This window comes from Salvelinus namaycush, chromosome 5 (genome assembly GCF_016432855.1).
Source record: "Salvelinus namaycush isolate Seneca chromosome 5, SaNama_1.0, whole genome shotgun sequence".
NCBI classification, from domain to species: Eukaryota; Metazoa; Chordata; class Actinopteri; order Salmoniformes; family Salmonidae; genus Salvelinus; species Salvelinus namaycush.
In genome coordinates this window covers 32,998,476-33,070,564 of record NC_052311.1, presented here as the reverse complement: position 1 = coordinate 33,070,564, position 72,089 = coordinate 32,998,476, and the positions used below count along the sequence as shown (strand labels likewise).

At 40.8% G+C, this 72,089-nt stretch overlaps 1 protein-coding gene across 4 annotated transcripts; it reads right to left on the bottom strand.

The window, feature by feature from the left end:
* Positions 1-32,190: 32,190 nt before the first annotated feature.
* Positions 32,191-69,432, bottom strand: LOC120048215 (alpha-1A adrenergic receptor-like). 4 transcript variants are annotated; one of them, XR_005476991.1, is made up of 4 exons: positions 68,176-69,432; positions 66,308-66,534; positions 65,748-65,852; positions 65,082-65,475 (listed from the first exon to the last, which is right to left on the bottom strand). XR_005476991.1 is itself a non-coding variant. In XM_038994000.1 (3 exons), the coding sequence occupies exons 1-3, from the start codon at positions 69,116-69,118 to the stop codon at positions 33,246-33,248; spliced, it is 1,533 nt and encodes a 510-aa protein (XP_038849928.1). In that variant the 5' UTR covers positions 69,119-69,428; the 3' UTR covers positions 32,191-33,245. The 4 variants fall into 4 exon arrangements, 1 of the variants encoding a protein (XP_038849928.1); XM_038994000.1 differs by lacking the exons at positions 65,082-65,475; positions 65,748-65,852; positions 66,308-66,534 and adding exons at positions 32,191-33,693; positions 33,956-34,097 and having other exon boundaries at positions 68,176-69,428; XR_005476992.1 differs by lacking the exon at positions 65,082-65,475 and adding an exon at positions 34,008-34,097 and having other exon boundaries at positions 65,748-66,534.
* Between the last annotated feature and the right edge of the window lie 2,657 nt (positions 69,433-72,089).

Below are 72,089 nucleotides of genomic sequence, written 5' to 3'. Positions count from 1 at the left end.
AGACAGAGACATGGATGCAAGGACTAACCATCCATGATATCAAAATTATAGTTTTAACCATGTTTTGAGGCTATATAGTGTTTGTTTACATTTACATGGTTTACAAACGTTGGAGTAAAACAAGCTTATATTTTGTGGTCTGATAGGGTAGAACAGTTGATCTATGCGCTTGAGACCTTCATAAGGTATATATACTACCGGTCCAAAGTTTTAAAACAAGGGTTTTTCTTTATTTTTACTATTTTCTACATTGTCGAATAATAGTGAAGACATCAAAACTATTAAATAACACATATGGAATCATATAGTAACCAAAAAAGTGTTAAACAAATCAAAATATATTTTATATTTGAGATTCTTCAAAGTAGCAACCCTTTGCCTTGATGACAGCTTTGCACACTCTTGGCATTCCCTCAACCAGCTTCATGAGGTAGTCACCTGGAATGCATTTCATTTAACAGGTGTTCCGTCTTAAAAGTTAATTTGTGGAAATAATGTACAGGGGAATTTGTGGAATTTTAATGCGTTTGAGCCAATAAGTTGTGTTGTGAAAGGTAGAGGTGATATACAGAAGATAGCCCTATTTGGTAAAAGACCAAGTCAATATTATGGCAAGAACAGCTCAAATAAGCAAAGAGAAACGACAGTCCTTCATTACTTTAAGACATGAAGGTCAGTCAATACGGAACATTTCAAGAACTTTGAAAGTGTAGTCGCAAAAAACATCAAGCGCTATGATGAAACAGGCTCTCGTGAGAAGGAAAGGAAGACCCAGAGTTACCTGTGCTGCAGAGGATAAGTTCATTAGAGTTACCAGCCCCAGAAAGTGCAGCCCAAATAAATGCTTCAAAGAGTTCAAGTAACAGTCACATCCCAAAATCAACTGTTCAGAGGAGACTGTGTGAATCAGGCCTTCAAGGTCGATTTCCTGCCAAGAAACCACTATTAAAGGACACCAATAAGAAGAAGAGACTTGTTTGGGCCAAGAAACTTGAGCAATGGAGATTACACCGGTGGAAATTTGTCCTTTGGTCTGGAGTCCAAATTTGAGATTTTTGGTTCCAACCACTGTGTCTTTGTTAAACGTGGTGTGGGTGAACAGATGATCTCTGCATGTGTATTTTCCACCGTGAAGCATGGAGGAGGAGGTGTTATGGTGTGGGGGTACTTTGCTGGTGACACTGTCTGTAATGTATTTACAATTCAAGGCACACTTAACCACCATGGCTTCCACAGCATTCTGCAGCAATACACCATCCCATCTGGTTTGGGCTTAGCGGGACTTTCATTTGTTTTTCAACAGGACAATGACCTAACACACCTCCAGGCTGTGTAAGGGCTATTTTACCAAGAAGGAGAGTGATGGAGTGCTGCATCAGATGACCTGGACTCCACAATCACCCAACCTAAACCAAATTGAGATGGTTTGGGATGAGTCGTACCGCAGAATGAAGGAAAAGCAGCCAACAAGTGCTCATCATATGTGGGAGCTCCTTCAAGACTGTTAGAAAAGCATTCCAGGTGAAGCTGGTTGAGAAAATGCCAAGAGTGTGCAAAGCTGTCATCAAGGGAAAGGGTGACTATTTGAAGAATCTCAAATGTTAAATATATTTTGGTTTGTTAAACACTTTCCTTCGTTTGAAAGAACAAAATGTCTCTCATCCAACGTTCAGTGGCTCACTGCCAAAAGAGCCTCAGTCTCTTCCTCCACACATAGGCCTACCTGACTGCAGCACAGAAAGGCCCAAAGAGGATGTATGTAGACTACACACCAGTCATGCCAACTTGTCATTATATTGCCAATGCAATGACGGAATGTTGTTGTATGCAGAAACAGTCAGGTACTCAAGTGTTGTGTGCTCAGAAATGTCACCTATCCTATTCAGTATTTGGTTGCTGTTGCTTTAAGAAATGAGTGCGCTTGAGGTGTTGATGTGGTATGGGATGTGATTGAGTCATACAGAACAGACCAAGTATTTGTGCAAGTTTCTGCAGTATGAGAGACAGAGGTTTCTAATAAGATGCACTGTACATTGTAATAGTATTGCTTATACTACCACTATGGCGGTCTCTCCCAGAGCCATATATTTAATATAGGGATCTGGTCCATCTTATTCAGTGATAGGGTCCCAAGTCACTATTGATGAAAAAGATAACCTTGGTTTAGAAACCGATACAGAAACGTAGTTGAGATAATAACAACTAAAGTTCAAGGCTTGATGACAATGGCTGTACTGATGACTAGTTCCGAGTCGTGCTTTTCAGTGAATGTCCACCAGGTGGCGAACGTCACCACTGGTCATCCTCGGCATACAGAACAGGCAGCAGCAGGCTCTGCAACTACAGATCCCCCCCAACAACAGGCTAGCGTGGGCGAATTCAAACTGAATTTGTAAACTAGAGTGCTCTAGGGAGCTGTAGTTGCAAATATAGTAGGGTGAGCTGTAGTTCTAAATATGACCAGTGGTGGAAAAAGTACTCAATTCTCATACTGCAGTAAAAGTAAATATACCTTAATAGAAAATGACTCAAGTAAAAGTGAAAGTCACTCAGTAAAATACTACTCAAGTAAAAGTCTAAAAGTATTTGGTTTTAAATGTACTTCAGTATCAAAGTAAATGTATGTCACGCCTGCTCCCGCTCCTCCTCCCTAGCGCTCGAGGGCGCCAGGCTACCTGTCAGCATACGTTCCTGTTACCATCATTACGCGCAGCTGCGCTCATTGGACTCACCTGGACTCACCTGGACTTCCCCTGCGTATATGTCTGCTCCTCTGTGTTGTTCCCTGTAGTAGCATTGTTTGTCGTGTCGTGTTTATGTTCAGACTCTGTTCTTGTTCCGTTGCATGTCCGTCTATATTAAATGGTTCACTCCCTGTACCTGCTTCTCATCTCCTGCGTTGGGCGTTACAATGTAGTTGTTAAAATATACTTAAGTATCAAAAGTAAAAGTAAAAGTTTGACTGATTTAAAATTCCTTATATTAAAGCAAACCAGACGGCACAATTTTCTTGTATTTTTCATTTACGGATAGCCAGGGTCACACTCCAACACGTAGACATCATTTATTAAAAACAAAGCTTTTGTGTTTAGTGAGTCTGCCAGATCAGAGGCAGTAGGGATGACTATGGATGTTCTCTTGATAAGTGTGTGAATTGGACCATTTTTTTTGTCCTGCTAAGCATTCAAAAAGTAACGAGTACTTTTGGGTGTCAGGGAAAGTGTATGGAGTAAAAAGTACATCATTTTCTTTAGGAATGTAATGAAGTAAAAGTTGTCAAAAAATATAAATAGTAAAGTACAGATAGCCAAAAAAACGACTTAAGTAGTACTTTAAAGTATTTTTACTTAATTACTTTACGCCACTGAATATGACCACCAAAATACACAACATGAAACATGCATGATGATTGTTACAATGTCAGTCATCAGTATTTGAAATCTCTGTGATGTGACAACCGCTATGCTAGTGTAAGGGGCATAATACAGTTGTATTCCAGCCACTAGGGGGTACTCTGGTGAAGCCTATGGGAAATAAAGAAATATAGTTTAAGTGAATTGGAACGAGTAAGAATGTAAAACTAAAGAAAGCCTGTAAATGGCTGTTACCTGTGCTGACATGATTAAAACCTTTTCTCAATAAGGGGTGCTGTTGGCACTTTAATAATTTCGTTCCCAAATTAAACTGCCTCGTACTCAATTCTTGCTCGTACAATATGCATATTATTATTACTATTGGATAGAAAACACTCTCTAGTTTCTAAAACCGTTTGAATTATATCTGTGAGTAAAACAGAACTGGAGTTAGAGCAATTTTCCTATGAGGATGTGAGAATGCTGAAATCTGCCGGCTGTTCTGAGATCCGTTTATAAATCTGCCTGTCTTCTATTGGTTGAGATGCACTGCATACGCCTTCCCCTGGATGTCAGCGAATAGTGAGAATTGAAATGGTGTTGCTAGGCAGATCTGAGACCTTATAAATGGGCTGGGAACGTGGGGTCCGTCCTTTGTTCTCTTCGCCAGGACACAGAAAGGACCTCTGGCTGTCGTTATAGAAAGCTCCCGTTATAGCCCTTAGATATATCCGGCTCTGTTTTTATTCGATATAGGTGTTAAAGACATCATAATGTTGTTATTTTAAACCGAGTTATATCAGTTTATATCATTATATTGCGATTTTCTGATATTTATTTATGCTGCGTTTTAGTGAGTTGGACACGTCTTTGCCACATGGCTAATGTTTACTGCTAATTCCAACGTTGAAGACTACATTCTACAACCGAGCAACGATTCTTTTGGACAAAGGACAACTTGCCCAAGATTCTGATGGAAGCTCATCAAATAGTAAGAACTATATATGATGTTAATTCGTTGTTCTGTTGAAAAATGTTAAACTCATATTCCGCTATTAATCTCAGTGCGGTCTCGCTTTAACGCACGCTGTATGCCGTAGTAACGTTAATTAAAAAAAATCTAACACAGCGATTGCATTAAGAACTAATGTATCTTTCATTTGCTGTCCAACCTGTATTTTTTAGTGAAGTTTAGCATTAGTTACTGATTAGATTAGGTGCCTCTCCCAAGATTTCTCCCGACATATTGTTTGCATTTTGGCTACTATTCTCATTGTATAACCACGATTTGTGCCGCTAAATATGCACATTTTCGAACAAACTCTATATGTATTGTGTAATATGATGTTATAGGACTGTCATCTGAAGAAGTTTGAGAAGGTTAGTGAAAAAATTTATATCTTTTGCTGGTTTATTCGTTATCGCTATTGTTGGCCTGAATCAATGCTGTTGTGTGGTTGGCTATTGTAGTAAGCTAATATAATGCTATATTGTGTTTTCGCTGTAAAACACTTAAAATATCTGAAATATTGGCTGGATTCACAAGATCTTTGTCTTTCATTTGCTGTACGCTGTGTATTTTTCAGAAATGTTTTATGATGAGTATTTAGGTAATTCACGTTGGTCTCTGTAGTTATTCTAGTTGCTTTGGTGAGAGTTGTGATGGTGGCTGCAATGGTAAACTATGATTTATACCTGAAATATGCACATTTTTCTAACAAAACATATGCTATACAATAAATATGTTATCAGACTGTCATCTCATGAAGTTGTTTCTTGGTTAGTGGCTATTTATATCTTTATTTGGTCGAAATTGTGATAGCTACCTATGCAGGAAAAAAATGGTGGAGAAAAAAAAGTTGTGTCTTTTGCTATCGTGGTTAGCTAATAGATTTACATATTGTGTCTTCCCTGTAAAACATTTTAAAAATCAGAAATGATGGCTGGATTCACAAGATGTGTATCTTTCATCTGGTGTCTTGGACTTGTGATTTAATGATATTTAGATGCTAGTATTTACTTGTGACGCTATGCTAGGCTATGCTAGTCAGCTTTTTTACTGATGGGGGTGCTCCCGGATCCGGGATTGTGATGAAGTAGAAGTTAAAAGTGAAGTAAACCGTACTTTTCACGTTGTAGTTTATATGATAAGCTCATTGGAAGGGTAACAAATTTGGAGGCACCTCTGCGATTTATTTTCATGTGAGCACCGGCCCATATTCCTGGAACGGACAACGAGTGAGAGACATTGGGAGAGTAGCTAGCTAGCTAACGTTAGCAGGCTAACCACCTAACGGAGTGTAGCTATCTTGCCATTGCCTGCATTGTCGTTGTTGCCACGTGAGTAGGACAATATGAGTCGAGAGAGGGAAACGTTGTTGGATGAAATCGAACAGAGTTTATGGACTTTAACTGAGGACAATTCACGGCACTTGTGTGTACGTTGTGGAATAGAAGGTGTAGATGACTGAAGTAAAAGGAAAGAGCCATTGCGCTTTGCGGCACAAATTGATGGAAGATTCCTGTGAGAAGGAGGATTTAATGGAATCAGAGGACGAGGGAATGTCTTGGCAGCTTCAACTGAAAGACGAAATCAAAGGAATAACGGACTCTGAGGATACTGTGAAAAGTCTGCCTACAAGTCCCAGCCAGTCGGCGAACCCAGCGGAGTGGACAGCGAACCCAGCGGAGAGACGGGAGCTGCGGCAGAATGAAAAGAAGAGGGATGTGCTCCTCAGCCCAGCAGAGAGGTGATCTCAGCTCCAGAAAGGCACCCGCCACAGAGAGAGAATGGAGTGAGTATGTCCAGTTATAAAGACTTCATGGACAGAGATCAGAATCAAAAAGATAAGCTCAGCTTCAGCAGCCTAGAACATCAGATTGAAAATGGACGGAGAAATGGTTACCATGAATTAGAAATCATAGAAGCAGTAATCAGAGCTGTGAGCCCAGGGTTTAAGATGAGGAGTTATCTGGAGGGAAAAACAGACATGACACTCTACACACTAAGGCATATCTTGAGAACACATTATGCAGAGAAGGATGCTACTGAACTGTATCACAAGTTGACTAAAGCAACACAAGAGCCGGGACAGTCTGCCTTGGACTTCCTAGTCCGAGTCTTTGACCTGAGATAGAAAGTGTTATCAGCCTCAGCTCGTGCCCAATCAGGATTGAAATATGGAACAGAGTTAGTCAAGAGCCAATACCTGCAGGCCATTGTTACAGGATTAACAAATTATAATGTCAGGGCAGAGATGAGAGTGCATCTCCAGAATATTAACACCAGTGATGAACTGTTGCTTGAGAAAATGCAAATTGCCCAGGGCAATGAAAGCGAACGCATGCAAAAGGCCAGGATTTCCCGTAAGTTCACACCCACACGAGTGAACGCAGTACAGAGTGAGGATTACGGGGATAGCGGAGAGGAATGTGCACAGGCAGAGCCCTCACAGACCACAGTCCGAAAACAAAATAAATATAATCCTCTCCTAAGTAAAATTGATGCGAGCAATGAAGCAATCAAAGAACTGACCTGTCAGGTTGCCTCATTAGTACAGTCAGTGCAGGGCCAGGGTGACAGTTCAGTTAGGAATCGCTCCAACAGAAAAGCAAGTCCAACCAACAGGGAGAAAAGAAAATGCAAAAGTTGTTATGAGACTGGTCAACAGACTTGTCATCATTGCTACAAATGTGGCAGTGATAGCCATTGGGCAGTAGGATGTAGGATCAGGGGCAACGCACATCCATCGGGAAAAGCCTGGGGGATCACAACCATGGAACGGGGATTGACCTCAGATACATCTAGTTCCATCCAGTATTGCAGTGGCTGCAGTGCAAAGGTAGAGAGAATCTCAGAGTTGAAGTTGTGTTCATTGTGTCATAAATCTGCCTATTGTTCCAATGTGTGCCAACAGGATCATTGGAAAAAGCACCAACCTACATGTAAGACTGCCCTCAAGACTGACCACAACTCCCCTTGTCCCATGACACAGAGATAGTGGGGGCCAACTACCCCAGCTACCACAGGACATTGTAATATAGCACAGCTCATTGGTAAAAAATGTCAAGTGTGGTGTTATATGGAGGGTGTAAAGACTCTAGCACTATGGGACACAGGGGCTCAGGTATCCATCATAAGTGAGGATTGGAGAAAATGTAATTTGCCACGCACACAAATTAGACCACTGGCAGAAATCATGGGCAATACAAAGAAACTGGATCTGAGGGCAGCCAATGGCACTGAAATTCCCTTTCTGGGTTGGATGAACATTTGCTTTAGTTTGCTTGATTCCAAAGCTGAGGTCATTGCAGGAAAACAGTTGAGGGTTCCGATATTAATCACAAATGAAAGACTGGAGAAACCAATCATTCGGTTTATGGTAATTGAAGAAATACTTAAAACAAAAAGTAACAAGGAGCCCTGATGTATACAGTAAAGATGCTTAGAAGTGCACTTAAGCTAGGACAGGGAAAGGCAAAGACTACTCAATCTGCTTCAGCACTCAGAGTACATGGAGGAATGCTTGCTTACAGCAGGCAGACGTGATGTTGTCATTCCAGGTGGACAAACAAAATTGATTCATCCCTGTATCCCAAGAGGGGCTCCCTTCAATGATGAAATTGTGTTATTTGAACCGGACGTGAGACTGATCTGGTGCCTGGACCTACAAAGTCAGGTCGTGAAAACATCAAAACGGCCATCTTGAAAAGTTGACATTGCAGTAGTGAATACTACCAAACATGACATTACCTTACCAAGACAAACAGTTGATAGGGACATTACAAAGAGTAGTAGCGTGTCACCCGGTTCCTGTGCCCAGTGGAGAAAAGGTTACTGTAGCACAGACTCATGACAGATCCCCACCGGAGCCTGGCCCTGACAACAGTCAAATAGAGTGGTGGGACCCACCTGTAGAGGTTCAGCACTTGAGCCAAGAGCAACAAGGATTAGTCAAACGGATGCTCAGAGAGGAATCAGCTGTTTTCACCAAAGATGACATGGACATGGGGTGTATTGAAAATCTCAGAATGGAGATAAAATTGACTGATAACATACCAGTGGCAAAGAGATACAACGGTGTGCCACGCCCCTTGTATGCTGAGGTGAAAAGCCACCTTCAGGGGCTCCTGAACAAAAACTTAATCAGGAAGTCAACTTCATCATACGCATCACCTTTGGTCTGCGTACGGAAAAAGGATGGGAGTTTAAGACTTTGTGTTGATTACAGGGTATTGAACAAGAAGACTGTTCTGGACAGGCATCCCACACCCCGTATACAGGAAATACTTGATGGTTTGGGAGGAAACTCATGGTTTACAGTTTTAGATCAAGGAAAGGCATACCACCAAGGCTTTGTGGGAGAGGAGTCCAGAAAATACACTGCCTTCAGCACCCCTTGGGCCTTATATGAATGGAGTAGAATTCCCTTTGGCTTATCAAACAGTCCCTCTGCCTTCCAACGAAGCATGGAGGAAAGTTTAGAGGGGATAAGAGATGGAATCTGTATACCATATTTGGATGACGTTCTTATTTTTAGTCAGTCATTTGAACAACATGTGGAAGATGTCCGTCAGGTACTCAGGCAGCAAAATAAATGGGGTGTTAAACTCAGGGTTGATAAGTGTGACCTATTCAAGAATGAGGTCCGTTATTTTCGGAAAAATAATTTCTGCTGAGGGTTACAGAATGGATGTTAAAGAAATTGTAGCAGTGCAAGAACTGGTAAACAGGCCACCAACAAACGTGAGAGAGCTGAGGAAACTACTGGGGTTTCTAGGGTACTATAGGGGTTATGTACAGAACTTCTCACAACATGCTAAATGTCTCTATGACTTCCTAGCAGTGAAGTCGGAGACCCCAGCATCCGGAAAGCGAAGGACCTAGGTAGCTATGCAGCCGGTACATGCTCTGCCCCACCAGAAAGTTATATGGGAGGATGCTCACCAGAGAGCATTAGAACACTTGGTGAGTGTGTTGACTAATCCACCTGTGCTTGCTTACCCAGATTTCAAGGACCATTTGCATGTTGATGTCTCCGAAGAGGGATTGGGAGGGGTGTTATACCAACGACAAAGTGGCAAACTGAGAGTCATTGGATATGGCTCCCGCACCCTGACTCAAGCAGAGAGAAACTATCACTTTCACTCAGGGAGACTGGAATTCTTGGCCCTCAAACGGGTAGTGTCTGAGCGGTTCCGAGATGACATATTTTATGCTCCCTCTGTGACAGTGTACAGTGATAATAACCCCTTGACATATGTACTAACTACAGCTAGACTGAATGCCACCGGTCATCGCTGGGTGGCAGAGCTGTCTGACTTTAATCTCACACTGAAGCATCATCCTGGAAAGGTAAACCCTGACGCAGACTTTCTGTCACGCTCTCCTTTGCATGCTGAACATTACATGGAAGAATGCACAGAGAAACACTCACTTGAAATGGTAAAAGCAACACTCAATAATGTTCAGACACAACAGAATGACTGTAACGTGGATATCCACGGTCACACTAAGGCCATCAGTGCAAGATGAGCTGTCATGGTGGGGGGGAACAGTTACAGACCGACTGTCTCCACACGATATCATGCAGGCTCAGTTAAAGGATGCAGCTGTATGGAGAATCTTGGAACTGAAAAGTCAAAGGACTAAGCCTAAACCAACAGAATGTCAAGAGTGTCAAGAGTCTGTCAAGAGTCATACAAGAATGTCAAGAGTCATACAAAATCAAACAATTACTGCAAGAGTGGAACAGGTTCCATGTCTCACCAGATGGATTATTACAAAGGACAACAGCAAAAAGGACACAAGTTGTGGTACCAAGTCAGTATAGAACACTGATTTACAAGTACTTACACACTGAAATGGCCCATCTAGGAACATAAAAAGTGTTGAACTTAGCACGAGAACGCTTTTATTGGCCGCGCATGCAATATGACATTGAACACTTTATCACCAAAGTGTGTAAGTGTAACGGATGTGAAATGGCTAGCTAGTTAGCGGCGGTGGTGCGCGCTAGCATCCTTTCAGTCGGTTACGTCACTTGCTTTGAAACATAGAAGTAGTGGTTCCCCTTGCTCTGCAAGGGCCGCGGCCTTTGTGGAGCGATGGGTAACGACGCCTCGTGGGTGACTGTTGTTGATGTGTGCAGAGGGTCCCTGGTTTGAGCCCGGGTATGGGTGAGGGGACGGACTAAAGTTATACTGTTACATTGATGCTGTTGGGAGTGGGGTATAGGCAGGTTATTTTGGGGAGACAATAGGAAGGGTGTATATGTATGGGGTATGGCGTATTCGTTTCCTCACTCTGTCCGACTCATTTGTGGAATCTGAACGTGGAAGAAACAGTACAGTTATTTTGATCGTTTCTATAGTAATAACGTCACTACTTTAAGGTGGTTTATGCATCCAAACAAGACCTAGGGTCCATTTGGTCTCAGCTGTCCTATTGCTAATGTTAGTGAATAGTGTAAGTGGCGGTGGCCATAGAGGTACCTGCATCTTTCTTCTATAAGTGTGGATCTCAGTCTCTTCTGGCCCATAGACTGCTGCCAACATAAGGACAAATCTGAGTGTTTAGCTAATTTGAATGATCTCTTTATGTGAAGTGTCTGTACCTTTAATTTCCCAGAGGACTTCTTCCTCTTCTTGATCATTTCCTCCTTTTCATTTCTCATCCTTAAAGCTTCACTCCAACTCCTCCATATCCTTTCTCATCCGATCCACCTATTTGTCTCTCTCCTTCATCCTCTCCCTCCCTCCCTCACTCCTTCTAACTCTTCTCTCACTCTCTCGAGGTCCTCTCTCTTCTTTCCAAACTCTGTACCCACTCTCTAAATCTCTGCATTCCACCTCTTCTTATACTCCTCCCTTGACCTCTTCACATCTTCCTCTTTTTGCTGAGCCGACCCCTTCTTTAACTCTTTCCACCTCACCCATCATCTTTTGAATCATGTAATCTCTCTCTGTTATCCTCTCCTTCAGTCATTTAATCTCAAATGTAACTCTAGCGATGTCGTCCTTGCTCTCCTCCACCTATCGCATCAACGCCAACTCCCTTCTAACTTTCTTCTTCCACTGGGCCCTCTCTTCCTGCACCTCTTCCTGTCTTTCCACATAACCGCTACCACCGCCATCTTTCATTCCCTCCAACACCTCCCTCACTCTCTCTCCAAACTCCTTTTTGTTCTTATCCAATTTGATATTCTATCTCCTCTTGTGATTCTGGTTCATTTCATTATTTTCCCCACCTCATCAAGTTTATTTTATATAGCCCTTCGTACATCAGCTAATATCTCGAAGTGCTGTACAGAAACCCAGCCTAAAACCCTAAACAGCAAGCAATGCAGGTGTAGAAGCACGGCGGCTAGGAAAAACTCCCTAGAAAGGCCAAAACCTAGGAAGAAACCTAGAGAGGAACCAGGCTATGAGGGGTGGCCAGTCCTCTTCTGGCTGTGCCGGGTGGAGATTATAACAGAACATGGCCAAGATGTTCAAATGTTCATAAATGACCAGCATGGTCAAATAATAATCAGGAGTAAATGTCAGTTGGCTTTTCATAGCTGATCATTAAGAGTATCTCTACCGCTCCTGCGGTCTCTAGAGAGTTGTAAACAGCAGGTCTGGGACAGGTAGCACGTCCGGTGGACAGGTCAGGGTTCCATAGCCGCAGGCAGAACAGTTGAAACTGGAACAGCAGCAAGGACAGGTGGACTGGGGACAGCAAGGAGTCATCATGCCCGGTAGTCCTGACGCATGGTCCTAGGGCTCAGGTCCTCCTCCGAGAGAGAGAAAGAGAGAATTAGAGAGAGCATACTTAAATCCACACAGGACACCGGATAAGACAGGAGAAGTACTCCAGATATAACCAACTGACCCTAGCCCCCCGACACATAAACTACTGCAGCATAAATACTGGAGGCTGAGACAGGAGGGGTCAGGAGACACTGTGGCCCCATCCGATGATACCCCCGGACAGGGCCAAACAGGAAGGATATAACCCCACCCACTTTGCCAAAGCACAGCCCCCACACCACTAGAGGGATATCTTCAACCACCAACTTACCATCCTGAGACAAGGCCGAGTATAGCCCATAAAGATCTCCACCACAGCACAAACCAAGGGGGGGCGCCAACCTAGACAGGAAGATCACGTCAGTAACTCAACCCACTCAAGTGACGCACCCCTCCTAGGGACGGCATGAAAGAGCACCAGTAAGCCAGTGACTCAGCCCCTGTAATAGGGTTAGAGGCAGAGAATCCCAGCGGAGAGAGGGGAACCGGCCAGGCAGAGACAGCAAGGGCGGTTCGTTGCTCCAGAGCCTTTCCGTTCACCTTCACACTCCTGGGCCAGACTACAATCAATCATATGACCTACTGAAGAGATAAGTCTTCAGTAAAGACTTGAAGGTTGAGACCGAGTCTGCGTCTCTCACATGGGTAGGCAGACTATTCCATAAAAATTGAGATCTATAGGAGAAAGCCCTGCCTCCAGCTGTTTGCTTAGAAATTCTAGGGACAATTAGGAGGCCTGCGTCTTGTGACCGTAGCGCACGTGTAGGTATGTACGGCAGGACCAACTCGGAAAGATAGGTAGGAGCAAGCCCATGTAACGCTTTATAGGTTAACAGTAAAACCTTGAAATCAGCCCTTGCCTTAACAGGAAGCCAGTGTAGGGAAGCTAGCACTGGAGTAATATGATCAAATTTCTTGGTTCTAGTCAGGATTCTAGCAGCCGTATTTAGCACTAACTGAAGTTTATTTAGTGCTTTATCCGGGTAGCCGGAAAGTAGAGCATTGCAGTAGTCTAACCTAGAAGTAACAAAAGCATCGATTAATTTTTCTGCATCATTTTTGGACAGAAAATTTCTGATTTTTGCAATGTTACGTAGATGGAAAAAAGCTGTCCTTGAAACAGTCTTGATATGTTCGTCAAAAGAGAGATCAGGGTCCAGAGTAACGCCGAGGTCCTTCACAGTTTTATTTGAGACGACTTTACAACCATCAAGATTAATTGTCAGATTTAATAGAATATCTCTTTGTTTCTTGGGACCTAGAACAAGCATCTCTGTTTTGTCCGTGTTTAAAAGTAGAACGTTTTCAGCCATCCACTTCCTTATGTCTGAAACACAGGCTTCTAGCGAGGGCAATTTTGGGGCTTCGCCATGTTTCATTGAAATGTACAGCTGTGTGTCATCCGCATAGCAGTGAAAGTTAACATTATGTTTTCGAATGACATCCCCAAGAGGTAAAATATATAGTGAAAACAATAGTGGTCCTAAAACGGAACCTTGAGGAACACCGAAATGTACAGTTGATTGCCTTTCATACTCCTCCATATCCAATTTGACTTTCTTCACCACCTCTTTTAGCACCACCCTTCATTCTCATCAATTTCTCCTTCATCTCCATCTCGTTTTTTTCCCTTTCCATTCTTGTTTCTGCACAATGTCCACATCTTTGTTTTCTGCAACTCCTCCCGTTTCAGTACCTCAATCTCCATCTTTTTTTTTTTTTTTTTTTATTTTTTTTTTTTTATTATTTTTTTTTTTTTTATTATTTTTTTTTTTTTTTTTTTTTTGGGGTGGATCAGCTTAATATTGCGGAAAGAATGTTGCTTCCAATGTAATTGTCTGCATCATTTCCAATCCCCCATATTTTTTGGGTAAATATATATATCCATACACGCATGCATACATATATACATATATACATACACATACCTATATAGACATACATACTTTTTTAAAGAATATACCTTTATTATTATTCCCCGCAACCCTACCACCGCTCCCCCAATTGGAGTAAACTAATAAACACTTCTGCTTTTACCTTCAATTTATACATCTTATACCTATTTTACAGACACAGACTACTTTATAATAGTTCTCTCTTGTTTGTTCTTAGTCCTTCCTCTATTTCTGTTGTCCATCCAATTTTATTTCCACTTGTAACTGTGCTATTTCACAAAAGCTCCGCACCTATACACATTTCACAGATCCCGTATGCCCTACATTGTTTATCTTGTTATTAGTCCCACCCTTCAGTTCCACTCAACCCTTCCCATCTATCTTCCAACATCATCCATTTCGGATTTTTATTTGCCATATATTTTTCAACTGTGCTGTGATGCTTCACAAAAGATTTGAACCTTCCTATTCTCATAGCTTCTACAGATTGTAAATTAAAAATAAACATTTTTGCTAAAATAATTATTATATTATTGATTGATTGACTATGGCTTTTCAAATCCCCCAGTATTGCTATCTGTAGCGTTAGTTCTAGGCAAATGTTGCAATTCTTCAGCCATTCCTGGACCTGTGACCAAAAACGAGCTACATATGGACAATACCAAAATAAATGGTCTAATGACTCTGCCTCCTCACAGCAGAATCTACAGAGCTGGGAAGATTGTATACCCCATATATATAACATTCTATTAGTTGCAAGAATTTTGTACAATAATTTAAATTGAAAAATTCGAAGTTTTGAATCCGGCGTTGTTTTGCGTATCAATTCATAAACCATGTGCCATGGAATGGGTACATCGAACATCTCTTCCCAACTATTTTGCAATTTATATGGCACAGCTGTCAGTTTTTTGGTCCTTAAATGAAATTGGTATATGTTTTTATTTATCACACTTTTCTTTAACCATTTATGTTCTTTAATACAGGGCCGACATACAAGTTCCTTACTTTTTTCCCCTTCTACTTGCCTCTTCCATTTTTGTGGTAATGCTGCAATTAATTGGTTGTAATTTTGGGTAGAGCAGACATTTCCATATGTCTGTGTGAGCTGCATGTGTGACATAACTCCACCAGTCCTATTTATGATATCATTCACAAAAATTATACCTTTTTTAAACATTTCTTCGATAAATACAGTTTTTTTATCAATTACTATATTTGAATTTAACCACAATATTTGTTGTACTATTTGTTCCGTCCTTTCAGGTGGATTAAACTGAAATTGCAACCAACTTTCTAAGGCTTGTTTAAAAAATAAGGATATTTTGGAGATTATTTCCTTTTCAAACAACCGAAAGTGAGCAGGTGTAATCTGAATAAAGGGAAAAAGGCCCTTCTTGAACATAGGATGAGACATTCGTACCAATTTACTAGAGAACCAGTTTGGATTTAAGTATAACTTTTGTATGACTGATGCCTTTAGTGAGAGGTCTAATGCTTTAATATTTAATAATTTCTGCCCTCCGAATTCATATTCGTTATATAAATAGGCCCTTTTAATTTTATCTGGCTTGCCGTTCCAAATAAAATGGAATATTTTTTGTTCATATAATTTAAAAAGCAGGTCACTAGGTGTAGGCAAAACCATAAGCAAATAGGTAAACTGTGATATGACTAAAGAGTTAATCAGGGTGATTTTTCCACAAATAGACAAGTATTTTCCTTTCCATGGTAGCAAGATCTTATCTATTTTTGCTAACTTTCTATAAAAATTTATTGGAGTGAGATCATTTCTTTCTTTTGGGATTTTTATACCGAGTATGTCCACATCTCCGTCAGACCATTTAATTGGTAAACTACATGGCAATATAAAATGTGTATTTTTTAGTGATCCAATACGTAATATGGTACATTTATCATAATTTGGTTTTAATCCAGAGAGGATAGCAAAGGTATCTAGATCCTCTATGAGGCCGTGGAGAGACTCTAGTTGTGGTTTTAAAAGAAAACATGAATCATCAGCGTACAATGACACCTTAGTTTTTAAGCCACGGATTTCTAATCCATTAATATTAATGTTTGATCTAATTTTAACAGCTAACATTTCGATGGCAATAATAAATAGATATGCCGATAGTGGACAACCTTGTTTTACTCCTCTAGATAGTTTAAAACTTTCTGAGATGTAGCCATTATTTACTATTTTACACCTAGGGTTACTATACATAATTTTAACCCATTTTATAAGAGATTCCCCAAAATTGAAATATTCTAGGCATTTATATATAAACTCCAGTCGTACTTTATCAAAAGCCTTTTCAAAATCAGCTATGAAAACCAGACCTGGTGTCCCCGATATTTCATAGTGTTCTATTGTTTCCAGTACTTGCCTTATATTATCTCCAATGTATCGTCCATGTAAAAAACCTGTCTGATTAGGATGAATAATATCTGACAAAACTTTTTTTATTCTATGCGCCAAGCATTTTGCTAGGATTTTTGCATCACAACACTGAAGTGTAAGAGGTCTCCAATTTTTTAATTGGACTGGATCTTTATATATACCACTTGGGTCCTGTTTCAGTAATAACGATATCAGACCTTCTTGTTGCGTGTCTGATAATCTACCATTTATATAGGAGTGGTTAAAACAAGCTAATAATGGTCCTTTGAGTATATCAAAAAAAGTTTTGTATACTTCCACTGGTATGCCATCCAGCCCTGGAGTTTTCCCATCCTTAAAGGCCCCAATTGCATCAAGCAGTTCCTCCTCTGTAATTTGGCCTTCACATGAGTCTTTCTGTACAGATGTTAATTTTACATTATTAATAGGAAAAAAATCCATACAATTAGTTTCAGTTAGTGGAGATGGAGGAGCCTGAAACGAAAACATATTCTTAAAGTACTTTACTTCCTCTTTCAAAATATCATTTGGTGAATCATGCGTGACTCCATCATTTGTAACAAGTTTTAATACATTTTTTTTGGTAGCATTTCTATATTGAAGATTGAAAAAGAATTTGGTGCATTTTTCCCCATATTCCATCCAGTTCGCTTTATTTTTATAATGTATTACACTGGATCTTTCTTGAATAAGTTCCTCCATTTCTTTTTGTTTTTCCTCTAACTTATTCTGTGCCTCTATGGTACTGTTTTTATTGCTATCTAACTGTACTGTTAGTCCTTCAATTTCCTTTGTTAATATGGACTCTTTTGATCTAAATTGCTTTTGTTTTATAGATGAGTACTGAATTGCATGGCCTCTAAAGGCACACTTAAAAGTGTCCCATACAATAAGGGGATCTGCTGTACCTATGTTATGTCTGAAAAAGTCAGTTATAAAATCTTCTGTCCTAGTTCTAAACAATTTATCATCTAGTAGACTTTGATTAAATTTCCAATATCCTCGCCCACGTGGAAATTCTGTAAGAGAAATATATATGCCAATTATGTGATGATCCGACCGCATTCTGTCCCCTATCAACACTTTTTTAACTTTTGGTGCCAGAGAGAATGGTATAAGAAAGTAGTCAAGACGACTAGCTTGATTCAGCCTCCGCCATGTATATCTCACTAAATCAGGGTATTTAAGTCTCCATATATCCACTAATTCCAATATATCCATGACATTCATGATTTCCTTAAGTGCCTGAGGGTGATAGTTTGTAGTGTGATTTCCTTTCCGGTCTATAGAGGTATTTAAGACCGTATTAAAATCTCCCACTATAATAATAGAGTCTAGTGTTGCTTGTAGAGTTGATAAATTCTTATATATATTTTCAAAGAAGCTTGGATCATCATTATTCGGACCGTATAGGTTAACAAGCCATATTTGTTTATTGTCCAATAACATATTTAAAATAATCCATCTACCTTGAGGATCTGTTTGGACAATTTGCACATTTGGATCAAAATTATTGTTAATTAAAACCATCACCCCTTTTGAATTTCTTTGCCCATGGGAGAAATATATTTTGCCCCCCCAGTTCTTTTTCCACAAAACTTCATCTAAAACTGTTGAATGGGTTTCCTGTAAACAATAGATATTATAATCCTTCTCTTTTAGCCAGGTAAATACTGATCGTCTTTTCTTATTATCTGCTAAGCCATTACAATTGTAACTGGCTATACTTATTTCACCACTTACCATAATGAGACACACCTTTCATTCTTTTAATCAGAATATATTTTTGTAAACGTACTATTAAAAAGTAACATAATGATTGAGTGTCTATATAGTTGTACCATGATATTTGCATTTCTACTAAGTAAACCTCCAATTGGTCCCTACTATTCCACCCGCTAAAAGGCCTCATCTCGAGATGGCTTGTCATCCCAATGCCCGGTAGACCACCCTCGACCCCCTGTATCCCATAGCCCTGAACCGACTGGGATCCATTCTTTGAAAAGAGCATACAGTGCCATTTACCGAATTGAAGAAGATCAATTACCATATGCATTTCCATTGCCCTCACCTCGATTTGTATTATATATATCTGTGGATCATCCTCTATTGTCCCTAACATCTTTTACTTCTTCCTTCGCAACAGTTGTGGGATACACACATACACCCACACACACTCAGCCCTTACCCCCACACAACCATAAGCTCACTTTCTCAACAATTGCACCATCCCAGAGCCCAACTCAAGATGGGTCATGATTTACAAATGCACTTGTAGTTGCAGCTGCATGAGAAGGCCTGCAAGACCGCACAAAAAATTAGCAAAAATTGAGAGATTTATTTACCATTGTCATATCCTAGATAATGGAGGTCAAATGTACACCTTATTCCTGAAACACCCACAATACGGCCACCCGTCATGACCATGTCCCCACGCATCTCCATGCAGTCCGACTTTGATTTTGTGCCGCCAGGGCCACAATAATATACCCCCTCTCTGAATGTCCGAGTGTGACCCCCTCCCCATGGGTTACTGCAGCTAGTGTTGCCAGCACTGCCACTGCCTGGGTGGGGGCACCCCACCGGAATCCCCACCGGCTAGGTACAAGGTCGTCAAGGTTCTCATTAGCAGCTTTGAGAATTTCCTTGTATATTATGCTCTCCCTTATTGGGGCTTTGGCTTTGCAGGACCAACCCTGCCAAGCAGGCTCAGAATCTTGAGGGGGCAGTGCTGCTCTTGGTCTCTGACCTCATTTTAGCTGCATACAGACCGCTTACAGCGGGCACATAAAACAGTTAGGGACTTCTCCTTAGTATCTGGGTCATTCAGGTGGGTGTCTAGGGTATAGTGCCATGGACCGTACCATTAAAATAGGATAATAAATAATTAGATATAATTTATAAAAAAATAAATAAAAAATGTAGTTCTCCATGATAGGACAATAAATAAATAAGACGTATAATTCATTATAAAAGTATATCCATCATCTGAACAACATTGAAAGCCCTCTCATACCCGGCTCACAGCAATACATTGGCTCTGGGATATGCAACCATTTCATTACTCACTCACTCAACTTTCCAAACATAACAAATAAAATAAAAAATAAACACAAACCATACCATCCACACATACTGTGCCTTCTGTTTACTTAGTTTTTATCTTCACTATGTTGAATTAGTGCTTGTGTGTTCAATTAGTTATATGTGAAGATTTATAGAAAAGCTATATTTTTTATTGTATTGTTACAATCAGTAACCGGGCTTGAATTGTGTTTATTTCCCTCGTCTATGAGAACTTTGTAATTTTTAAAATAACCATGGAGTAGTCTTTGTGTCTCTGAACAACTGGTTATCAATATATAGTTTATCAACGACGAGAGCTACTCGTTTCGCTTTTAATCTATTTTCTTTGAAAATTGGATACAGAACTTTGCGCCGTTCTGCAATTTCCTTCGGAAACTGATCATTCATGCCAATTTTGGTCCCAGCAAGTCTTTTACCCAGGCTTTTAACCATTATTTTATCTTTAAATGAAGCAAATTTGGCAACGATTGGGCGTTCGTACCTCTGCCCTCTCTGTCCGAAGCGGTGAACGCGTTCAAGTTGGATTTTGTCGATAACTTCGCGTGGAATCTGAAGCGCTGTAAGGAGGAACTCTCTAACTATAGATTCAGGAACTTCTCCTTCTTTTTCTTGGATACCTGTAAGTACCAAATTCTCTCTCATGGATCTAGTTTGTATGTCTAGTAAGGTTTCCTTCAGAACGGTGTTCTCCTTTTTAATTCCATTCATTTCGGTTTCAATCTTATTGACTGTCCCTTTTAGCGCGTGTGTTTGCTTCTCCAATGTCGCAGCTTTTTCATCACTCATCTCTAGGCTTGCCTTCAACTCTTTTATATCCTTACTAACTAATTCAAGTATACCCAGTTTGTCATTTATTGATTTTAACAGATCGGTTTCGACCTTTACCATTCCGGGTGGTGAGAATATTAAATCATCAGTGTCTGTAGAAGAGTCACGTTTTCGTTTTGTAATCGGTTCCCCTGTCTTACTCTCCGTCATGTTTGGTTGTTGCCTGTTTTCGTAATATTTGTCGATAAATGTCTCTAGTTTTAGGATTTGTTTTGTGTTATTGTCCAGATTGAAGGTTATCACTCACCAGATTAAGTAGTGCTAATATTTTAGTCTAATTTAGCAGATATTTCGAATATTATGTTTTATCTTGAGGTGCTCTACATAAATCCCTTCAGTCCGCCATTACCCTTACGTTACCTTTACGTCATACGTCACTCTCTCTCTAAAACACCCTGCTAATTAACATTTTTCTCACAATGTCCACATCTTTGTTTTCTGCAACTCCTCCCGTTTCAGTACCTCAATCTCCATCTTGATCTTTACCATTTCGCCCAAGTGTCTTTGCTCCATTTTCCGCAGCTGTTTTCTTCCCTTCTCCTCCATCTCATTCTCACACTTCTCGATGAAAGTTCCTACTCTGTTCCTCTCCTTCCTCATCTCACCCGTATATTAGTTGAACCCATTCACCACCTCCTGCTTCTCCACCATCTCTCTCTCCTTTTCAAACTCTTTCGTTTTTTTTTTTTTTTGCTTTGCCAGCCTCCTCTGCTGCTCCACCTCTTTATCCTGCTTCCTCACTCTGTGGCTTTCCTTCTCCACACTGTCTGTCAACCTCGCCACCTTCTTCCTCTCTACCTCCTCCCAGCTCTTTTCCCTTTCTTCCTTTGCACATTGTATTCCTCTCTGCAACTTTATCTACCTCATATCCACTTTCTCCTTCTCCTTTTGTATGTTGTTGTGATTTGTGTTTTGTCCTATATTTTCATTTTCAATCCCAGCCCCGTCCCCGCAGGAGGCCTTTTGCCTTTTGGTAGGCCGTCATTGTAAATAATAATTTGTTCTTAACTGACTTGCCTAGTTAAATAAAGGTTAAATAAAAATATTGTATGTTGTCAATGAGCCCCAACAACATAACCTGAGTGTCTCCCTGTGCTCAGGCAGGCATATTCTCTTGACCTCCCTCTCTATATCTGTCCCCCAGCTCTGTTGCTCCATTTTGAGGAGCTGTCTGCGAAAGCATTAATGTATTAATAGAGGGTCAGGTTCGGCTTCAAGTGGTACACATTCCCAGACCATATAATTAGGATTACTAGAATGGACATACAGACCCCTTGACTCTTTCCACATTTTGTTTAGTTACAGCTTTATTCTAAAATTGATTAAATAAAACAATTTCCTCAGCAATCTACGCACAATACCCCATAATGACAAAGCTAAAACAGTTTTTTAGAAATGTTTGCAAATTTATACAAAATAAAAAACAGAAATACCTTATTTACATAAGTAATCAGACCCCTTGCTATAAGACTCGAAATTGAGCTCAGGTGCATCCTGTTTACATTGATCATCCTTGATGTTTCTACAACTTGATTGGAGACCACCTGTGGTAAATTCAATTGATTAGACATGATTTGACACACACCTGTCTATATAAGGTCCCACAGTTGACAGTGCATGTCAGAGCAAAAACCGAGCCATGAGGTTGAAGGAATTGTCCGTAGAGCTCCGAGACAGAATTGTGTTGAGGCAGAGATCTGGGGAAGGGTATCAAAACATTTCTCCAGCATTGAAGGTCCCCAAGAACACAGTGGGCTCCATCATTCTTACATAAAAAAAGTTTGGAGCCACCACTCTTCACCGGCCAAACTGAGCAATCGGGGGAGAAGGGCCTTGGTCAGGGAGGAGACCAAGAACCCGATGGTCACTCTGACAGAGCTCTAGAGTTCCTCTGTGAAGATGGGAGAACCTTCCAGAAGAACAACCATTTCTGCAGCACACTACCAATTAGGCCTTTATGGTTGAGTGGCCAGACGGAAGCCACTACTCAGTAAAAAGGCGCATGACAGCCCACTTGGAGAATAGTGGGCAAAGGTGAACAGAGCAAAGTACAGAGAGATCCTTGAGGAAAACCTGCAGCAGAGCTCAGACTGGGATGAATGTTCACATTCCAACAGGAGAATGTCCCTAAGCACACAGCCAAGACAACGCAGGGGTGGCTTCGGGACAAGTCTTTCAATGTCCTTGAGTGGTCCAGCCAGAGCCCAGACATGAACCCGATCGAACATCTCTGGAGAGACCTGAAAATACACTACCGGTCAAAAGTTTTACACCTACTCATTCAATGATTTTTCTTAATTTTTACTATTTTCCAAATTCTAGAATAATAGTGAAGACATCGAAACTATGAAATAACACATTTAAACCATCTCAATTTGGTTGAGGTCGGGGGATTGTGGAGGCTAGGTCATCTGATGCAGCACTCCATCACTCTCCTAGATTGATGAGGGGAAAAAAACACAATTCAATCAATTTTTAGAATAAGGCTGTAACCTTACAAAATGTTGGAAAAGTCAAGGGGTCTGAGTACTTTCCGAAGGCACTGTAGCTGCTGTCTTTGTTACTGTAGCCTTACACATTTCCCTTTTTTTCACAGCTACGTATCTCCAATCCTGTTGTTCCCCTGCAATGTTGATTTTGTTGTAAAATTATATTTGCTTCTATTTCATTTCAACATGTTTTTGTCTTCTTGACAAGCTGTTGGTATTATAATGTGTCCTTTTTTTCTCTTCCATATGCACAAAAAGCTTATTTCTTTCAAATTGTGTGCACAAATTTGCTTACATCCCTATTAGTGAACATTTCTCCTTTGTCAATATAATCCATCCACCTGACAGGTGTGGCATATGAAAAAGCTGATTAAACAGCATGATCATTAAACAGGTGCATTTTGTGCTGGGGACAATAAAAGGCCACTTTATAATGTGCAGTTTTGTCACACATTACAATGCCACAGATGTCTCAAGTTTTGAGGGAGCTTGCAATTGGCATGCTGACTGCAGGAATGTCCACCAAAGCTGTTGCCAGATAATTTAATGTTCATTTCTCTACAACAGTATAAACTGCCTCCAACATTGTTTTAGAGAATTTGGCAGTACGTCCAACCGGCCTCACAACTGCAGACCACGTGTAACCACGCCAGCCCAGGACCTCCACATCCGGCTACTTCACCTGCGGTATCGTCTGAGGGAGGTGAGGTGCTGAGGATTATTTCTGTCTCTAATAAAGCCCATTTGTGAGTCGCATCACTCATTCTGATTTGCTGGACGTGGCTCAGCACTGGAGCTTGTGAAAGCTGTTCAGGGGGCTGAATCTTGTCCTGATCCACCTGAGGCTGCATCTGGGGCAGGTAAGAGGAGGAGATGCCAATTATGCCCCCCAAAGAAGGACTGTAAAACAAATACTATGTGCTGCACATGTGAGAAATACATCTGCAAAGTCCATGGACACACACTTTCATACTGTTCTACATGTGCTAATTAGAGTTGATTTGATTTATGGTCTTCACGTTTTTGTTTTGATACTATTATCTTATTTTATTCTTATTTATTGTTGTTTATACACATTGTGGGTGAGGGCAATGATAAAAAAATGGAAGAAGACTAAGAATATATCACTATGTTGCCAAAAAAGTTCAAGACTGTTATTTTTTCTCTTCAATAAAATGCATTCAAAATGGACATTAGACCGGTGGAAATTTGTCCTTTAGGCCGGAGTCCAAATTGGACATTTTTGGTTCCAACCGCCGTGTCTTTGTGAGTAGCGGTGTGGGTGAACGGATGATCTCCGTGTGTGTATTTCCCACCGTAAAGCATGGAGGAGGAAGTGTTATGGTGTGTGGGTGCTTTGCTGGTGACACTGTCTGTGATTTATTTAGAATTCAAGGCACACTTAATCAGCATGGCTACCACTGCATTCTGCAGCGATACGCCATCCCATCTGGTTTGGGCTTAGTGGGAGTATCATTTGTTTTTCTACAGGACAATGACCCAACACACCTTAAGGCTGTGTAAGGGCTATTTTACCAAGAAGGATGTGATGGAGTGCTGCATCAGATGACCTGGCCTCCACAATCCCCCGACCTCAACCAAATTGAGATGGTTTGGGATGAGTTAGACCGCGGAGTGAAGGAAAAGTGGTCAACAATTGCTCAGCATATGTGGGAACTCCAAGACTTTTGGAAAAGTATTCCAGGTGAAGCTGGTTGAGAGAATGCCAAGAGTGTGCAAAGCTGTCAGCCACCCATTGCCTTGATATTTGAAGAATCTCAAGTCCAATCAAAGCTACTGTAGATGTACCGTGATTTGACGTAATTGTATCTGTGGCCAATGACCTTGAACCGTCTTGGAAGGGTGCTTCTAATGTAACTCTATGGCAGCACCCAAAGGGCATACATTCTTGATGTCTACAGTACGCTTACTAAAGGCGGGTAGCGTAGTGTCCCCATGAGTGACAGAACACTGAGCCAATCACAGTGCAATGCTGAGCCAATCTCAGTGCAATGCTCCTATTTTCTGCTGGCCTGCCCCACCACTACAGAAAGTACTGAGCTAGGCAGAAACACCAGTATTTTGGAGCTGCCTGTTTGTATGTGGCTTTATTAATGCAATTATATATATCTTTTTTATATTGTTTGCAAACTGATATGTGACACGTATTAATGCCAAAATAACATGCAAAACAGGCAAGCCCCCCCCCCCCCCCCCCCCCCCGCCCCAAGGAAATGTGGGGCTCTGCCCTGAATGACGGTTCACCACTGCATTTGCTAAATATGTGTATGTGCACAATATAATTTGATTTGTTATCTGACACACAAACCGGTTCTATGTTGAAGTTTGAATAGGTCAGACTAAATCTATCTAATTTCATTCTCCCCATCGACGACAGTTGGTTGCAGGCAAGAGGTGAGGCTGGACATGAGGTCTTTGCCAGAGCTCCATGGGCATATCAGCATAGATCGGCTACTGGCCACTCATTAAGTCTCTCTCTCTCTCTCTCTCACTCTCTCTCTTTCTTCCTCTTTCTTTCTCTCTCTCTCTCTCTCTCTCTCTCTCTCTCTCTCTCTTTCTCTCTCTCTCTCCACTCACTCACTCACTCACTCACTCACTCACTCACTCACTCACTCACTCACTCACTCACTCACTCACTCACTCACTCACAGAGACAGATTCATAAAAAAAACCTGAAACTAACCCCAACCCAAACTAGAAAGTTGCCTCCTACACTAACTGAAATCAAATAAATAATATGTTAAATTATTGAGCTGGCTAAACTCAGCTTGTTAGAACAGACTGACCGGAAATGTTTAAATAACATGATCTTCAAATATTCTGAATGGTCAAAAATAGTAAGATTAGATTTTCAAATGAAGAAAAAACATGATTATATAATCGGAAGCAAATAAGGTTACTGTATGAAGCCTGAAGCTTTAAAAATGTCAAGTGTGTCATATCAGTGAATTGTTTCTTCACCATGAGGTTAGTTTTAAGCTACAGTGAACAAAAATATAAACGCAACATGTAAATTGTTTGTCCCATGTTTCATGAAATGAAATAGACGATCTGAGAAATTCTCTCAGATGTTGTGCTCTAATTTGTTTACATATCTGTTAGTGAGCATTTCTCATTTGCAAAGATAATACTGTACATCCACCTGACAAGTGTGGCATATCAAGAAGCTGGTTAAACATGATAATTGCACAGGTGCACCTTATGCTGGGGATAATAAAATGCAACAGATGTTTTGAGGGAGCATGCAATTGGCATGCTGACTGCAGGAATGTCCACTTGAGCTGTTGCCAGAGAATTGAATGTTAATTGCTCTACCATAAGCTGCCTCCAACATTGTTTTAGAGAAATTGGCTATACGTCCAAACGGCCTCACAACCGCAGACCAAGTGTATGGTATTGTGTGGGTGAGCGGTTTGCAAATGTCAACGTTGTGAACAGAGTGCCCCATTGTGGCAGGCATAAGCTAAGGACAATGAACACAATTGCATTTTATCGATGGCAAGTTGAATGCACAGAGATACCGTGAAGTGATCCTGAGGCCCATTGTCGTGCCATTCATCCGCCTCCATCACCTCATGCTTCAGCATGACAATACACCCATGTCACAAGGATCTGTACACAATTCCTGGAGGCTGAAAATGTCCCAGATCTTCCATGGCCTGCATACTCACCAGACGTCACCCACTGAGCATGTTTGGGATGCTCTGGATCAACATGTACGACAGCATGTTCCAGTTCCCGCCAATATCCAGCAACTTTGCACAGCCATTGAAGAGGAGTGGGAAAACATTCCAACGGCCACAATCAACAGCCTGATCAACTCAATGTGAAGGAGATGTGTCGTGCTGCATGAGGCAAATGGTGGTCACACCAGATACTTACTGGTTTTCTGATCCACGCCCCTACCTCTTTTTTTAAGGTATCTGTGACCAACAGATGCATATCTGTATTCCCAGTCATGTGAAATCCATAGATTAGGGCCTAATGAATTTATTTTAATTGACCGATTTCCTTATATGAATTGTAACTCAGTAAAATATTTGAAATTGTTGCGTTTGATATTTTTGTTCAGTGTACATTCCATTCTCAGCATCAACAAAACTCTATCTATCTTGTTGAGTGTGTTCAGGTGTGTTGCCTACGGCGACTAGGCCAAACCTGATCTCAATTAGTGCTTGTTTCCTTTGAAATGGGGTCTGTTATAGACTAAATAATTATACATTTAATTTGTAACACACTTTTCTCACACAAGTGTCTGGAAGTGCCTTCCATAGCCGGTTAAAATGAATAGCTTTGTATGCCTAAAAAAACATACTCCCGGTGGCTCAGTGGACTAATTCCATGGATAGAAAACACAAGGTTTGAATCTCACTAATGCCGTGTCATAATAAAAAGAAATGTGTTTGTATGATTAATGCCGAAGGAAATTAATTTTCATGTGTCCCATTGGTGCTTGTAGTTCCAAAAAGTTAACCCAAAATAAGCTAGCAGTGTTATTAAAAGTCTTATTGAAACATTCAGTGAAAGTTAAGGAAGTTATTAAAAAAACTCCAAATAACCTATAATTTCCATTATCAGAACGTTACAGTTTCGATTGCTTGAGCACGTATCCAAACAGAATTCACTTTTTCAAAACAATTAACATGCAGCCCCAAACTGAAACACGTTGGTCAAAAGGAGATTTCATTTGAAAAATGCATTAAGACTCAAAACATTAAATACATGACACAAAATCAACTACATCCATCAAAGCATACAACTTGTTATTTAATGAAAAGTTAATTCAATCAATCGTTACACAATGACCAAATAAATACTAACTACAACTATCCATATACACTAACGTGGTTAACCCTCTTTTATGTCTGTGCCATTTGTTGATACTATAATTATGGTATGACCATAAAAGGCAAGAAAACATATCACAGCATATAATTTTTTCCTAAAATTATTTATTTTGTTTCCGCCTGACTGACAAACCCAAAGTAAACTGCCTGTTACTCAGGCCCAGAAGCCAGGATATGTATATAATTGGTACCATTGGATAGAAAACACTGAAGTTAGTAGAAATGTTCAAATAATGTATGAGACTTGAGATCCCATTCTCTTACAATGGAAAGGTATGGGTCATATTGCAATTCCTATGGCTTCCACTAGATGTCAACAGTCTTTGGTCAAGGTTTCTGGCTTGTTTCTTCCCAACCGAGGAAGAAATTTGAGTTTTGGCACTGGGAGTCAGAGTTGGAAATCAGTCTGTGGGCACGCGACGAAGAGGACACGCACCTGCTAATTTTACTTTCCTATTGAACATACTTCTTTCCGTATGAAATATTATAGTTTAATTACATTTTAGGCTACCTGAGGATTAAATAGTGACTTGTTGAAACAAAGTTTAGTGGTAGCTTTTTGGATTCCTTTCTCTGCATGTAGAACGAGTGGATTACTCAAATCGATGGCGCCAACTAAACAGACTTTTTGGGATATAAAGAAGGATTTTATTTAACAAAACGACCATACATGTTGTAGCTGTGACCTTTTGGATTGCAAATCAGAGGAAGATTTTCAAAAATAAGTGAATATTTAATCGCTATTTGTGATTTTACGAAGCCTGTGCTGGTTGAAAAATATTTTGATGTGGGGCACCATCCTCAAACAATCGCATGGCATGTTTTTGCTGTAAAGCCTATTGTAAATCGGACAATTCAGTTAGATTAACAAGAATTTAAGCTTTTAACTGATATAAGATACTTTTATGTACCTAAATGTTTAATATCCATAATTTTTATGATTATTTATTTGAATTGCGCGCCCTCCAATTTCACCGGAAGTTGTCGACAGGGGTCCCGCTGACGGGACGCCTAGCCCTAAGGAACTGAGAGCTGAACTATCTTCCTCTATGGTCCCCTCTACCCCTCCTTTGTCCTTGACCTCGGCCTCTTATTTGGGCCATTCTTGCAAAGATGTTTCGCAGACATGCAGACAAGGCTCACATTTTTTTGAGTAATTTGTGTCAGCTGTGAGCAAATGTTTTAATTTTGTTTTACTTGATTTATTCAACTGACTTTTGCGTCTTTTGAGAGTTGTGTTTACTGTTTTGCAAAACTGTGCTTAGCATTTGCATTGTGTGAAAGCAATGAGTAATGACTTACAGTTTATGCAAAAAAATAATACTGTTGTGCTCATTAGGTTATGGTGGAAACCAAGTCGACCCCAGTTTCATTAAAAGTGTCTTAAACTTCTTCTGGCTGCAAGCCCGAGGCCGCCCACAATATGACAACAGCCACTTCAAGTGCAGGGCGCGAAATTCAAAATATATTTTTTAGAAATATTTAACTTTCACACATTAACAAGTCCAATACAGCAAATGAAAGGTACAGATCTTGTGAATCCAGCCAACATGTCCGATTTTTAAAATGTTTTACAGCGAAAACAGCACGTATATTTATGTTAGCTCACCACCAAATACAAAAAAGGACAGACATTTTTCACAGCACAGGTAGCATGCACAAAGCCAACCTAACTAACCAAGAACCAACCAAACTAACCAACAAACAACTTCATCAGATGACAGTCTTATAACATGTTATTCAATAAATCTATGTTTTGTTCGAAAAATGTGCATATTTCAGGTATAAATCATAGTTTACATTGCAGCTACAATCAGAAATTGCACCGAAAGCAGACAGAATAATTACAGACACCAACGCCAAATACCTAAATACTCATCATAAAACATTTCTGAAAAATACATAGTGTACAGCAAATGAAAGACAGGCATCTTGTGATTCCAGCCAATATTTCCGATTTATTAAGTGTTTTACAGCGAAAACACAATATAGCGTTATATTAGCTTACCACAATAGCCAGAAACACAAGCCATTTCCCAGCAGCAAAAGTTAGCGATCGTAACAAACCAGTAAAAGATATATAATTTTTGACTAACCTTGATATGCTTCATCAGATGACAGTCCTATAACATCAGGTTATACATACACTTATGTTTTGTTCGAAAATGTGCATATTTAGAGCTGAAATCAGTGGTTACACATTGTGCTAACGTAGCTACTTTTTCCCACAACGTCCAGATTTTTTTCTGACACTTTTTCTGACACACATATTCTGACCAAATAGCTATTCATAAACATAACTAAAAAATACATGTTGTATAGGAAATGATAGATACACTAGTTCTTAATGCAATCGCCGTGTTAGAATTCTAAAAATAACTTCATTGCGACATAAGGCTTACGTTATGGCGACCGAGTGCCCAAAACCTGGGCGCAAAACTAATAGTACACAGTTCGACAGATATATGAAATAGTATCATAAAATGGGTCCTACTTTTGCTGATCTTCCATCAGAATGTTGTACAAGGTGTCCTTTGTCAAGAACAATCGTTGTTTGGACTTAGAACGTCCTTTTTCCCTCTTGAATTAGCAAGCGCACTAGCCAAGTGGCGCGAAGCTCTCCTTTCTGAACAAAGGCACACAACGCAACACGCCTAACGTCCCGAATAAATTTCAAAAATCTAATAAAACTATATTGAAAAAACATACTTTACGATGATATTGTCACATGTATCAAATAAAATCAAAGCCGGAGATAGTAGTCGCCTATAACGAAAGCTTTTCAGAAGGCAATTCCAGGTCCAACCTCGCGCCTTCCTGAAAACAGGAAATGAGTGACACGTCATTCCAAGAGGATTCATTCCACTTCAGACCAAGATAAACACTCCATTTCTTCTCTCACAGCCTCTTGACATCCAGGGGAAGGTGTATGATGTGCATGTATACTAATACGTATCATGCCCATTTATAGGCAGGACCTAGAAGAGAGCATCGATTTCAGATTTTCCACTTCCTGGTCAGGAAGTTTGTGCCAAATGAGTTCTGTTTTACTCACAGATATAATTCAAACGGTTTTAGAAACTAGAGAGTGTTTTCTATCCAATAGTAATAATAATATGCATATTGTACGAGCAAGAATTGAGTACGAGGCCGTTTGAAATGGGCACCTTTTATCTGGCTACTCAATACTGCCCCTGCAGCCCAAACAGGTTAACAATCGAGAAACTATAATGAAACCTCCCAGGAAACTTTCAGGAAACCATAGTAAAACGTTCTTAGAACCTCCCTGCAACCAAAAAATGTAAGTTCCCAGAACACTTCAATTCTCAGAACGTTAAAAATGTTCAGTTTTACCGGTCAGAGAACTTATGGCTTCGTTCTGGGAAACCAAAAACGTATGTTCCCACAACCTTCAAGGAACTCAATGCGCTAGCTGGGAAGCTGATGGAATAATGACAGTTACCATGGCAATTCATCAAACATTGCAAAAGGGCCTACACACTATGGCCAAAGGAATAATAAATAAACAAAATGTTTATTATTAGCGGCACCCCTCCCTTACGGCGGTAAATCATTGGAAATTAATAATTTGATTCAATGCAATTCCCCCCTCCTGCAAATCCAAAATGTGTTTATCTGTTCAGCTTTTTGGTCTATGTGTATATATAGACTACCAATATTCTCAACTCCAGAGCATTTCATCTTAAGGATCCGATCCCTATTTTTTAATTTTCACCTAAAATGAATTACCTAAATCTAACTGCCTGTAGCTCAGGACCTGATGCAAGGATATGCATATTCTTGATACCATTTGAAAGGAAACACTTTGTAGTTTGTGGAAATGTTGAATTACTGTAGAAGAATATAACACATTAGATCTGGTAAAAGATAATACAATGAAAAAAACGTTTTTGTAGTTTTTTGTACCATCTTTGAAATGCAAGAGAAAGGCCATAATGTATTATGCCAGCCGAGGCGACAACTTAGATTTTGGCCACTAGTTAGCAGCAGTGTATTGCAAAGTTATAGACTGATCCGATGAACCATTGAATTTCTGTTCAAAATATTGTATCAAGACTGCCCAAGTGTGCCTAATTGGTTTATTAATACATTTTCAAATTCATAACTGTGCACTCTCCTCAAACAATAGCATGATATTCTTTCACTGTAATAGCTAGTGTAAATTGGACAGTGCAGTTAGATTAACAAGAATGTAAGCTTTCTGCAATATGAGATATGTCTATATCTTGGGAAATGTTGTTATTACGTACAACCTCATGCTAATCACATTAGCCTACGTTAGCTCAACCATCCCGCGGGGGACCCACCGATCCAGTAGAGGTTTAAAAAACTCCCATATTTCCCATGGATGCACTTGCTTTCTCCTTAAAGTCCAATTGTGATAGGCCTACCATGGACCCATGTTATCCATAGAAGAAAAAACGGTATAGGCACACTGAGACACACATATTGTACAATATAGACATTTGTTTTATTTATTTGCAAAGTCGAAAATCAGTGGCCATTGGCATACGACAGTTGCAGTGTTAAGGGCTCTATTCAATAGGTACCGCGATGGATCTGCGCTGTAGCCCGATTTACAATTAAAGGCAACATTACCGCGCTCGCAAGACTGCATTCACAGTAACCGCTGCAAATGTTGGCTCAATTGGAAATGACCTTAAATGTCAAGCGTGCTACAACACAGTTCTTCCACGCTACGGCTTGAATCAAGCCCTTAATCTAAGTACGCTATATACAGTATCTTTGACATATGAATGACTGTTTGAGTAATGTTTGAAAATACATTTATTTATGGAGTGTATCACATTTTTCATAGATGGAGTAGTGCGTGTAACAGTGGTTTTATAATCTCCTCTTAAATCAAAGCACACCTCTATGTTCCCGCTACACTCTTTTTTTCCCTTGATCTTTTTAACCACTAGATTTATGATGAGTACACTAAATAACCAGGTTATACTTTATTTACACAAACATTACATACAGATATCAAGTGACAGTAACAGAAAAGTGATCATCAGATCTTTACATGTAACACAAACCCATTCTCTGACTGTCCACAGACCCAGCAGAGAAGAGGCATTCACAGATCAGGATAAACTGAAAGAGGAAGGATGACAGCTTAGGGTGCAGTTGCACACGTAGTCCCAAGGTGTCATGAATTTGTTTCTGTCAAATCCATAGTGTACAGTTTGTGGCTTATCACATTACTTCACTATTGCCTGAGAAATACAGTACAGCCTCATCTGTAATTGTTTTCCTCTGACAGTGATAGTGATAGTTCGATTTAACAGATGCTGGATTGATCCTGATGCTCAGTAAAGCCGGCTAACATACAGCAGAGGGCATCTTCAACCATTTCCCATACCAACAATACGAAACCATTGACCGTTCGAGGATCACTTGACTTGAACCACTGACAGTGAATGGAACCATACATCACTCCCCATCATCAGTCAGGGACTAAACATGATTCAAATCCCCATCAGGAATCATTCAACAACAACTCATGAGTCTGTAAGACTAATAGACACCTTATCCTCAGGTATGTCCCCTCCACACTCCCCGTTCTGCCCCTCACAGGGGAACAAGAACACCCCCTGACCAGACTCCCTGTGAGACATCCCCCCATGGCTCCCTCCACTCCCTACACCCCCCCTCAGTGTTCCCAGCTTGCAGCTAGCAGGACTCCCAGGCAGCAAGGAGGGCGACCTGGAGGTGGCGGAGGCCCAGCAGGTGTAGAGGGCCTCCCCCTCTGGGCAAGCCAGCAGGTAGCTCGGGCTAGGGCTGGCTGAGGAGGACAGGGTGCGCTGGCTCCCGTTGAGGCAGGCAGGGTTCTTCTGTGAGTGGCCAGACTCAGCCGAGCTCTTTCGTGAGTGGCTGGCGGAATTGAAGTGGGAGGTACGGTAGTTGTAGGCATGCCAGCCTGGGCGTCTCCTATGGTGGCACTGGCATCTGAGGATGGGGAGGTGGGGGAAGGATTAAGTCCAAATTAAAACGCTTTATTGTACATTTAGGGTAAAAGTGGAGATTTGAATTTGGCTTCTACATGGCTCAGAACAACAACCACAATGTACAGAACTTTAGACACACAAAAGGCTACTACGAATAATACTTGGCCACTCTCGGAGTAAATTCTAATATGAAAGATCAATCTGAAGATGCAGAGGAATTAAGGAGTACAGTAATGTGATAGGTAGTAAAGTAATAGACCAACCTGAGGATGCGTATGAAGGCCAGTTTGAACTCTCGGCTGTAGCAGGGGTAGATTATGGGGTTGAGACAGGAGTTGAAGTAGCCCAGCCAGAAGATCACCTTGAACAGTGTCTCAGGAGGGCGGAAGTCTGGATTGAAAGACCCTGGGGGGGACAGGAACAGATAAAGGTTATACATTTTTATATTCCTTTTAAAATAATATTTTCTAAATATATATTTTTTTTTTAACTGTAAAAGCAGGTGAGCTGGTTGTAATGTTTTTGGCCATTTTCTGGTGTTCTTCTCAAAATATATTTGAGATTATTCATAGTAGCCAACTTTTGCCTTGATGACAGCTTTGCACAGTCTTGGCATTCTATCAACCATCTTCATGATGTAGTCACCTGAAATGCATTTCAATTAACAGGTGTGCCTTGTTAAAAGTGCATTTGTGGAATTTCTTTCCGTCTAAATGCGTTTAAGCCAAACATTCGTGTTGTGAAAAGGTAGGGGTGGTATATATATAGCCCTATTTGGTAAAAGACCAAGTCCATATTATGGCAACAACAGCTCAAATAAACAAAGAGAAACGACAGTCTATCATTACTTTAAGACATGGAGGTCAGTCAATCCGGAACATTTCAAGAACTGTGAAAGTTTCTTCAAGTGCAGTCGCAAAAACTATCAAGCGCTATGATGAAACTGGCTCTCATGAGGACCGCCACAGTTACCTCTGCTGCAGAGGATAAGTTCATTAGTTACCAGTCTCAGAAAATGCAGCCTAAATAAATGCTTCAAAGAGTTCAAGTAACAGACACTTCTCAACATCAACTGTTCAGAGGAGACTGCGTGAATCAGGCCTTCATGGTCGAATTGCTGCAAAGAAACTACTAAAGGACACCAATAAGAAGAAAAGACTTGCTTGGGTCAAGAAACACGAGAGATGGACATTTGACTGGTGGAAATCTGTTCTATGGTCTGATGAGTCCAAATGTCAGATTTTTGGTTGCAACCACCGTGTCCTTGTGAGACGCAGAACGGATGATATCAGGCCTTGTGTAGTTCACACCGTGAAGCACAGAGGAGGAGATGTGATGGTGTGGGGGTGCTTTGCTAGTGATACTGTCTGTGATTTATTTAGAATTCAAGGCCCACGTAACTAGCATGGCTACCACAGCATTCTGCAGCGATATGCCATCCCATCTGGTTTGCGCTTAGACACCATTATAATTTGTTTTTCAACAGGACAATGACCCAAAACACCTCCAGGCTATGTAAGGGCTATTTGACCAAGGAGAGTGAAGGAAGGCTGTATCAGATGACCTGCTCTCCACAATCACCTGACCTCAACCCAATTGAGATGGTTTGGGATGAGTTGGACCGCACAGTGAAGGAAAAGCAGCCAAGTGCTCAGCATATGTGGGAACTCCTTCAGGACTGTTGGAAAATAACTCCAGGTGAAGCTGGTTGAGAGAATGCCAAGACTGTGCAAAGCTGTCAAGGTAAAGGGCTGCTACTTTGAAGAATATAAAATATATTTTGATTTGTTAACACTTTTGTTTACTACATGATTCCATATGTGTTATTTCATAGTTTTGATGTCTTCACTATTACTCTACAATGTAGAAAATAGTAAAAATAAAAACCATTAAATGAGTAGGTGTGTCCAAACGTTTGACTGGTACTGTACATGTAAGCAGGGATGAAAAGTGACTGGTAGCAGGGATATAGAGATACTTATGTTAATAAACTAGTAGTAATATATACAGTGCCTTCAGAAGGTATTCATACCCCTTGACTTATTCCACATTTTGTTTTGTTACAGCCTGAATTCTAAATGGCTTAAATGGATTTTGGGGAAGCATCTTTGGCAGCGATTACAACTGTGAGTCTTTCTGGTAAGTCTCTAAGAGCTTTCAAACACCTTGATTGCGCAACATTTGTCTCTTATTCTTTGCAAAATTCTTCAAGCTCAGTCAAATTGGTTGTTGATCATTGCTAGACAATCATTTTCATGTCTTGCCATAGATTTACAAGTAGGACTAAGTCAAAACTGTAACGTGGCCACTCAGGAACATTCACTGTCTTTTTTGTAAGCAACTCTAGTGTAGATTTGGACTTGTATTTTAGGTTATTGTCCTGCTGAAAAGTGAATTAATCTCTCAGTGTCTGGTGGAAAGCAGACTGTACCAGGTTTTCCTCTAGGATTTTAACGATAACAAGCATACCCATAACATGATGCAATCACCACTATGCTTGAAAATATGTAGAGTGGTTCTCAGCAATGTGTTGTATTGGATTTGACCAAAACATAACACTTTGTATTCAGGACAAAAAGATGAATTGCTTTGCCACATTTTTTGCAGTATTAAGTGGCTTGGTGCAAATAGCATGCATGTTTTGGAATATTTGTATTCCTTCTTTTTACTCTTAGGTTAGTATTGTGGAGTAACTACAATGTTGATCCATCCTCAGTTGTCTCCTATAAGAGCTATTAAACTCTGTTTTAAAGTCATCATTGGCCTTATGGTGAAATCCCTGAGCGGTTTCCTTCCTCTCCAGCAATTGAGTTAGGAAGGACGCCTGCATCTTTGTAGTGACTGGGTGTATTGATACACCATCCAAAGTGTAATTAATAACTTCACCATGCTCAAGGGGATATTCAATGTCTACTTTTAATTTTACCCATCTAACGAAAGTACCCCTTCTTTGCGAGGCATTGGAAAACCTCCCTGATCTTTGTGGTTGAATCGGTGTTTTAAAGTCACTGCTCAACTGAGGGAGCTTAAAGGTAATTGTATGTGTGGGCTACAGAAATAAGGTAGTCATTCAAAAATCATGTTAAACGCTATTATTGCACATCAGTGGTGGCTCCTCAGAGGAGGACCATAATCCTCAGTGAAACATTAGTTATCCTTTTTAGATCAAACTATACTAAATATATTCACATGAGTTTGGTTCTGACAAACAGAGTAAATAACTCACGGACAACTAGTAAAAGCTCAAACCAAGTTTATTCACCCACTGGGTCAAACAGCTGCAAAAGACAAACACATATTTACACAAGCACATATATTTATACCCTCCTCCTAGGAGGAGTCACCTCCTTGCACATCTAGATAGCTAACACATCTCTGTTGCTAGTCAGGAACTTAATTGGTTCCTCTCACTGGCGTAGTCATGGCCCACCTCCTGTTACAACCTTCATGGGCATGTAAGTATGTGTAACAGGACTGTTCCTTCTCACTTCATCTGACCTGACCTCGGGCCAAATTCCTCTCTAATCTACGGCTGTCCTACTTTATCAGTGACTGAAACCAGGCTGTTGCCCTTTGCCTCCCTCCATAGGATCCATGAGATTTAACAATAACATGTTCAACAGAATGTAAACTTCCTGCCTCCCCCCATTGTCTCACTCAGTAACTTTCCATACACCTAGTTCTTATCCACCCTCCATTGACCCCAACATACATGTAAAGTAATCATTAAGTTCTAGTATGGTAAATTTCAAGCTAGAATCCAACACGTCACCAAATAATTGATTAAAACACACTGTTTTGCAATGAAGGTCTACAGTAGCCTCAACAGCACTCTGTAGGGTAGCACCATGGTGTAGCCAGAGGACAGTTAGTTTCCGTCCTCTTCTGGGTACATTGACTTCAATTCAGACTACCATAGTAATTATGACAACTTCCAGAGCATGTACTCCAACCTATCAGAGCTCTTGTGGCATGAACTGACATGTTGTACACCCAATCAAAGGATCAGAGAATTCATCTAGTACTGGAATAATAATCTACAGCTAGCTAGAACTGCAGTGCACAAAATGTCATGAGTAGTCGACTCAAAGAGTGAGAAAGACAATCGTTGAACAGTTTTGAACAAATCAATTTCTTGAAAAGAAGAAGCATGCGCGAGAGAGAGCTAGCTATATGTATTTTTTCACTTTTACTTACTTAGCTAGCGAATGCAGCTAGGTAATTTAGCCTGCTCAAACAGATAGGGATGCTATGTTAGCTAGCTGGCTATGGCTATGGCTATCCAACACTGGAACTCTTCCAAGTCAAGGTCATCTTTAACTGCTAAGTTCCTTGCTGACTGTACACTGTACTGCATCATTGTAGTGGGTTTACTAACGCATTCATTCTGGTAGCTATTTTGACCATGATGTTATAATATGATGATAATGATGTAGGCTGTATGTAGCGGTTATGATATGAAGGTTTGGTTTGGAAAGTTTTTTTTGCCTAGTCACAGACAGCTGATGTGTTGTGCACTGAACTCCAGTAGCGAAGGGAAAAGGTGAGGGGAGGAGAGTGTTTAGATGTGAGAATAAATTACAGAATAGCACACTCTGAGTTGTCCTTGTGTTAGGCCCTGATCTGGCTTTGCCACATGGCTATGGGCTACATTAGTTAATTTAGCAGACAAGAGTTGCTTAGAATTCCGTGGCATTATTTTATATTAATTCATAGTATGAAGAATACAATTGAACATAGCTGAATAAAAAAGAAAGTATATCTTCTCCAAACGATTTTAGGGAGTGTGCACATGTGGCTATTCTGTGTTGAGTGGTTAACAAAGAAACAGGTCCACCCATATGCTTAATTTACAGTTATTTATGCAACTTTAGCTGGGATACAAACATTGGGCTATATGTTTTGACTTTTAATACATTCTAAGGCTGCATGATGTAACTCTAATGATGATTTGAAAAAAGTTGCATGAAAGGCATGAGCTCGGCTTTGTTTTCTTTGCGCAGGCTGCACACACTTCATCAGTCTCTCATTCACAATTTGATAAGCATTTGATAATGCCTCAAATTTCTCGGCGGCATCCCCTTTGTGTGGCCATAATGCACCCTAAAAAAAATCCATTCCTTTGGCGGGCAGTGGCCATTGTGCCCTTGGGCTGAATATAATAATTATAATTCCCTTCTCCCGAAGCACGTCTCACACACATGGCTCTCTCAGATAGCTCAATTCTTAGTAGCCAATGCCTGTCATGTAAATCGGGTCTTTCTCACAGGCTACAAGTGAAGACAGACACATCGGGGACGCAACTGCGCACGTCCTTATCCAATTCCGAGGTGCATATTGAAGATATTGGAAGAACTTTTCATCAGCCAACAAGATGAGTAGGCCTAACGGACAGCAAAAGCACTAGCCTATGTCATTCTACTATCCCCCATAGTGCAAAAGTTTACCTATTCAATAAATAAATATTCCAAATGTAGTCTGGGGCCGTTGTGGGATGCAATAGATCCCAAATTAATACAACCACTAGCATCAAAAAAAATGTAAGCAATGAGGTTGATGTAACAGATCAGAACGTTTAGCTTAACATGTTGATAAACTATTAGGCTATTTCTTCACATTATAAGTTCAGCAATGCGCACAAGGCTATAAGCGCGAATGTTCCAAAATGGGAAAACCCCATTCTCAAAAGTGACCGCAAATGCAATTATGCATGTAATGCTTTTAATATAAATGTGTATTATTATGGTGAAAATTATCTTCCCCTAACTTAAAACTTGTACGCTGCGTATGTATGCCAGTTAGGCGCTACACCCATTGTAAAGCAGATTAATATGCTTACTTTTAAGAAGCTATTTGGCAACTTTAGTTGTGATGCTAACCTTATCAAACATATAGGCCTATGGGCTAGGCTACATGAGGTGTGACTATGATTTGAAAAAGTCGCAAAAAAAGGCATGCACTGTTTCTTGCCTTACTGCACACAAGATGGGCATCATTCCCAAATGATAGGTTAATATTGTCATCCATCAGATTATTCTTGACTTCATCTCATCTTTACATATATTATTTAGTATATGTGTGAAATGTATTTTGATTTAGAATGGACCATTATCATGCACCTGTCTCAAACCAGTGGCAGGGAGAAAAAAAAAAAACGTAATCTACTGTATGCACTTAAATAGCGAATGGAAGATGTTTTTCCCTTGGTTCATTTTCATGCCATCCAGGTTGGATATACTCCTGTTGTAAAGAGAAGCAATGTGCTTAATATTAGGAAAGTTGAGAAATAAATATAGTAGGCCTAGCCTATAGAAAGCTGATGTTATCCTCCTCTTTTTAATAGAGGTCATCAAAACAGTTCTCACGCAATTGCATAGCCTATAGATTGTTGCGCTTCATGAGCTCATGGGCTCTCATGAAGTATTCGATTCGATTTCAGAATACATTTGCAATGACGTCAGAGTGATTATAGGTACAATAGAGTGCTGAGTACCAGGCACTTAGCAGGTTTGGTAGGCTACTAATGACCACCAGCAGCATCAGAGCTTGGACAAGCCTAGTTACCATGTGGAATTTGACTGCGGTCAGCTGTAACAACAAAATGTGGAAAAAGTCAAGTGGTGTGAATACTTTCTGAAGGCACTGTACATGTAAACAGGAGTAATAATGACCGGCAGCAGGATAATGAGATAGCTACTAATGGCAATCAATGAACAGCAGCATAGTGGTAGTAATACATCTAATCAATAATCATTTTAGTAGCAGGTGTGAGGGGAGCAGTATTTGTTAGCCATTTAACAGTCTTATGGCCAGGGGAAAGAAGCTGTTTAGGAGTTTTGGTCTGAGCCTTGATGCACCAGTACCATCTGCTGGACAGGAGCATGGAGAACAGTCTGAAGTCTTTGGCAATGTTTCGGGCCTTTCTCTGATGCCGTCTGGCATGTACATGGGAGCTTACTCCCAGTGATCCGCTGGGCCATCTGCACCACCCTCTGTAGGGCCTTCCGGTCGAAGGCGGTGCAGTTGCCATACCATACGGTGATACAACCAGTCAGGATGCTGTTGATGGCGCAGCTGTAAAATTTCCTAAGGATCTGAGAGGCAATTCCAAATTGTTTCAGCCTCCTGAGACAGAAGAGGCACTACCATGCCTTTATGACTGTGCCGGTGTGAGTCCTCAGTGATGTGGACACAGAGGAACATGAAGCTGTCTTAACTCTTAAACCATCCCTCAAATCCTTTCAAATAATGTCAATAAAGCAAGGTAGGCATATATAACATGTCAAATAAGCACTAGACCTAAAGTATAGGCAACAAACATGAGCTAGTAGAGTTGAGAGTTGGAAATTAGCTGGTCACTTTGCTCAAAACGTTATATTTGTGGGCCAGCTAAAACCATGATTTAGTCAAACAGTAGCATCCTGATCCAGTATGAAAGTGTTTGCCCTGCCCCTGTTTGTCCCTGTGTGCTCTGAGTAGCCTAGATGGAGAGAAGGGGAGGTAAAGAAAAATGCATACTTATTGCACAAATTCAATCACACAACAACAAAAACAGTAGCCTGTTTTGGTTTCGAGTTTCCCTTTCCGCAGTTATTAGCCCCAAGTGAATTAGTCTATTGATATTTGTGCACAACGGGTCAGAGTTAGGCAGGTACAGAACAGCAGGCAGAATGGTCAGAACCGGGGAAACAGAACATGAGAAAGCAGGGAGAGGGGAAACACACTGGTAAGACCTGACAAGACAAACTGGCAACAGGCAAACAGAACACAGGTGTAAATACACTGGGGATAATGAGAAAGATAGGTGACACCTGGAGAGGGGTGGAGACAAGCACAAAGACAGGTGAAACAGATCAGGGTGTGACACAATGGCCTAATTGTCAACCCAAAATGTACTGGTTTAGATGTTGCACATCAAAATATCTTTATCATGCATTCCTGCTTGGAAATGTTAGATGAAACAACTTATTTCTTGAATCATACCATACCAATAGCACTGTGAATGACTTTACACTTACAAAACAAGGTGCTATCTAGAACCTAAAAGGGTTCTTTGTCTGTCCCCATAAAATAACCCTTTTTGGTTCCAGGTAAATCCCTTTTTGGTTCCAGTTAGAACCTTTTTGGATTCCATTTAGAAACCTTTCCACATAGGGTTCTACATGGAACACAAAAGGGTTCTACCTGGAACCAAAAAGGCTTATCTTGTGGACAGCCGAAGAACCCTTTTGGAACCCTTTTTTTCTAAGAGTGTGTAACATTATTACAAACATTTTCTATTGTGTAACGCTGTGACAAAGTGTTGGTGTAACCGAATCATGGGCTGGTGCCACCATCTGAAAATGTTAATGGCACCAGTGCCACCAGGGGAAAAAGTTAGTCTGGAGCCCACATATACAGTTATTTAATGGATGACATGGGTTCATGTTAGGCCAATCATAACATTGCATTTTTTAAAGAAATGAGTGCCATGATCTCATGAGAAATAGGCCTATGGGAGTTTTTTAAATGCTCTGGAATTGAGAATATTAGTATATCTAAAGGCCAAAAAACTGCACAGATGAACACCTTATTGATTTGCAGGAGAGTAGAATTGTATTGAATGAAATTATTCGTTTCCAATTACTTATCGCCGTAAGGTTGGGGTACGGCTTGATTTTTATTTATCCTGACAATAACCCCACACTAGTCCCAGGTATGTGACTAGCAGCCCTGGCTGGTGGACATCGTCCTAGCCACTTGGAACAGACACAACAGCACTACGAGGGCGTGGGATGACCCAACATTCCGGTGAAAGACAGATGCGTTCCGGACGAGATGCAACTCTTCAAAAATAGTAATTGGTATGTGCCCTAGACTACATAACCTAATAAACGTCTTAGCCTTGCTCCTGGACCCAGTCATGCCTACCAGGGGTGGCTCTCTCTGCCCAAAGACTGCTTTCCACTTGAGATAGCAAATCTGCAAAGTCTCAAGTTGATGTCAGTACCAGTACACTAAACCTAGAAGATTCCAGCACTGGTGGGAAGGAAACAGATAGAAATAGAATGGGAGAGGGATTAAGGGATAGGAGAGAGAGAGGGTGTGGAAGAAGAAGAAGTGCGAAAGAGAGACCACATGCATTTCCTTACTAAATAGCATGGATTCTCATCAAACACTTTTTTATGTAAGCTAATGAGTGCAGCTGGTCTGTGTTATGTTGTGTCACACTCCCCACTGTGCACTGGCATGCTACAGACGACTATATTGGTCCGCTAATACAGGACTAGTAAAGGCCCAGTGCACAGGCTGCGTAAGAGCTATTTGACCAAGAAGAAGAGTGATGGAGTGCTGCATCAGATGACCTGGCCTCCACAATTACCCGACCTCAACCCAATTGAGATGGTTTGGGATGAGTTGGACCGCAGAGTTTAGGAAAAGCAGCCAACAAGTGCTCAGCATACGTGGGAACTCCTTCAAGACTGTTGAAAAAGCAATCCAGGTGAAGCTGGTTGAGAGAATGCCAAGAGTTTGCAAAGCTGTCATCAAGGAAAAGAGTGGCTACGTCAAAGAATCGAAAATATATTTTGATTTGTTAAAAAAAAAAAATTGGTTACTACGTGATTCCAAATGTGTTATTTCATAGTTTTGATGCCTAAAATGATATACCCAAATCTAGCTGCCTCTAGCTCAGGACCTGAAGCAAGGACACGCATATTCTTGATACTATTTGAAAGAAAGTGCAAGTCTTTGAAGTGCAAGAGAATGGACATAATGTATTATTCCAGCCCAGGCGAAATTTAGATTTTGGCCACTAGATGGCAGCAGTGCAGGTGCAAAGTTTTAGACTGATCCAATGAACCCTTGCATTTCTGTTTAAAATGTTGTATCAAGACTGCCCAAATGTGTCTAATTGGTTTATTAATAACTTCAAGTTCAAAACTGTGCACTCTCCTCAAACAATAGCACGGTATTATTTCACTGTAATAGCTACTGTAGGTACCCTCTAGAATCTGGACTCTGAGAAAGTGCACAGTGGTAGGACCCAATTCATATTTTACCCCAGACTGGACCCTGTCAAGGGGATCCAGTCGAACTCTTACCCCAGATCCGACTTTGGGCCCAGACATAATGTCTGTTTCCATAGTACTGTACGCTCCCAGTCCCAGATACATGGCATCCACTAGACAATTAGCTCTGAGTGGTATTAATCTGCCTGTCTGGGAGCAGGGCTCATGGGAGCAGGAGAGAGATGAGGAGATATTAAATCCCAACCTATTCTGCATCTCAAGCAGTCCTACTCTGCATCAATTCTAGGTTACGTAATCCCATTTAGGGTTGATGTCTAGGGGTGAAAATAGCATGTGAAAATACCAACCACTAAGCACTGGGCCATTAATTTACTGTACAGGAGGCCAAGACACATACAGAGAACATTATCCCTCTCTCTCTCCCCCATCTCTCTTTCTCACTCTCAGTCTGTCAGACCAAAACACACATGTAGGGACATTACCTTAATTGCAAATGCATTGTGCCACCTGCGACTCAAGCCTCACTGTAAACACTGCAGCCATGTCTTCCTTGCCACACAGAGAGAATTGCTGGTGGCTGGTCTATCTCTTCCTCTCTTTCTCTCCAGCCCTCTCTCTCTGTGCCACCTTGGCCTGAGCTAAAGATGTTGTGCCAAATGAAAAGAGCAGTGTACTGGGACTGAGAGGGGGACCAGTGTGTACTGGGAAGCTTTGCTTCCTGCACAGAGCCTCAGAGGGGCCGTAAAGCTGGCATTTGCCCGGGCCAACACAGCTGTGTGCCTGTCTGCCTCTCCCTCAGGACTGGGCCCTACACACAGAGAGAGGCCCCTGGGGGCCATGACCATGGGTCAGTGCCTGGACCAATACACACAGCCACTGTGTAAACCCAACACACACACACAGACATTATACAAACAAGCATGCATGCATGTATGTATGCGAGGGCACACACACACACACACACACACACACACACACACACACACACACACACACACACACACACACACACACACAAATACACAGCCCACTAATTCCATACTTCCTGTCTGTGATTTGCAACTCAGTGTTTTCATTCCTAAGGCGTAGCTCCTAGCGTCCACTCTCACCTCATTAGCCTATGAGATTCCCTCTCACCAGCGATGCTTGACGGTAGCAGGAGGGAGTGCACAGTGGGGCGTGTGACACAACATAACACAAACCAGCTGCACTCATTACTTATATAAGAAAAGTGTTTGAGAATCCATGCTAATCTTGCTGTCCAGCTAGGTGTTGGAATGCATGGAACATTAAATGTTTGTAATCCATGTTTCAGTAATTTGTGATCTTTAGCTTTAAAGGGAAATTCACCCTGGCTCTGCCACTGCACATAGTCATTACTATATTAACAACATTGCATTTTTGTCATACGTTAAAATGACCCAAACCACAAGCTGGAAAGAGTGCATTTTAATTTAACTGGTAGAATCGGGAAGTTTCGACTTTCTGTGTATTCATCTGCTCATAGTGAACCACAAAGTCTGGCATTCATAGCGAATGCAGATACCGCTCCACTAGGTAGATGGGGTGTACCCACAAACTTGGATTTAGAAGGCATTGTTTACTTCGAACGAACAACACACAGAAATCTCAGAACTTCTCTAGGCAATTTTTTTTTTTTTTTTTTACATTTCTTTTTCATTAACGTTTGTCATTGTGCCCGTGTGACGTTCTGTGCCTGGCTGTGCTAATTACAAACAAGTGCAAAGGGAGTTATCATTCACCATTCTACCGATCTGATATTTTCCATGATGCTGCCCGTGGCCTTGCTGCTAGCAGGTTGATGTTTATTGCCATGAGTCTTGTCCTGGAGGCAGAACTGAATGATTCCCCCTTAATAAGGCAGCAGCTAATTCAAAATTGGCTATATTGTAAAAATTCATGAAAAAAAATTAGCTTTTTGGTCTTAATTTAAGGTTAGGGTTAGGCATTATGGTTAGTGTGGTTAAGGTTGTGTTTAAAATCTGACGGTTTGTCTTTGTGGCTGTGCAAACTAGTGACCACTCTGCAGAGCGGCGTACAGAACAAGATTCATGACGAAAAAAGCTAACCTGCTTGCTGCTATCAAGAATTATGCTTACAGTGACTAAAGATGATCAAAGGGATTTTTAGGCTGAACTGATGAGGAATCCATTTCGACGCCAGCTGAGAAGTGATGCGAAACCATCTTTTTTTTTCACAACAAAATGCAAGATTCTCTATTAGATGTAACCTAACGTTAGCTAGCCTAGCTGGACCAGCTAGATACAGTCCTGTATTGAACTCTGAAAGCAATTAACAAAATCATATATCGGTCTTTTGGATACACACGGTCAATCAATTTCGCCAATGCTAACTTCAGCAGAGTAAACATTGTTTGTTTGTTTGTTTGTTTGTTCGTTCTAACGTTAGCTCACATAAGCTAGCTAATGTTAGCAAATAAGAGTAGCTCAATCTGGTAGTCATCTATTCCACTCTTACCTTGAAAACACTGCTACTAAAAATAGAATGGCCGAGAAAGCTAACTCACTCTCTGTTTGTGTGTTGGCAATGAGGAATTTGTTTAAATCGTCTATGATTGGTTAGTTGGTTCTCATTTGGCTAGCAATCTTGCTAACAGCAAGCTGACAATATTGAAATGTCCATCTTAGGTTTGCTAAGCTAGCCAGTCTAATAGAGATCAATTGGTTAAATTGTATATTGTTGTGTATTTGGTTGTAGGTGATACATAATCTTATTCCATCAGAATGTGCTTCCATCCCCTAGCTCTGCACAAGGTGAAGGTAAGTTGGCAAAAATATTTCAATTTACATGAATTGGGTAGTGTTTGTATGGGTTTGTGATATGGTGTTAGAGGTAGCCTGTGAACCATAGAGTACCTTCCAGACCATGTAATCAATTTAGTCTACCCCTTTTCTCTTTGTAAAACTTGGTTTATCTGGAGTCCTTCCACAGTGCCCTGCTGAAATATACCCTAAAGCGGTTGTATTTTAGGTACACACGCATGAGGGAGTGGACACAACTTGCTGTTATGGAGCACAACAACATTGTGGGACAAAAACCGGTGAGGGATACTGAAAGGTATGGCATCAAGACTACAACAGTAACGACACAACCACCTCATTCTTCTCTCTGCAGATTCTCAAAACACAATACAAAGACATGTCTACGAAAGTCCCACTGCTAAGGGCTACTGATCTGTCAATGGGCTAAGGGAGGTTTACAGACAGGTATTTGAGATGAGGAAGGGAGGTTTAGGTTGTGCAGGATTGTGTTTAAAGACATGTATTGTTGTGCATTAGAGCGATTGAGAGGTGACATTTTTTATATACTGTGCTCGATTTTAACAAACCTAACGCAAAGGTAAATCATAGTGCTGGTGGTAGCGTTATATTTTTGCTATTTTCACAACCAAAATTATGGGTGCAGTGACTGGCAGTGACTGGGTTTTGATGAATAAACAAGTTGTGGGTGTGTCGTGGCTTGGCTCCTCACTGACCAATCAGAACATGCTCCATGGCTAAAAGTGTGGTTTCTTCAAGTTGAGTATTTACTGTCTTTTATGTATTGCATTGTCGTCAACTCTAATTTGAATGTTAGTCCATTATAGCCTTGTTGGTTAAATAACCTGCCCGATATTTTGAAAATGTTTGCAGTCCACAATGTTACAATTGCATTGCTTCAATATGGAAATACATTGTTAAACATAAGCTACAGCATTCCTACTAATATAGGGGCTAGGCCTACTGTGAATTGCAGTCTAGACATGGACATGCCAAACGTAGTCTTTAAGCAAGATTAAATTCACTTGGCTATTGATAAGGTTTAAAAAAGACTGCTGGAGTATTTGAGGTAGATACTGTGTGTACCTGTAGGTGGGGATTAGGAGAAAGTGACTGGTAGCAGGATTAATAATAATAATAGTGAACAGTACAGCAGCAGCATAAGTGGTGGGTGGATTTGTCGTGCTGTGTGTGGGTGGGTGAGTGCCATAGTGACAGTGTAGGCATGATAGGCAAATATACAGTACATGTAAACAGGGATGAAAAGTGACTGGTAGCAGGGATATATAAATACTTACGGTAATAAACTAGTGGTAATACATACAGTGCCTTCAGAAAGTATTCATACTCCATGACTTATTCCACATTTTGTTGTGTTACGGCCTGAATTCAAAATGGCTTAAATAAAAAAACTATTTCACTCATCTACAGGCAATACCCCATGATGCCAAAGTGAAAACATGTTTTTAAACATTTAAAATATATACATAGATATATTAAATACAGAAATATCTAATTTACATAAGTATCACAGCCCTTTCCCATTACAATCGAAATTGAGCTCCGGTGCATCCAATTTCCTTTGATAATCCTTCAGATGTCGCTACACTTAATTGGAGTCCACCTATGGCCAATTCAATTGTTTGGACATGATTTAGAAAGAAACAAACCTGTCTTTATAAGGTCCCGCTGTTGACAGTGCATGTCAGAGCAGAAACTATATGATTTTTGAATGACTGTATCCCACACATACATACAATTATCTGTAAGGTCCCTCAATCGAGCAGCGAATTTCAAACAAAGATTAAACCACAAAGACGAGGGAGGTTTTCCAATGCTTCGCAAAGAAGGGCACCTTTCGGTAGATGGGTAAAATAAATATACCCTTGAGCATGGTGAAGATATTAATTACACTTTGGATGGTGTATCAATACACCCAGTCACTACAAAGATACAGGCGTCCTTCTAAACTCAGTTGTCGGAGAGGAAGGAAACCGCTCAGGGATTTCACCATGAGACTTTAAAACAGAGTTTAATGGCTGTGATAGGAGAAAAATTTGAGTACATCAACAACATTGTAGTAACTCCACAATACTAACCTAAATGAGTGAAAAAAGAAGCCTGTATAGAATAAAGAATATTCCAAAACATTCATCCTGTTTTCAATAAGGCACTAAAGTAAAACTGCAAAACATGTTGCAACGAAATTAACTTTATGTCCAGAACACAGAGCGTTATGTTTGGGGCAAATCCAACACAACACATTACTGAGTACCACTCTTCATATTTTCAAGCATGTTGGTGGCTGCATCATGTTATGTGTATGCTTGTCATCATCAAGGACTAGGGAGTTTTTTTGTATAGAAATAAATGGAATAGAGCTAAGCACAAGCAAAATCCTAGAGGAAAACTTGGTTCAGTCTTCTTTCAAAACAGACACTGGAAAACAATTTCACCTTTCAGCAGGACAATGACTTAAAACACAAGGCCAAATATACACTGGAGTTGCTTACCAAGACAACATTGAATGTTCATGAGTGGCCTTGTTACAGTACAGTTCTGACTTAAATTGGCTTGAATCTATGGCAAGACTTGAAAATGACTGTCTAGCAATGATCAACAACCAACTTGACAGAGCTTGAAGATTTTTTTAAAGATAGTGTGAAAATACTGTACAGAGCTAAAGAGTTCATTGGCTGAGGTGGAAGAACCTGCCAGAAGGGCAGCAGTCTCTACAGCACTTCACCAATCTGGGCTTTATGGGAGACTGGTCAGACGAAAGCCACTCTTGAGAAAAAGGCACATGACAACACGACTGGTGTTTATAAAAAGGCATGTAAAAGACTGAGAGCATAAATCAAAATAATCTGTGGTCTGCTGAGACAAAAATGTAACTCTTTGGCCTGACTCATCACCCATCTAACACCATCCCTACCGCGAAGGATGGTGGTGGCAGCATCATGTTATGGGGAAACCTTTAAGCGGTAAGGATAGAGGGAACAATGAATGGAGCCAAATACAGGAAAATCCTTGACGTTTGCTCTGGTCCAAAGTTAAACCAACTCTCAAGTTCAAAGACTTTCAAAGTTCCTCAATAGAAGCCGCTCCTCCGTAGGTATAATTCTGTGGGCATAATTCTGATAATTCATGTCATATCAAGATGTCCAGGGCTTCAAGGCAAGCTTCCTCCATCCTCTCTCCTCACCCGCAAAATTTCAGTTGCATCTCACTCACTACACTGACTATATATTCTATCCACATAATGTCTATACAAGCCGTCATATATATACTGAACAAAAATATAAACGCAACATGTAAAGTGTTGGTCCCATGTTTCATGAGCTGAAACAAAATATTCTGAAATTCTCCATATGCACAAAAAGCTTATTTCTCTCAAATGATGTGCACAAACTACTTTACATGTCCTTTGCCAAGATAATCCATCCACCTGACAGATGTGGAATATCAAGCATCTGATTAAACAGCATAATAATTACACAGGTGCACCTTGTGTTGAGGACAATAAAAAACCGCTCTATAATGTGCAGTTTTGTCACACAACACAATGTCACAGATGTCTCAAGTTTTGAGGGAGCGTGCAATTGGCCAGAGCTTTGAGGGAGCGTGCAATCCAGTAGAGCTTTTGACAGATATTTTAATGTTTATTTCTCTAACATAACCTCCAATGTCTTTTTTGAGAATTTGGCAGTATGTTCAACCGCAGACCACGTGTATGGCGTCGAGTGGGCAAGCGGTGTGCTGATGTCAATGTTGCCCCATGGTGCCGGTGGGGTTATGGTAAGGGCATGCATAAACTGCAGACAACATACACAAATGTATTTTATCGATGGCAATTTGAATGCGCAAACATAACGTGACAATATCCTGAGGCCCATTTTTTTAAGGTATCTGTGACCAACAGATGTATACCTGTATTCCCAGTCATGTGTAATCCATAGATTAAGTCCTAATGAATTTATTTCAATTGACTGATTTTTTCATATGAACTGTAACTCAGTAAAATCAATGAAATTGCTGCATGTTGCGTTTATATTTTTGTTCGTATATATATAAATATATTTATTTTACTCCGGACTCCGACATTGCCTGTCCTAGAATTCCATTATTTTACTTTTAGATTTGTGTTTATTGTTGCGCATTGTTAGATATTACTGCACTGTTGGAGCTAGGAACACAATCATTTCGCTACACCCACAATAACATCTGTTAAACATGTGAATGCGACCAATATAATTTGATTTGTTTTGACTGGCAGCACAGTGTGTTTCTTTCATAATGGTTAAACCATGCTGTTACGGTAAAATACAATGTGCTCTTAATGACTTTCCTATACAGATGAAATCGCTCACCCACTCCATAGCAAGCTTCTCTATCCACACTGATACTGGTGAAGTCATTTAATGTCAAGCTATGTGTTACAAACAACTTTATTTTCAGAGGTTTAAAAATGAACGGAAAGGAACGATATAAACCATTCGTTTTGGGGGGGTTCGAAACGGTTCAGAGAATTATTTTGCTGGTTGGAACAGTGGAATGGAAAGAAAAAAATGATGGTTCCGTTCAGAAAGAAACGATTGGAAAATGATTTCTGTTCCAACCCATGCTTGTGCCATTCGTTTTTCCCTGTTAACGTAACGACCGCTGAAACGTTTGTAATAGCCTGGCAAACACAGTGGGATACATTGGCTTTCCATTGCATCTATAAAAACACCAATGCTGCCTGCGTCAGGGATGTAACGCACCGTATCGACAGTTACGTCACAAGAAAGAGTTAAAATAACTTTTTTTTGACGGGTGTTGATTTTTTTTGTGTACAATTGAAAAAATGTCTGATTTAATACAGTTGATACATTTACAAATTAGATGCGCTGAAATGAAAGCAATTTCCGAAAATGAACACTTGGATTGCGGTGATATTATCTCACAAACGATATGTACAAATAGGTGTAATCTAGAGCCAGGGATTTTGATATGAAATCACATGATTATACTTCGCTTGACACTCTTGTTGAATTATGCAAGAGAACATGACAACAGTAATGAATAATTAATGATGCCGTTTGAGCGCAGATAGGCCTAGAGACAGCGCAGTTGTAGCCCTGTTCTACCCTTATTAGATTAATGTATGCAAATACACCCAGTGTGTATTATGCAAATGAGGCACATATTATTTTCTTCATTTCATTAATGTATACAAAAAATACCTGATATATTAAGAACATTTTTATATAAGAAAAAAAGTAAAAATGTACAATAAATTGAATACCTGAATTCCCACAAATGCCTGAACTCCATTCATTATTTGTACTTGCCAGTACAATCATATGTGCTACAATTCAGTCAATATCTGAATGATAAAAAAAACATTTAAACACTTGGAGTGTCTTCATCCATTGTTGACTGTTGAATTTATTAGGGGTTCACATCGAAGCCGAATAACTGAAGCATAGATTGGTAACTTTTTTCTAATTTGGCACACAGAAACTAGAGGCCATGAGTAACTTGGTCAAAAAGAATGGCAGAGATTGGCCTATAGGTGGCGCTGTTATAGCAGTCTCACTTAAACTCTCATATCTACCGCCACATTTGACCTTGTAAGTAGGTGTCTTTCTTTCTTTATGCTGAACACATATGCCTCAATGAACCATATGGTCTGCCAGGATAGGTTTTCCTTTTGGAAAACGTATTATCATGAAACATAACTACAGATAACGCAACATTTTGGTATGTAGGCCCATGGTACAGCTCTTAATTTACCGTTTTAGAAAATCTAAGGGATTAGTTAAGAGATGGTCGAGTTATAATGGCCGAGTTGTAAATCCACTTAACAATGGCCTATCAACTTGAAACGTTTTAGGGTCATCAAAGACATTACCATGATGAGACATGTTAAATGGAAATTTCACCCTGCCACTGCATATGGTCATGACAATATTAACAATGTTACCTTTTTGTCATAAACATAACAATTATCCACACTACAAGCTAGAACGAGCACAGAGCGAGAACAGACTGCCTGGGTATTTGTATGCTTTTAATAAACCACAAAGTTCGGCATTGATAGCAAATGCAGATACCGCCCACATACTTGGATTTAGATTGCATTGTTTACAACACACAGTAATCGCAGAACTCCTCTAGGGATTTTTTTTTTTTTTACATTTCTTTTCATGTTTATCATCATGCCTGTGTGGTGTTCTTTGCCTGGCTGTGTTAATTACAAACAAGTGCAAAAAGGAGTTATCTTTCACTGTTCTACATACCAGAGATTTACCCCGATGTGACCAAAGATTACTTGAGGGATTTTCCGGCTGAACTGATGGGGAATCCATTTTGGCTCCAGCTGAGAAGCGATACCATAATAAATAAAATAATAAAACACAATAAAACAGAAGATTTGCTATTAGAGGTAACCTAACGTTAGCTAGCTTGCTAGCCTTGCTGGACTAAGTTAGCTAGCTACAGTCCTGAGTGGAACTCTGAAAGTCTTTGGGATACAGACTGGCTAGCAATCTTACTGACAATTTAGTGACGCTAGCTAGCAAAAAGCAAGGTGACAACATTGACATTTCCATGTTAGGTGTGCTGAGATAGCCAGTCAAATAGAGATCAATTGGTTAAATTGTGTATTTTGTTGTAGGTGGTACAGAATCTGATTCCACCAGCACGTGCTTCCAACCCCTAGCTCTGCACAAGGTGAAGGTAAGTTGGCAAAAATATTGGCAAGCTGACGGCTAAGATGGCTCGATTTACAGTAAGCATAGTATTAACATGAATTGGCTAGTGTTTGTACAGGTTTGTGTCTGTGTTATGAGGTTACAAGTGGTTAGAGGTAGCCTGTGGACCACAAAGTGCTTTCCAGACCATGTAATCAATTTAATCTACCCCTTTTTCTCTTTTTACATTTTCTCCTTGTAAAAATACACAAGCATGAGGGAGCGGACACACCTTGTAGTTGTGGGGCAGAAACCAGCAAGGGACACTGAAAGGTATAAAATCAAGACTACAACAGTTTTGACACAACCACCTAATTCTTCTCTCTGCAATCTCAAAACATACACTACCCTTCAAAAGTTTGGAGTCACTTAGAAATGTCCTAGTTTTTGAAAGAAAAGCCAATTTTTTTGTCCATTAAAATAACATCAAATTGATCAGAAATACAGTGTAGACATTGTTCATGTTGTAAATTACTATTGTAGCTGGAAACGGCTGATTTATTTAATGGAATATCTACATAGGCGTACAGAGGCCCATTGTCAGCAACCATCACTCCTGTGTTCCAATGGCACGTTGTGTTGGCTAATCCAAAGTTATTATTTTAAAAGGCTAATTGATCATTAGAAAACCTGTTTGCAATGATGTTAGCACAGCTGAAAACTGTTGTGCTGTTTAAAGAAGCAATAAAACTGGCCTTCTTTAGACTAGTTAAGTATCTGGAGCATCAGCATTTGTGGGTTCGATTACAGGCTCAAGATGGCCAGAAGCAAAGCACTTTATTCTGAAACTCGTCAGTCTATTCTTGTTCTGAGAAATGAAGGCTATTCCATACGAAAAATTGCCAAGGTACTGAAGATCTCGTTCAACGCTGTGTACAACTCCTTTCACAGAACAGCTCAAAGTGGCTCTAACCAGAATAGAAAGAGGACTGGGAGGCCCAGGTGCACAACTGAGCGAGAGGACAAGTACATTAGAGTGTCTAGTTTGAGAAACAGACGCCTCACAAGTCCTCAACTGGCAGCTTCTTTAAATAGTACCTGCAAAACACCAGTCTCAATGTCAACAGTGAAGAGGCGACTCTGGGATGCTGGCCTTCTAGGTAGAAGAACCTCAGGCTCCACATGGTATTGTCTCTAAGACAAAACATATACTAAATAAATAAAGCACAAACCTCAATGTTTTCACAGTGACCAGACTGTACAAATTTACCTAGGTAGGCAGACAGTACCTAGCTACAGCCATGTCTAACAGGCATGCTTTAGGCAAATATTTGTCTAGTAAAACCAACTAATCAGTTTAAGAGATTTACAATACAACATTTTTGTATTATTGTTTCCCCTCACTGTTAGTAAACTTAGCTAGCTTGCTGGATTGCCAATAATTGTTATTTGCATCTTTTTGAAATCCTACCTTGTGTCATGCCTGTAATGTTGTCAGATTGGTTATGATTATGATAGTGGATGCATTTAAATGTCAACTTTTGTAAAATTTAGTTACATAGCTAGCTAGAGAGTAAAATGATTTACAGTTGCTGATTTTACTCATTTGCTAACAAGTTTAGAGGTTTTACAATCGAGGAACAACAGATCTTCGATTGTAAAACATCTTATATTTTTAGTCATATAGATGTCTACCAGTAGCTGTTTAGCTAACTTAGCTAGCTAGCTACCTAGCTAACTAGCTACATAAGTTAGCAAAGAGAAAAACGTACCCCCACTTTAACACAGTAGGATGTTAGCCAGCAATACACAATATGGGTTTCAATAAATAAACTAAAGTTAACTAACTACCGTATCTGTCATCTGCCCTCTTGGTGCTGGCATCAGCTGTAGCTGAGTTCTAGCTAAATTCAAAGCTTTGTTTCGAATACTCTTAGCTATATTCCGATTGAAACATACATGGTTGAATGTCCCCATTTTGCTAGCTAATAAAACATTTTTTTAAATGCTTCAAACTCAAATTCGTGTTGATGAGAGGATTCACTTGAAGCCATTGAGGTCTGGTCAGTTCTTTCAGTTTTGCCCAGAGGATTTTGTTATGTCTCCGCCACTCTTTCAAAAAAGCCTGCTTTGGGCAGAGACTAGGTCAGAGCAGGAAGCACCACCCCACACGAGTTGTAGTATTTCAGAGATTGGAAAGAATGTGTCACCTTGTATACTTAGCAATGACTCTGCCGATAGGAACATCGCTGAAAGACGTCCAATGGCTCGATCAAATGTAACAGTATAACTTTAGTCCGTCCCCTCGCCCCGACCCGGGCGCGAACCAGGGACCCTCTGCAGAGCAAGGGGAACCACTACTTCAAGGTCTCAAAGCGAGTGACGTCACCATTTGAAAGGCTATTAGCGCGCACCACCGCTAACTAGCTAGCCATTTCACATCGGTTACACAAACAAGGACAACCATATCTACACAAACTGCATAGTGCAATCGGTATAACATAAAAGCAAAGCAGGACTACATTTATTTTCAGATCTCGCAACCCCCTCTCAATACACCGGAAGTCATCATAGGGTGTATCGTTCGGCACGTGAAGCCCTCTTCACGGCCAATTATGTGTGAAACACATCTCACTGACCTAGAAGTCCCTCAGACATGATCAAAACAAACCTAGGGTTCCCCAGGGTGAAGTTCCCCTTTAAGTTTGGCATTGATACCTTAAAAAAATAAGGAAACTATTAACAATTCACTTAAAAATCTAAAAGTACCCGGAAGCAAAGTCATTAATATCTGTCGGGTGATTTGTTGAGGATTCTTCGGTGAGTGTCGTCACTCCAAGCCCTTACCAAAACACAAATAATGGTGGACAGTTTCTCTCGCTTTTAATCTGAAAGCCGTAGTAATGACAGTTAAAATTAAATTAAAAATCGAACATACCCGTGCACCAATAATATTTCCGCAGAGGGCGTTAGCTAGACTGCTTGTAGACTCGGGAGATCATGTAGGCTTCAGGAGCCAGCGGGTTAGATGATTCCACTATGGGTAACAACAACTGGCTACTAGAGCTGAACCGATGGACATGGGGCCATGAATTTTTTTATCTGTGTGCATATAAAGTCACTGCAACCATAGATGGCTGCACCAGACCAGTTGATGCCACTATAGATGTCATTGGCACCAGTGGCACCATAGAAAACTAGGGCAATAATGCTGCAGTCATAACCAAGTGGGAGGTGTGTATTTAGCAGTTGGGAAGTCGTAAATACCAATTGGACGCCTTCATGCTATTTGAACCTGTTGAGAAACGCTGATTGGCTAATGGCCAACAAGCTGCGTAAACCATAAATTAAAAGTACATGTTTGTAAACAATACATATTCATGGATGCTTTTTTAAATGATGTTTTGTTGTTGCATTTAACTGCCAAAAATGCTGTTATCAAGGTAATTTCCTTAGTAGGTGACATCAGCGGTCATCATGTGGGAGAAGTGGGAGCTCAGGATGATAGATGAGTCAGAGACGGAAGAGGAAGCCAGACATTCCACTCGCTGTTTTTTTCTGGTTCAATGAAAGTCAATTAACTAAGTAGACCAGACTCAGCTGCTATTGCATTGGTGTCTATGGGAGGCCCACCCCATTAACTTCTAGTTCCTCCCAAACCCGGATCCGGGAGCACCCCCCACCAGTAAAAAAGCTGACTAGCATAGCCTAGCATAGCGTCACAAGTAAATACTAGCATCTAAATATCATTAAATCACAAGTCCAAGACACCAGATGAAAGATACACTTCTTGTGAATCCAGCAATCATTTCTGATTTTTAAAATGTTTTACAGGGAAGACACAATATGTAAATCTATTAGCTAACCACGTTAGCAAAAGACACCATTTTTCTTAGTCCACCATTTTTTCTCTCCACCAGTAGCTATCACCAATTCGTCCAAATAAAGATATTGATAGCCACTAACCAAGAAAAAACCTCATCAGATGACAGTCTGATAACATATTTATTGTATAGCATAGGTTTTGTTAGAAAAATGTGCATATTTCAGGTATAAATCATAGTTTACAATTGCACCCACCATCACAACTCGACTAGAATAAATACAGAGAGCAACGTGTATTACCTAATTACTAATCATAAAACATTTCTTAAAAATACACAGCGTACAGTAATTGAAAGACACAGATCCTGTGAATCCAGACAATATTTCAGATTTTCTAAGTGTTTTACAGCGAAAACACAATAAATCGTTATATTAGCATACCACATGTGCAAACATTACCCCAGCATTGATTCAAGGCAAAAAGAGCGATAGCGTTATCATCACCAAAATATATTAATTTTTTCACTAACCTTCTCAGAATTCTTCCGAGGACACTCCTGTAACATCATATTACACAATCCATATAGAGTTTGATCGAAAATGTGCATATTTAGCGGCACAAATCGTGCTTACACAATGGAAATACTGTCCAACTACTCAAGCAATCTGCCCGGCGCCATCTTGGAAAGACACCTATTTTTATCGAAAACTATTCATAAACTTGACTAAAAAAATACAAGTTGGACAGCAATTGAAAGACAAATTAGTTCTTAATGCAATCGCTGAATTACATTTTTAAAATTATCTGTCACGTCTGCTCCCGCTCTTTCCCTCCCCCTGGCGCTTGAGGGCGCCAGAATGCCTTGCATCACTCACTCCTGCCATCCATCACGTACACCTGCCTTTCCTTGTCACGCGCATCAGCGTTATTGGACTCACCTGGACTCTCTTATCACCTGTTCATTTCCTCCCCTATATGTGTCAGTTCCCCAGCTCTGTTCCCTGCTTCTGCATTGATTGTTTTTCTGTTTGCTAAGCTGTTTATGTCTCGTTCCATGTCCGTTATTTATTAAATGTTACTCCCCGTACCTGCTTCGTCTCTCCAGCGTCATCCTTGTGATAGATCGTGACAGAATGCAGAAGCCATCACACGAAGCATCGGGGAGTACTGGCGTTCTGGTTGGTATAGTGGCATCGGCTCTGGGTCACCACCGATGGAACCGGGGGTGCCTAGCCTGCTCGTCGGGCTTCCACGCCCTAGCAGGCTCGAGAGGTTTCCTTGCCCCGGTTGGCTCGGATGGCGCCCATCCCACGTCGGGCCTCAGCTGGATCGTCAGTTCTTGTCTGCCCAGCCTGTCCAGGAGTTTTTTTTTGTTTGTTTGTTGTTTGTTTTGTCGGTGACGTCGGGGGTGGATTCTGCCGCCGATGGAACCGGGGGTGCCTAAGCCAGCCCGTCGAGCTTTCATGCCCTGGCTGGCTCGAGAGGTTTCATTGCCTCGGTTGGCTCGGTGGCTTCCCATCCCACGTCACAATCCACCGGATCATCGGGTTTCCTCAGCGGGATCGACAGGCGTCTGGACTCAGCCGGATCGTCAGGCTCCCATGCCTCAGCCGGCTCGCCAGGCTCTCACGCTCCAGCCGGTTCGTCGGGCTTCCACGCCTCAACCGGCTTGCCCAGCGCCCATGTCTCGGCCGGTTTGCCCAGGTGGGACGCCGGGTGGCGCCCCTAGTGGGGGGGTACTGTCACGTCTGCTCCCGCTCTTTCCCTCCCCCTGGCGCTTGAGGGCGCCAGAATGCCTTGCATCACTCACTCCTGCCATCCATCACGTACACCTGCCTTTCCTTGTCACGCGCATCAGCGTTATTGGACTCACCTGGACTCTCTTATCACCTGTTCATTTCCTCCCCTATATGTGTCAGTTCCCCAGCTCTGTTCCCTGCTTCTGCATTGATTGTTTTTCTGTTTGCTAAGCTGTTTATGTCTCGTTCCATGTCCGTTATTTATTAAATGTTACTCCCCGTACCTGCTTCGTCTCTCCAGCGTCATCCTTGTGATAGATCGTGACATTATCCTTACTGTGCAATACAGGGTGCGCCAAAGCGAAGCTACCCCAAAAAAAATGGCGACATATGCGTTTAACATTTTTCAACAGAACAACGATTTATCATCATAAATAGTTCTTACTATTAGCTGAGCTTCCATCAGAATCTTGGGCAATGTATCCTTTCTCCGGTCTAATCGTCTTTTGGTCGAAAGATGTCCTCTTGTCCTGTCGAAATGGCCACTAACGTTCGGCATGTACCGGAAAAGTGCCCAACTCTTGAAAGTGCGTCACATAGAAATGCCAGAAAATCGCAATAAACTGCTATAAACTGCTATAAGTCGGTTTAAATTAACTACCTTATGATGTCTTTAACACCTATAACGAGTAAAAACATGACCGGAGATATATTACTGGCTAAACCAAAGCTTGGAAGGAGGCCAGTCCGACTTCCATCGTGCGTCAAGCGCAGGGCAGAAAAGAAAGGTACTTCCGCATTTTGGTCTTTTATAAAGTCCCAGATTGCGCAATCGACCCCATTCAAATTGTCACCACTTACTGACATCTAGAGGAAGGCGTAGGCAGTGTTTGTAGCCCCACAGCATTCACAGGGACTTATAAACTGACCTGGGACCAGAGGCCAAGATTTCTGAAATCTCACTCCCTGGCAGGAAAAGTGCTGTAGAATGAGTTCTGTTTCACTTAGAGACATAATTCCAACGGTTTTAGAAACTAGAGAGTGTTTTCTATCCAATAATAATAATAATATGCATATTGTACAAGCAAGAATTGAGTACTAGGCAGTTTACTTTGGAGACCAATTTTTCCAAGATCGAAATAGCACCCCCCATAGGCTCAAGAGGTTTTAAGTAGACTGGAACTGACCATTTTTTTCAATGGTAAACAGCCTGAGTGAACCATCTTCATTTACCCACAATCTTTGGACGATGTTCCCACTAGTAATTACCAGTTGGAGAGAAGTTCAAGTAAATTTGTCCCAGTCGTATGTTGTAAATTCCCACTTGGTTAAAGAGATACTTCGGGATTCTGAAAATGAGGCCATTTAACTACTTCCCCAGAGTCAGATGAAGTAAAGGATACCATTTTTGTGTCTCTGTGTCCAGTATGAAGGAAGTTAGATGTAGTTTCGCGAGCCAATGCTAACTAGCTTTAGCGCAATGACTGGAAGTAATAGCACTAACGCTAGTTAGCAATTGCGCTAGCAGTAGTTAGCAACTTCCTTCAAACTGCATACAGTGTCATAAAAATGCTGAGGAAGTAGATAGAGGGCCTCGTTGCTAAAATCCCGAAGTATCCCTTTAAGAGCGCAACCTAACTATTGATCAAGTGGACTTTGTCTTATGCTAAATTAATGTTAGATTTCAATTATGCAGACGAACAATGGGAAATATTGTGATTAGTATATCTGTATAATCACATATTGTTGCCCTATTATGTGGTCTGAACGTAGTGAAAAGTCAATATTTTATTCTGTAAAATGATAAAGCAGTCAGTGCAGTCAGCGTATAACAGCTGCTAGAGTGTATTGGCGTGTTCTGGAATGCTAACACAGAGTGTATCAACTAATTTAAACCAACATGGTAAGGCTTTCACTGATTGCTCATAAAGGAAAATAGTTCCTACATGATAGAGTGCTTGCTTTGTTATGTGTTATCCACCTGAATGTACTCAGACATAACATTGGGCGGATATTGTATGCGTTGGGGGGACGGTTGGGTGAAATGAGCGGCTCACAGGAAATCCCCCACAGTGGGTTGACGGAGGCTGAAGAAGGCTGTGGGAGCAGGGCTGGGAGGGAGAGGATGTGTGCGTGAGTGTGGTGTGTGCGTGTGTGCGTGCGTGTCTGTCTGTCTGCTCCTATCAGGCTCCTATTACTGGGGCTTAGACATTGAGCCAATGAGCAAGACATTTAAGAAGGGCTCAGAAAAGAAGCAGGAGATTATTAGGATCAGGAGCTTATTTTATTTTTTAAACGACAACCCATCCTTAACCCTCAATTTTCAGACTATGGGATAGGAAGAATAGAGGAAGCATGGGTGAGGAAAAGCCTATGGGATTGTCATAATATACTGGATATTAAAAAAATGGATGCATGTGGTCCACTGTTCGTACTGTATGTGTGACCACCACTATTCGGTCTTATGTTGCAACATTTGTTTTTTTACATTGGATAAAAGTAGAGACTTAAAGCTACAAAATGGCATATCATACACTGCAGTTGAGGAACAATGGGAAAGTAATTCTGCTTTGGAAGTTGATAAACTTGTAACTCCACTTTTGAGAAAATTGCCTTTGAATGTTTTGGTACGCCTAGTGGAGAGCTCTTCTTTGTCTACACCTATTCAGCATCGTTCACACCCTCTTAAACCTTAGCCCCACCCATCTCTTTAAGGATTCACATGAGGCCATGTGCTAAACAGAATGAATAAGGTAGTGTAGTAAACAAGAGTTCAAGACTAAAAGTGGTGAAAGTAGTAGCCTACAAAAGAAAAACTCCAGGTAAAAATACACTATCTAGTCCTTCGCCTATACCCTAATCTGAATTTGGTGCAGGTCATGTTGTTCTTCACATTGCCTTCTCTGGTAAACAATCACTATATCAAATCAAATCAAAATGTATTTGTCACATGCACAGGATACAGAACGTGTAAACGGTACAGTGAAATGGTTACTTGCATATTTGCATAGTAGCAATATCAAAAATAGAAAGTATCCAGACAAAAATATTTTATTAGATGACGCTTACCCAGACACACGTCTAAATTGATGAGTCATGTGAAAGAAATGCTATAACCACCCCCCAGACACATCTAGCTAAGTGGATGGGTCACTATTGTCTAGACATGTAAACATGTTCATGAAATACAATAGATGGCCGTAATCACCCCCAGACACACCTGGCTAACTTGATGGGTCATGTAATCATCTGGTGAAGTGGAGTCTTTTGTTAAACATGTAGCTTGCTAGCTAAACAATTAACCATAATCCCTACCCATACAGCACTAGCTAGCATCACAAACAGATTGTTATAGCTAACCAACATACATTAATTTCTGACAAAATTATAAACTTATAATATCTGAAAATATAGCTAGACTCTTACCCATATAGATGGATGAACGCTTCACGGCAGACTGGAACCCGTTTAACTAAGACGTCTTGTGTCGTTTCTGTTTTGTTTGTACAGCTTGTTTGTTTTCACACTGACCGTGTGCAGAAAGTAGTCCATCACAACTTTTTCCCACTGGTCTTTGTCGATAGCACCTGCCAAATTCAGGGCAGCAATGTTGTTGAGAGCAGTAGCAAAACTTTTGCAGTCCTCCATGGCTAAAGTTATCTTTAAAAAAAAGCCATGGTTGTAAGGATTATCTACACATACTGAGCAGCTCATGTTATAGACAGATGCGTGCCACATAACAGATCAATACTAACTCATTGTTATGCAGATGAATGAGGACCCAAAAGCGACTTAACAAAAACAGAGTCTTTATTCCAAACTTAAACAAAACGGTACTCCTGGATATATCTTAGATGACACCTGCTCACACGCAGCATCTGATGAAGGCAAAAACACGACAGGGCGGAACCAGGACACGGAACAGCAAACATCAAACAAAGATCCGACAAGGACAGAAGCGGAAAACAGAGGGAGAAATAGGAACTCTAATCAGAGGGCAAAATAGGGGACAGGTGTGAAAGATTAAATGAGGTAGTTAGGAGAATGAGGAACAGCTGGGAGCAGGAACGGAACGATAGAGAGAGAGCGAGAGAGGAAGAGAGGGAGGGGAAGAGAGAGGGAAAGAACCTACTAAGACCAGCAGAGGGAGACAAATGGAAGGGAAGCACAGGGACAAGACATGATAATCAAAAGACAAAACATGACACTCATCTCTCAGCATGTCCAGCCCAGCCATTATCTCAGCCAATCATGGTGGGAGGGTTCCTTTCTTTTTCCGTGGCTAAACCAACTAGACTTTTAATTTAACAATTGTATTAGTATTTACAGATAGCATACACGTTTGCTATTAAGGCACATGAAAGTTCATATGTTCCAGAAGGCATTTCTGCCCCAAAACACATTTTGATCAAATAATAAAAAGCGTTCAAAGGCCTCTCCTGTGAAGTAGTGACATGCGACATACACCTAGCTTCCTGAAACGGGCCACATTTATGCTTAGATTCACACCTCTTGCAGCTCAGCTTAAAGTAAGTGGTAAGGTGGGATAAGGTTGTACTGTTAGGTAGCATGATGCGCTGTATTGTATTGTCCCTTAATAAACAGTGTATTACACTTTTTTATCATATGTGCGACAACGTGCCTTTTGAATATTGTGTAATGTTAGTAGTAGCGTAGTCAACAACAAAAAAATTATACTTTGAATTTGGAGGTTTTAACATATCCCTCTGGTGACCAAGTTTACTTTTTTTATGACATTTGTTCGTGGATATATAGTCTAAGATTGACTGATGTGGAATTTGTTATAGGAAATAATCATGGCCAGCTGGTCTTGTTAGCATAGGGCTAAGTGTGTTAGGTTATCTCATGGGAAAAGCTTACTTGTAGCGTTATATCACTTGCAACTACGTAGAAGATTTTAATTGGCTGATGAAGATTTTGAGACATAAAACATTTTTCAAGAGTTCGCAAGTATGAACTCTTGGTTTTCTGTTGATTGGTCTTAAATAAACAGAGTCCAGAGTCATCCAAATTCTCACATCCCCCTCCTCCCACTCCAAAGAGCCCTGACGATCAACGGAATACAACCCCAGAATGTTCCCAGAGTTCCATGCTTCTGCTCTCTAATTTAACGTTCCATGGAGCGATTGGAGGAATCTCCTGCTGTCCGACCTTGCTCAATGACCAGCGACCTCATCCCAGATAGGAATACATGCTATGCAAATTCATAATAATATCCTGGACTTATAGAGAAATAGAATGTGTGTGTGAGGTTGCGCCTGCCTGCGTACGGTATGTTCCTGTGTGTGTGTGTTTGTGTGTGGTGCACGTGTGTGTGTGTAGTGGCGAGGGGTGGCCTAAGAACTTGGCCTGTCACCAAGCACGTTCCCACATGGCCGCTGTAAACAACTTAAAGGTCCCACACAGTCATCCTATTTCCCAAGTAAAAATAGCCTTTGAATGACCAAAACATCACCCATAATATTTTTACGCTATTAATATGGTCCAAATTGAATACATTTGACCTTTTCTCTCATCTCTAACTATCAGGAAGCCTGAAATAACAGGCTGAGTTGGCGGGGAGCTTATATTTATGAGCTCACCTTAACTGAGCTCTTTGAAATGCCCCTGTGGTCATTGCCAGGTAAGAAGGTAAACAATGGGCCACATGTCATTCTGAGCCTAAATAGCATGCCTCAACCCATTTTATCTGCAAAATGCTCTCATGGTCAACAGAGCTGTTCATGGACTGTTGGATATCAGACAAACATTTTGATTATTTTGTAACTAATTACAGAATACAGTTAACTGATACACTTTTTCATAAGATGTTGTAAAGCCTGAATCACCTTAGAAGCTTAGATATAAGGGAATGTACACGAAAACAGCATACAATAAGTGTACCGGACAATTAGCATTAGAAATGACAATATGTTCGTAATTGTGTATATTGATCAGACATTTATTAAATATTTTACGATAGACCAGCATAGCCAAAATATTGAGCAACATGAACAAACATGAGAAATAAAGGTGAGAAATAATTTGACATAAAAAAAAAAAAACTTCAGCCATAAGCCTAATATAGTCACCCGGCCGCAATACAGTGTCCCAGGACCCATTTATTTGTACAATTTTTAACACTCATCACCTGTCCGAATGCTTGAATAAAAAAACTAGACAAAGTAACTCCCGAGTGGCGCAGTGGTCTAAGGCACTGCATTGCAGTGCTAGAGGCGTCACTACAGACCCTGGTTCGATCCCGGGCTGTATCACAACCGGCCGTGATCGAGAGTCCCATAGGCTGGTGCACAATTGGCCCAGCGTCGTCTGGGTTAGGGGAGGGTTTGGCCGTGGTAGACTGTACTTGTAAATGAGAATTTGTTCTTAACTGACTTGCCTAGTTAAAAAAAGGTATAAAAAAACTATGTGATATCATACAGTAAAAGTGAATTTAGGAAATGCAACAACTACAGAGACTGAAGAGGAGGGGGACCCATAAACCCTGCTTCAATTAATCAGGTTTCAGTCACCCCCAAGAATGAAGTGGGAGACAAATCCATTTCCTCCTTCTAGTCAGGCCTCGCACAGCTTCCCCACATACTTCGCTGGAGCATTTTACTGTTAGTCTACACCTGATGTTTATGAAGCATGGGACAAATAAAATGTGTTGTGATTTTATCACGGGTGATCTCGTTGAAGAGGAGATCCAGGAGCCTGTCAACATAGCCTGTAATGTTTTTGAAAAGGGAAATGTTAGTTAAGTGGGAAGTGAATTTAACTTCCTTTTATTTACTGTTCTGAGATGATGCTTCAATTCGTTGATGTAGTGATCTACTCATTCTACAATGTGTTTCCTTGAGTTTTTGATGTATTCAATTTTAAATATGCAATATTTGGTTCTGTACTTTTTTGTGAAACTTTTCAATGTTTCTAATTAGACTTTTTTTGTGCCTGAAATGCTCAATTAATGCAGATTTGAAATGAATAACTATGACTTACAGTATGATGGGTCTGTCTTCACAGGCTTCACAGCATTTCCCCCCTTCTTTGCCTTGGGAAAGATGATTTTGTATCACATCATTCCTGCTGCAGTTGCCTGGGAAGCTGTGCAGACAGAGAGATGTTGATTTTTCTAAAATGTCTATCATTACAGCTTGATGAAATTGGAAAGACAAAAGATGGAAAGTGAAATAATATTCCCCCTTATCATCATGATTAGTCCCAATGACACAAGCTACATCAACTGTAAAAAAATTAAAAAAACACACAATGGAATGGCAAAATATGATTTTCAGGGGTAAATTATAAATACTACACACACACACACAACCCCTTTTGTGGACAACATTCTTTTGTGTCAGCTGTGTGCGGGCAGCTCTAAGACTCAATGTTGGAGTCTTAGGGATGAAGGAACAAAAACCATATAGTGACTATCAGGTGTGTTATAGAAAATATACAGTTCACAAGTCAAAGCAGTCACAGCCACAGTTGCATTATCTAACGTGATCCCCCCCAAAATGTTGGCTACTGTGTCACACTCATCAAACTCTGATACTTACATTATGGTCAGTGCTTGCAAGATCCACTGTCAATGATGCATCCGTCTTCAGGATTAGCTTCCTGGCAAGACCCATCGAATGTTCTCCTGGCAAGACCCATCGAATGTTCTCCTGGCAAGACCCATCGAATGTTCTCCCCAAATTGATAAAGCAACTTCACTCGAAATGTGCACTGCACACGCGTGCCATGATTGTAATTTTCAGTCATCCCGTCCACCGTAAGCTAGCTAAGAAATGAAAAGCAACCACTGCTGTTGGATGTCTTCCTTCTTTGGGAAATAGTTTAAGGTTAATGTTACACTATGTAAGGTTCATTTTACACAAATTTTACACTAGTTACGACACAGTGTGCTTTTGCCGGCATGCTGGTAAGTAGCTTGCTACTGTAGCTAACAGTCATACCACAGATGAAAGGTTAGCAGTATCTTTGGTCGTACCTTCCGCTCGAGCTAACTACTAGTAGCTAGCTTAAGGTTTGTAAACAAAGCCAAAGCAAAGCGTAGGGGCACATGAGATGACGGTTTTAAGGTGGTACATATTTAAATTAGTTCAGATAAGATGCTACCATTGCCGTATTAAATTTCCGGCTTTATGTGATGTTGCATAAAGCCGGAAGTAAATCCTTGACAATGCCTGCCTCCTAAATCCAAGTCTTTGACACGAGGGGAGGGGACCAGTAACTTTATGATCAAACATTCTCAATGTACAGTACCAGCTACAGTCATTTTTCATCCTTGGGTCACTCTACTTTGAACTGGTTTCCACCAAATATCATCCAATTTGATTTAAAAAAAACACTATGGATAAGTACAAACTCATTCACAATTCAGGTGCTCTACATACTTTCTAATGAAGATCTGCGTGATCTGGTTTAGTGCATGCGTTCACAACTGTCCCAAGCCAATGCATGTGTACGGAAATTAAGTGATTTTTGGTTTGTTGTGGGTTATAAGAGGTAACTAATACAGTACTATACTGGACCAGACCTCATAGAGAGAGAGGCCCAAGAGAACGGGATTGACAGCGAGCTCTACTCTGAAAACAACAGCAGTAAATAAAGATGCTTGTTTTCTTAGCCTCCCTCATCGGTCTGCACTGCTCTGTCCCTCACCGCAACGTGCCCAGCAGCACGAGTCCCCTCCCCACAACATGTTTTGTTTAATTTCCTCTGAGATGTTTTCTCTACAGCCGTGACGGTGGTAGTGGGCTCTTTACTGCTGTCAGTCAGTGAAGTCTGGTTTGGGCCCCTACCGGCCCCCGTAGACCCTACCAGACTCCACCAGCCCCAACAAGCCCCTATACAGGCCTCCACCAGCCCCTACTGGGCCCCACTGGACCCCACCTAAGGTACCATTTGGGACACAGCATCATGCTGATAAATCAGGGCAGTAATTCAATGGGTGAATATTATCATATATATGCCACTGTCTGGAGATGGAATTTATGGAACTGAAGGACCACTTAGATTTACTTCCAGATATTCATGAAAAAGCTTCTCAGACACTTTTCAACAGTTGGTAAATAAAATACATTTGCATCTGACTGAAAGTGCACTGAGACTTTCTCCAGTTTTGCATTTTGCCTCCAGCACCCCCTGCACCACTATTCTGTTTTGGGTGTGGGTAGATTATGGTTTGTGCCTATTATGGCTTGTTAAATTGAATATGGCACCAACATGTATATTAATTGACCATAATATTTTATAATGTGTCTTATCACATATTGAGCGTTGTTTTAATTGTTGGCTATATTAGCATATTATTAGGCTTGTTGTAGTATTTCATTAAAACTGCTGGCCTGCTGTGTCTTGGATATTCGTTTGGAAAGGTGTCAATAAAATATGTTTAAAAATATATATATATACCTACCAATGGGTAACGCAAGGAAGAACGGCAGCCAACAAAGCGTAAACATGCCAACCACGACTCCCAACGTTTTCGCTGCTTTCTTCTCCCGGGAGAATTTCAGAAGTTTCACCGTCAGGGAGCTCCTTGCCTGGTTTGCACGGCCCTTCCCAGTGCTGCTGCTGTCATCCTGCACCTGAGATCCCTTGTGGATCCTGAGCGTGAGCTCACTCGTGTTCATCCTCTCCCTCATCACCCCGGCCTCCAAGTTCTTGGTTGTGCGTTTGGCGACTACATAAACCCTAAAATACATGGACAAGATAACCACCAGTGGTATATAGAAGGAACCGAGGGAGGAAAATAATGCGTAAAACGGTTCCTCGGTGATGAGGCACACAGTGTTGTCCGGCGACGGCGGCTGCTTCCACCCGAGGAGGGGTCCAATGGAGATGACCACCGAGAGCACCCACACCCCAAGCATGGCCAGCAGTGCCCGCTTCTCGGTTACTATGCTCGGATACTGCAGCGGGTGGCTCACCCCGATGTAACGGTCGATAGAAATTACGCACAGGCTCATGATGGACGCTGTGCAGCACAAAACATCCACTGCCGCCCAGATGTCACAGAAGATCCGGCCGAACACCCAGTAGTTAAGGATCTCCAGGGTGGCAGACACCGGCAGCACTGTGGTGCCCAGCAGCAGGTCAGCGATGGCCAGGTTTATAATGAAGTAGTTGGTCGGGGTCCGCAGGTGCCTATTGGTCATCACCGCCAGAATGACGAGGATGTTGCCCACAATGGCGAACACGATGAAAGCCCCCAGGACGAAGCCGAGCGGGATGGCACGGGTAAGGTCCACTTCACCAGGCGACTCTGACAACCACGGCGTCCCCACTGTTGTGTCGTATTGTTCCAATAAGGAATAATTTCCCCATAAATGTGCCGCATCGTCAGTGGTCAGATTCATTTTGACTAAAGAGGTCCTCCATAGCAGGTTTCTAATCACATGGAGCTGTAGCACACGAAAACGAGCAACACCATGCCAAAATACATTTACTCAATTCGGCCAAGTGTTGTTAGGCTACATGAATAGTGGAGAAGTTATCAAGGATTAAAATTCCATTTGCAAACCGGTGCGTTTTCAATTATGAAACCAATTGGATGAAATTGTATGATAATGGTTTTGTCACATCCGTCCACTTGCAGTACAGTCTCGCTTTCTTTGTTTCTCTGTTTTTCCCCTTAACTGTCTGCTTGAAAAGTACGGAGGGGGCGGGTAGTCGTCCCTCTGTTTGCTCCCGGTCAAACCTCACTGATCTGCGCGCAATGCTGAATAGGCTACAGAGGCTCTCTCCTAAACACAGTTTGACTGTATGAATTGGCAGATATACTGGCAAACAAAAATGTATAGCTCAATAATAACGCACTAGGAAAAGGACTCTGGCACCGCAGGAAACGCATGGATTTCTTTGTTGGTTTTGTGGCGAGGTTTATGCATGAAACTTTTCAGGGTTGACCCCCACCACTTCGGATAATGACCAAATGACCTGGTAAAAATATATATAGAGATGCTATATAGACAACAACCTCCTTATGTGACTGTGTACTTACTGCCTCTGCCAAGAGGTCTGAAGTTTAATGGCAGGTGGTAGTGCATTTGCAACTTAATTACAGGGTTGCTGGTTCAAGCTCTGCTCTGGCTGTTCCCTCTCAGTATTAACACATACTTTTTAATTTCCTTTTGGGTGGGTAGGCTTAAATTCATTCACACATTTGGCCCAATATGAGTAGAGGATATAAAACATGAGTACGCTTCAAGGGTCAACCTAAAAACAAACAATTATACCTTTATGTCCATAATAAGAGCAGATACTGTTATGCAACAAATCCCTATTTTTGTCAAATAGTTTTTTTTCGAACAAATCACTCAGGACATTATCATGTCCATGCGTCTTATGTGTTGTCGACAGACCATTTTGTGGGGAATAGCTGTCTGATCTAAAAATGGTTTAGTTCAAATTTGTCTTGGGATCTATGTTTTCAGTAGGGATTATTCCCGCAATATCTCTATCTGCCAAGAAACTCCACAATATACAGGTAATATGAACAATGTTCAGAAATAAATGATCTAAAAGTCTATCACTACATATCCTAAACTGGATTGTAGTGGTTGGTAGACTTTCCACTTGGCATCATGCTAGATTTAATATTTTGGACATAAAAAAAGTGAAGTTTTGCCTGCTTTAGAACCCCGAGTGTTGCCAAGTGGAAAGTGCCTCAGGTGAGAACATGGGAGGAAAATGTCACATATTTTCGCCAAAGATTAACTTTTTAATAAGGGTTTAATAGAGCACTGCATGTGCCTCTTGATCTGTCACTTAGTTAAATGGAGCGGAAACGTTGTCGAGAGTTGAAGAGGATCAATGGCGGAGTTTGGCCTGTGTTTGAAACCATAGAAGACATGTATGCAATGCATAGATGTAAAAATGTATCCCATCAAGACTGATTGGTATCCTGATTGGTAACAGAAGCTGAATATATTTTTCAAACTGGTGATGCATTAGCCTCTAGGGTGGCATAATGCAAGGATATGCATATTCTTGGTACCATTTGATAGGAAACACTTTGAGGTTTGTGGAAATGTGAAAGGAATGTAGGATAATATAACACAATAGATTTGGTAAAAGATAATACAAAGAAAAAACCAACCGTTCTTTTGTATTTTTTTGTACCATCATCTTTGAAATGCAAGAGAAAGGCCATAATGTATTATTCCAGCCCAGGTGCAATTTAGATTTTGGCCACTAAACAGCAGCAGTGTATGTGCGAAGCTTTAGACTGATCCAATGAACCATTTCATTTCTGTTCAAAATTTTCGATCAAGACTGCCCAAATGTGCTTAATTTGTTTATTAATAACTTTTCATGTTAAAATTGTGCACAATTTTGTGCACAATTTTTGTATTCTTTCACTGTAATAGCTACTGTAAATTGGACAGTGCAGTTAGATGAACAATAATTTAAGCTTTCTGCCAATATAAGATACAGTTGAAGTTGGATGTTTACATACACCTTAGCTAAATACATTTAAACTCTGTTTTTCCACAATTCCTGACATTTAATCCGATTAAAAATTCCCTGTTTTAGATCAGTTAGGATCACCACTTTATTTTAAGAACGTGAAATGTCAGAATAACAGCAGAGAAAATGATTTATTTCAGCTTTTATTTCTTTCATCACATTCCCAGTGGGTCAGAAGTTTACATACACTCAATTAGTATTTGGTAGCATTGCCTTTCAATTGTTTAACTTGGGTCAAACGTTTTGGTAGCCTTCCATAAGCTTCCCACAGTAAGTTGGGTGAATTTTGGCCCATTCCTCCTGACAGAGCTGGTGTAACTGAGTCAGGTTTGTAGGCCTCCTTGCTCGCACATGCTTTTTCAGTTCTGCCCACAAATGTTATTTTCCTCCAAACATAACGATGGTCATTATGGCCAAACTTTTCTATTTTTGTTTCATCAGACCAGAGGACATTTCTCCAAAAAGTACGATCCTTGTCCCTATGTGCAGTTCCAAACCGTAGTCTGGCTTTTTTATGGCATTTTTGGAGCATTGGCTTCTTCCTTGCTGAACAGCCTTTCAGGTTATGTCGATATAGGACTCGTTTTACTGTGGATATAGATACTTTTGTACCTGTTTCCTCAAGCATCTTCACAAGGTCCTTTGCTGCTGTTCTGGAATTGATTTACACTTTACGCATCTCTAGGAGACAGAACGTGTCTCATTCCTGAGCGGTATGATGGCTGCGTGGTCCCATGGTGTTTATACTTGCGTACTATTGTTTGTACAGATGAACGTGGTACCTTCAGGTGTTTGGAAATTGCTCCCAAGGATGAACCAGACTTGTGGAGGTCTACAATTGTTTTCTGAGGTCTTGGC

Excerpts from the sequence above, each read along its gene's own strand:
- LOC120048215 (XM_038994000.1), bottom strand. The coding sequence starts at position 69,118 with ATGAATCTGACCACTGACGATGCGGCACATTTATGGGGAAATTATTCC. Across the intron at positions 34,098-68,175 it reads CTTCCTTGCGTTACCCATTG|GGTCTTTCAATCCAGACTTC; the intron begins GTAGGTATATAT and ends TGTCCCCCCCAG. Across the intron at positions 33,694-33,955 it reads GCCTTCATACGCATCCTCAG|ATGCCAGTGCCACCATAGGA; the intron begins GTTGGTCTATTA and ends CCCCATCCTCAG.